The sequence below is a fragment of the Benincasa hispida genome, chromosome 10, assembly GCF_009727055.1.
Source record: "Benincasa hispida cultivar B227 chromosome 10, ASM972705v1, whole genome shotgun sequence".
Lineage (NCBI taxonomy): Eukaryota > Viridiplantae > Streptophyta > Magnoliopsida > Cucurbitales > Cucurbitaceae > Benincasa > Benincasa hispida.
In genome coordinates this window covers 17,747,179-17,819,267 of record NC_052358.1, presented here as the reverse complement: position 1 = coordinate 17,819,267, position 72,089 = coordinate 17,747,179, and the positions used below count along the sequence as shown (strand labels likewise).

General features: G+C 32.6%; 2 protein-coding genes, 2 long non-coding RNA genes and 1 pseudogene across 14 annotated transcripts in view; 2 read left to right on the top strand and 3 right to left on the bottom strand.

Moving 5' to 3' along the window:
- Positions 1–21,094: 21,094 nt before the first annotated feature.
- On the top strand, positions 21,095–29,914 carry LOC120088460. Of its 9 annotated transcripts, none has more exons than XR_005484930.1 (4): positions 21,095–23,184; positions 25,171–26,376; positions 27,666–27,747; positions 28,986–29,914. It is a non-coding gene; the product is annotated as an uncharacterized LOC120088460 (long non-coding RNA). The 9 variants fall into 9 exon arrangements; XR_005484926.1 differs by having other exon boundaries at positions 27,627–27,747; positions 28,999–29,914; XR_005484925.1 differs by having other exon boundaries at positions 27,627–27,747.
- A 16,738-nt stretch (positions 29,915–46,652) lies between these two features.
- On the top strand, positions 46,653–48,390 carry LOC120088605 (CBL-interacting serine/threonine-protein kinase 11-like). The gene has a single exon (XM_039046015.1). The coding sequence runs from the start codon at positions 46,853–46,855 to the stop codon at positions 48,125–48,127; it is 1,275 nt and encodes a 424-aa protein (XP_038901943.1). The 5' UTR covers positions 46,653–46,852; the 3' UTR covers positions 48,128–48,390.
- Positions 48,391–51,172: 2,782 nt separating this feature from the next.
- On the bottom strand, positions 51,173–53,714 carry LOC120088672 (CBL-interacting serine/threonine-protein kinase 10-like). Of its 2 annotated transcripts, none has more exons than XM_039046090.1 (2): positions 53,556–53,714; positions 51,173–53,201 (listed from the first exon to the last, which is right to left on the bottom strand). In XM_039046090.1, exon 2 carries the CDS (start codon positions 52,786–52,788, stop codon positions 51,367–51,369), a length of 1,422 nt encoding a protein of 473 aa, XP_038902018.1. In that variant the 5' UTR covers positions 52,789–53,201; positions 53,556–53,714; the 3' UTR covers positions 51,173–51,366. The 2 variants fall into 2 exon arrangements, with proteins under 2 accessions (XP_038902018.1, XP_038902019.1); XM_039046091.1 differs by having other exon boundaries at positions 51,173–53,187; positions 53,556–53,711.
- A 3,583-nt stretch (positions 53,715–57,297) lies between these two features.
- Positions 57,298–58,091, bottom strand: LOC120088953 (annotated as a pseudogene).
- Positions 58,092–69,893: 11,802 nt separating this feature from the next.
- The window catches only part of LOC120087757, a 3,386-nt gene continuing 1,190 nt past the window's right edge, over positions 69,894–72,089 (bottom strand). For both annotated transcript variants that reach the window (XR_005484673.1, XR_005484674.1), the window contains exon 2: positions 69,894–72,089. This exon is cut by the window's right edge. This is a non-coding gene — a long non-coding RNA (uncharacterized LOC120087757).

Sequence of the window (72,089 nt, the reverse complement as noted above, 5' to 3'; positions counted from 1 at the left end):
ACAATACTTGTAACACTTACAAAGCGGGTCGTATTCATAGTGTCACCAAGATAAGGTACCCAACCTTATCCATCACCATTTATGTTATTATTTAAACAAGATCCACTTGTATGTCTCTACATACTTGTTTAAATTACATGAAATCACTTCAGATCTTAGTCTATTGGATTGAGTATATGCTTATAAAATAACACTTATTTTATTAACAACAATATGTTTATACAAAGTTTACAAACTACAAGATTACAAAGAGATTTAAGACGTCATTCCCAACACATATGATGTTTATGATACTTTAATATATATACATTAAATTGGATTTAATGTATAGATAGTTATTTAATTAATTGTACTAATTAATTAAATAAATGTTATTTACTTATGTGCATAAGGAAAAATTGGAAAAAGACTAAGAGAAGGGGTTGACCTTCTCTATATAAAGTCTTTCTTATGACCCTTTTAGATACACACAAAACACAATAGAATTGCAAGCATTCATTGTGCAATTTTCCTAAGCCAAAAAAGAAATCCCCTCTACTTTATGGTGATGTGGTGACGTGGAAAATTAATGATCAAATTGGACCAATTAAAGAAAGCCACTTGGAGCTATAGGGTGAGTGACATATGGGGCTCTAAATTTGCAGTTGATGGATTTTAGTTTTTATTGAAAGAAAAGAGAATTAAAAAATTGATTTTATAAAAAAAATAATTTTGTTAAATTAAAAAAAAAAAGATTGAAAATGAATTTAATATAATTTTATGTTTGTGTCTAACTACTAGTTTTGACAAATGGTGGGCTCTTGTATTTTTGTTGGGTTTTTAAAAAAAAATGTTTCTAAAAGATATATTTTATTTGTGTCTAACGGCTAGTTGAGTTTAAATCTCAACCATTCAATTTAACTTTTTGAACAATCAAATGGCTCAAATTAAAACCCTCTTTTTACCCCACTTCCCCCTCTTTTTATACTCCATCTTCTACTTCATCATCTCCAAAATTATTAATAAAGAAGAATTGTGGGATAAAGAATTCAAGTAATAGTTGTGGGCTTTGCTTTAATCCTTGGAAGAGGGAAGGAGATGGAGAGGAAAAGAGGGAAAAGAAGATTTTTTTTTTCTCTGTAAACTTTTTTCTTAGAGAGAACTCTTCTCTTAGAGCCAATTGAGGAAGAAAATGAAAATCTCCAACCACCTTTTTTTAACAACCTACATAAAAATATTGAGAGAATAAGGGGAGGGAGTTGTAACTCCTTCTCTTTAATTAATTTCAATTAAATTAATATTAATAATATATCTATATAGTATAATTAACTACTTTATTTATATATATATATATATACTATATGTTATTTCAAATAATAATATATAGTCTATAGTTTTATATTGTATCAAATACAACATAAACTACAGATTTTATTTTCTCTTAACAATATAGACATTAATATAAATCACATTTATATTAAATTCACTTACATAAATCTCATCCATATAATTGATATTTGAATCATATCCAAATATTTAATTCCTCTCGATATAAATCATATTTATATTTAATTACATGAATCTCATTCATATAATTGGTATTTGAATCATATTCAAACTCCTCTCATATTACCTTAAATTATAATATATCAAATACATTATATTAATTATATCACATATATAATCAATTTAATTAATTATATCATATATAATCAATTCCCTCAATTAATTTGAACACTTCAAATTAATCCTCGATTAAATCCCTGTTGAGCTACAGAAGAAACCTTATGGACCTGTGGATAATTAATTAAACTTTTTAATTAAATTACCTAACATCTGTTAACTGTCGTTCACTCCACTAAAGACCGATAGCTACACTCTTCGCACTACAAATAAATTTCTATGTACTGGATATAACCAATCAATAGTACGAAGATTCTTCACAAATTGCTCGTAAGTACAGTTGGGCCAAAATACCGTGTTGCCCCTATAGTTACATCTAACTTCTTAAGTACCATTGATCCCTCTAATGAACAATAAGTCATAATTCAACTATGATCAAATCCCTTTCAGGCCAGGAGAGGGTGTGACCACTATGTTCAAGACTCGAAATCAGCCTATAAGGGAGCAATTTATCTATTTACCCCTGCATCGGGGAATGAGTGAATTTCGTCATGTGTAGCTGTGTTCTCAGCTCCCCAGTTAGACGAATCCCCAAAATGGTAGGCTTATTGAGTTGGCAATCTGGCCACTCTCACCCATACAAATCAAAGGACCGCCTTCATGAGCAGAAGTTCACAACTCACTCAGGATTCAAGTCGTGCACCTATAGTCATCCTAGTGAAATGTAAGCCTCGATTATTAATGGCGTTATATAAAGAGACTAATCATTTCGTGGTTCGGTCTTATACAGACTCTTTGTAAATGATACGCCCGCTCACATGTCTCTATATGAATGATCAGGATTAGATCATTTGTAGCACTTTACAACACTTGTAACACCTGCAAAGCGGGTCGTATCCGTAGTGTCACCAGGATAAGGTACCCAACCTTATCCATCTACTATAGACCATTTAGGTTATTATTTAAACAAGATCCACTTGTGTGTCTCTACATGTTTAAATTACATGAAATAACATCATATCTTAGTTTATTAGATTGAGTATATGTTTATAAAATAACATTTATTTTATTAATAATAATATGTTTATACAAAGTTTACAAACTACGAGATTACAAAGAGATTTAGGACACCATTCACATGTTTATGATACTTTAATATATATACGTTAAATTGGATTTAATGTATAGATAGTTATTTAATTAATTGTGCTAATTAATTAAATAAATGTTATTTACTTAATTGTGCACAAGGAAAAATTGGAAAAAGACCAAGAGAAAGGGTTGACCTTCTCTATATAAAGTCTTTCTTATGGCCCTTTTAGGTACACACAAAACACAACAGAATTGCAAACATTCATTGTGCAATTTTTCTAAGACAAAAAAGAAATCCTCTTTATTCTCCCAAAAAGTTTTCATCCTCACCACTCTTCCAATAGTTGGATACCACCTATCCTTCTATTGGAATATTTGAGAATAATAAGGTTATTCTCGCGGTCGTGTTCAAGATTGTTCTAGGAAACGTTCGTGTTCAAGATCGTTGGAGGAGTCATTTGTTGGAACATCGAGAGATCGTTCTAGGAGCTTGGGAATCTATAAAGGTAAGAATGGTTCTATCCTTTCCCTAAAACATGCTATTTACATGTTTGTTCTATGTATATTCTATTGTAGTTTACTGTTTTTGTTTATGTAAAAATCGATTTTCGGGATGCAAGGCGTTCACAACACTACCGCGGCATGATCTGATCCCTTCAAGAACAAACTCTATGGTGACAGATTTATTGACTAAAAGTTTACGATCTAAAGTTTTTCATAAGCACGTTGCTCACATGGGTTTTAATCACTTCTCTGATTTCATGGTTTAGTAGGAATTTGTTATTGATGATGTTCTTTGACCTTAATTTGTTTATCTTCTATATAGAATAAAGCTGATGGTTCATGTTTTATTATTTGAATTTGTTTATCATGCATGCGGTTTTGCAAAATGTGGTTTAACATAAAGTTTTATTAAGAATGATCTCAATAAGGAATTTGAACCAGTTGGAAACATAAATGATCTAGATCACTTTGCTTATAGTTTCTATGCTATCTATCCATACTTGATCTATGTCATTGAATGTATTATAACTGGTGATCAAGGAAGATTTAGTTACAAGAGTAGTGGCAAAATCCGCTTTGATTCCGTGCTGATACAGGAGATGGACCATATTAAACTAAAGGAGAATTCTATTATTGAAATAACCTATTTATGCGCGCTTAAGGATTATATATTTTAATTTCATCAGGTACACAAGCATAGTCCAAGTGGGAGATTGTTAACATTTTTAAATAATAATACGTATAATTAAAGTATTGGCTATGTATGTGGATTAATATTTTATCACATTGTTATTTTATTAGATTGAGTCCTATTATGTGATCTAATTAATTAAGGCATTAAGATCCTAGATTCCTAATTGGGTATGGACTTAATGGGTAGAAGCCCATTCTTAGTTAATTAGGGTTTAATGGAAACCCTAATTGAACTAGTATATAAAGAGACCAATGGTCCTGAATATATCAAAACAATACGCACTCAGTCTTTCTTGAATTTCATCTAAGAAAGATTCCCATAAATGCATTCGGAATTTTGGTTGAGGTAGACTATAGTCATCTTGAAATATCATCAATCTCAATGGAATATGATATGTTATTTATTCCTGGCAATTTGACATGAAAGATCCTAGGGTTAATCTATTTAATATAGATTTAAAGTAATTATGCTAACATTGGCACAAAACCTAAACCTCTTGAGGATGGAAAGGGAGTGAATGACGGTAACAGATATTAGGGTTCTAACGATGAAAACAACTTAATTAAAAGAAATTCTAAAAACAAATCCCTAACACTTGAAGCAAAAGAAAAAAAAAAAAAAAAACTTGAAGTATACAAAGGAGAACTTACTTTTTTTTTTTTTGCTTGATAATATATATATATATATTATATAATATATCATATAATATATAATATTATATATATATATATTTAATATATATATATATTTATGTAAGATGCTAAGAGAAAATGTAGGGAATAAAACATATACAAAAGACTAAGAAACAAAAAAACAAAAAAAGAAAAAGAAAAAGAAGAAGAATAAGAGGAAGAAAGTGTTCACAAACAAATATAAACTAAAATAAAAGAAATTCAAAATTTTCTAAACAAATAAATGTAGAAAAAAAACAAATATAGGATGGTGGTTACCTTATTTTGCAGAGGTGGTGAATTGCCAAGAAGAAAAATATTAATTGCCTCTTTGTATAAATATACCAAACAAATAGAAAAAGAAAGGAACAAAGTGTTCAGAAACCAATATAAATCAAAATAAAAGAAATTTAAATTTTTCTTAAAATGTAAATGTAGAAAAAATAAAAAGTAGGATGGTGGTTACCTTGGTTTGCAAAAATGGTGAATTGCCTAAAAGAAAAAGATTAATTGTCTTTTTGTATTGAAAGGTGTTTGACTTGAGAGGTGGATTGGTTCTAAAGAAAATAAGAGATGTTTTAGTGAAAAGATTTCATTTCTGAGTTCCTTTAAATAGAACCATTGGTAACTAACAATTAAAGTGAGGGCATAATAGAAATATGTTAAAAAAATTAGGGGCAAAATAGGAAGGTAAAATTTTCCTCCTTGGTCCCATTTAATATAAAAATTAAGGACGAAATAAGAAGATAAAAATTCTCCTATTTGGCACCATTTAATATAGCATAGACTAATGAACATCATCGCTAAAGATTAAAACTGGGTATTTGTTATGCAATTGAGGTCAAAAGTGTAAATCTTGAAATGGACCAAATTGAAACAAAACTCAATAACCTAAAAGATAAAATTATAGTATTTTGAAATTTATGAACTAAATTGAAATAAACTCCAAACTTAAGAATCACAAGAAAACTAAACTCAAAGTCTATGAGTCCAAAAAGCTATGTACTCTTTTTCTTCCTATTCATTAGAATTGATCTAACTATATACTATTTTTCTAGAGGTAATTAATAAAAGGACCAAATATATAAACGTTGAGTATATATTTATATCTCTAAAATTTGGATATGTTTTTCGTATTTGTACCAATTTACATCTTCTATTACATTTTTTTTAATAAACACTGTTGAATGAGAAATTTCAACCAACCAAATTTTGCCATGTCATCACAACGAAAGCCCAAGTCCATTGTGGGAATTATAAATTGGATCGGACCGATTAATTAAAGTCGATCGGGTCCAAAGTCCAACAAAATTCAAGCCCACTATAGAACTTTGGGCCAAAGAAGATATTGGGCAGAAGCCTAAACCCAATTTTTGGGACCAAAAGCAACTTGGCCCAAGCTCATGTAAGGCCTATGAAAGCTTAAATAGAGGTTTTGCCCTTCATTTGGGGGTTGGAAGAACTGGCTTTTTGGCCCTTAATCCCAAATTAATTAATTAATATTTTGATGATAGCAAACCAAATTTTATTTATTAATAATTTTATTATTTTGAATAGTCTATAGCGTAGAGCTCAGAACAACGATTGATGGTGACGTGGTGACGTGAAAAATTAATCATCAAATTGGACCAACTAAAGAAAGTCACTTGGAGTTATAGGGTGAATGACATATGGGGATTTAAATTTGCCGTTGATGTATTTTAGTTTTTATTGAAAAAAAGAGAATTAAAAGAAATTGATTTTGTAAAAAAAAATGATTTTGTTAAACTAAAAAAATGATTTTGTTAAATTAAAAAAATGATGGAAAAATCAGTTAAAAATGAATTTAATATTATTTTATGTTTGTGTCTAACGGCTAGTTTTTGACAAATGGTGGGCTCTTGTTTTTTTGTTGGGTTTTAAAAGAAATGTTTTAAAAAATACATATTATTATATTATATTTTGTTTGTGTCTAACTGTTAGTTGAGTTTAAATCTCAACCATTCAATATAACTTTTGGAACAATCCAATAGCTCAAATTAAAACCCTCTTTTTACCCCCACATCCCTCTCCTTTTTATACTTCATCTATACTCATCTTCCCTAAAATTATTTCAACTTTCCACATTTTACAATCTCAAAAAAAAAAAAAAAAAAAACCACCATTGTTAATTTCTTTACAAGCTTCCAATTTCTTTCTTTTCATCTTATTCTTGAGAGAAATTGTTATTGTATTGTGAGGATTAAAGTGTGTGAGCTCAATCTTTATACCCACTCTTTTTAAAGAGTTTTATTGTGTGATTTAAAGTTTCAAAACATTGTAATGGTTGAATCCTAACCTGTGGAAAGAATCGGGTTTGCTCTTGAACCCGTAAAATGAGCAAGGTAGTGGCTCGACTCTCATCCGTGGAAAGAGTCAAAAAAAGATTTTTTAATCGAAGTCCCAAGAGATGCTTGGGAAAGTGGATGTAGGTCATGTTTGACCGAACCACTATAAAAATCACGGCGTCTTTCTCTCTATCTCTTTCCTAGTTATTCTTGCATTTAATTTTAATTGCTTGATTTTGTTGGTTGAGATTGATTGAGTGTATTGTTACATAATTTTTTTATCAATCTTGTTATTTAGCATAAATTAGAGTTTTTATCAATTAAATTTAAAAATATTTAATTAGGTCAAATTGAACATACTTTAAGAAAAAATTTAATTAAACCCTATTCATCCCCCTCTAAGGTTGCCATACCCGTCCAACAATTGGTATAAAGCAAGATCACTCTTGAAATTTAATTTTCTTGATAAATTTTATTGTTAGAGCATTATGGCAAACCTAGTAGCAAATGGAATTGTTGAAGGCAATCTACTTATAGATCTCCTTATTTTGATGATTCAAATTATGCATATTAAAAGCTATAATGAAAATTTATTTGCAATCTATTGACTATGATTTGTGGTTAATTGTTGCTAAAGGTCCTTAAGTACCCATGAAAAAGGTTGATAATGTTGATAAGCCTAAATTAGAAGAAGAGTATGATGAAAATGAAATGAAAAAGTGTTCTTTTAATGCTAAAGCTATTAATTATTTGTATTGTGCTTTGAGCAAAGATGAATTTAATAGAATATCCATGTGTTCTTCCGCTCAAGAAATTTGGAATACTCTTGAAATTACTCATGAAGGAACAAATTAAATTAAAGAGTCTAAAATTAGCATGCTTGTGCACTATTATGAATTATTTAAGATGGATGCTAATGAGTCTATAATGGATATGTTTACTAGATTTACTAACATTATCAATGCTTTGAAGGGACTTGGTAAAGTCTATACAACATCGGAAAATGTTAGAAATTTTTTTAGGTCTCTACCAAAGACTTAGGAAACAAAGGTGACGACAATCCAAGAAGCAAAAGATCTCACCAAACTTCTATTGGAGGAACTCATTAGTTCACTCATGACCCATGAGATCACTATGAAGAAACACTTTGAGGATGAGGCCAAAAAGAAGAAGAGTATTGTATTAAAGACCATTTCCTTGGAAATTAACTTTGAAGATGAGGATGTCCTTGATGAAGATGACATCGCCTATTTTTCACCTAAGTACAAAAACTTCATCAAGAGAAATGTTGAAATGCCTTGAATCTGTTTGTTGGCGCTTCAAACAACCTTGTATTCAACATATTTATTTATTTGCAGTTATTTACGTTTTTTACTCTAGGGTTTAGAGCAGTGTGATATATAAACTCTCTAACCTAGAGGCGTCATTTTTTATGTAATTCTGAAATCATTCTCTCGAAATAATATTGTTCTCCTTTTGCCCGTGGATGTAGCTAACACACTGTTAGTGAACCACGTATATCTGTGTGTTGATCTTTTCCTACTTTACGTTCCTTTTTATGTTCTTTCATTGTCAATTTGGCCACAAGGAAGAAACAATTCAAGAAACACCTATCAACCTAAAGAGAGTCAAAAGGTGAGAAAAGCAAAAAGGATGAGGTAATTTGTTATGAACGTAAAAAGTCGGGTCATATAAGAACGGTTTGTTCACTCCTCTAATCATCTAAGAGATCCAAGAAGAAGGCAATAAAGGCTACTTGGGATGATTGTAGTGAAAGTGGAAGTGATGGTGAAGAAGTGGCACACCTTGGTCGTATGGCCCATAAGATTGGACAAAATAATTGAAGTAAGCAATGGTGATAAAAGAGATTTGGGCTATATTGATGAATGTTCTACTCCTTCAAGTTCTAAAACTATATTTGTTAAATAATCTTCTATTGTGCGTAATATGCCTAATGTTGTGTCTAATAATGCTAAATCTAGTTTCGTGCCTATATGTCATAATTGTGGTGTTAAAGGTCATACTAGACCTAAGTGCTTTAAATTGAAGTATGGTTAGACTACTTCTTCAAAAAGAAATTTTTCTCAAAGAGCAAAGTTTTACAATGCTCCAAGAAAGAATTTCTCCAAGAGTAAAGTGCATAAATTTATTGTTAGAGATAAATCCTTGCATAACGTTGTTTGTTTTTCTTTTGGCAATTATGGACATAAAGCTTATTCTTGTTACTTGTCTAGATCCAATGCTTTTAATGCTAATGCAAAAATGAAATGGATTCCTAAGTTTGTAAATGCTAACACTATTGGACCCAAATAAGTGTGGGTACCAAAAGAATCAAACTTGAATTTTTTATTTGTAGGTTTGTTTGAAAGCCTCTAAAAAAAATAAATAATAAGTGGTACTTGGATAGTGGTTGCTCAAGGCACATGCCCGAGACCGATCCAAGTTCAATTCTTTCTCCAAAAAGGATGGAGGTATGGTAACTTTTGGTGACAACAAGAAAGGTAAAATTATTGGCAAAGGCAATATAGGTAATGAATCTTCTATTTTGATTGAAAAGGTGCTTTTAGTTGATGATTTAAAGCATGATTTACTTAGTGTGAGTCAATTGTGTGACAAAAGATTTAGAATTGTGTTTGATAAAAATAATTGCATCATTGAAATGCTTGTAATAGAAAAGTCATGTTTGTTGGAAATAGGGATAAAAATGTGTATACCATTTGTTGGGGATGATGCCCTAAACTTTCTTGGCTCATGTAGTTTGTAAACACTGTACTGAACAAACGCTTGTGATATAATAATATATGATATTTTCTTCATTATTGTATATGGAACATTGGATGTTTTAATTCCTTTATCACAAACCAATAAACTAAGATTTTCGGTTGTCGTTGTAACTTAAGCATGTATGTGGAGACATACAGGTGGATCATGCCTTAATTGATAACCAAAATGGTCTGTAGTATATGGATATAGGAGGAAAACCTTATCTTGGTAATGCTACGGATGTAGCCCGCTTTGTAAAATAGCTACAAGTGTTGTGACTTGCTACAGATGGTCTGATTCTGATCATTTATGTGGAGACATGCGAGCGGGAGCATCCTAAACAAAGGAGTTTGTATAAGACCGAACCACGAAATGTTTTAGTCTCGTTATATATCACCGTTCATTAAAGAGATTCCACTTCACTGGGATGACCATAGGTAATATGACCTCAATCCTGAATGAGTTGGAAACTCCTTCTTTTGAGAGCGGTCCTTTGATTTGCATAGGTGCGAGTGGCCAAATCACTGACTCAAACCTACCACTTTGGGGATTCGTCTGATTTGGGAGTTGGAAACTCAGCCATACAAGATGGAATTCACTCCTTCCCTGAAGCAAGGGTAAGTAGATAGATTGCTCCCTTAAGGGCTGATTCCGAGGCTTGAACGATGTGGCACCACACATCTTCTCATGGCCGGAGAGGTGTCCACACATGGTATGACTATGTTGTCTTGTTCATTAGAGGGATCAGTGGTACTTATAGAGTTAGATGTAACTATAGGGTCAAAACGGTAAATTAGCCCAGTTGTACTTACGAGCATCTGTGAAGGGTTATCGTACTGTTGATTGGTTATATCCGATGGATACATAAATATATCTGTGGTGAGAAAATGCAGTTGTTGGTCTTTAGTGGAACGCTTGGCAATTAATGGATGGTGGGTCTCGTGGCTAAAGAGTTTAGTCAGCTATTCACATACCGTTGGAGCTTCAAGTCATAGATTCATAAAATCCCCTTGGTAGTTCAATGGATTCAAGTTGAGAATCAGTTTTTGGGTCAGTTTGAAGTATTCAAATTGACAAGAGGGAGTTCGATTATATATGATATGATTGAACTGGTCAATTATATATGATATAGTTGTCATGATCTATGAGATACATTAATTGGAGGAAAATGATATAAATATGATTTATATCTAGTGGAGGAGAAAGAGTATGGTTCATATGTTGCATATGATGTGATATTAAACCATAGGTTATAAATAGAATATGATTATATTTATTTTTTAATTAAACAATTATAAGATAATTGTTGGTGATTTTTTCTCCATAACTGAATGGGATAGTGGAAGGTTGAAATCATCGTAACTGAAGGATAAAATAAAAATTGTTTTCATTTTGCAAAGAGATCAGATAATCGCTCCCCGATTAGTACACTACCCATCGTCTAGCAAACAAGAGCATACACGACAGCTCAAAGTTTACTAAACGATCGTGTACACACGCACTTTTCCTAAACGATCGCATAGTCTTACCTAAACGATCGTCTAGTTTTTTCTAAGCGATCGCACGCCCGAGCGTTTTACTAAATGATCGTCTAAATGATCAGGCCCTATTTACTAAAAAATCGTGCACTTTTAACTAAACGAACAATCACTTGTATATATGATAGACTTCAGATATCTTCCACTTGCTTGCTCGTGGTAAACGATCGTTCCTTCCTCATTCCTTCTACCAAATCCAACAGAGTTGCAACCTCCTGGATTCTCACTCCGAGAATACCGAGGTTTTCGAGTGCTTATGTCCTCCATTGTTGCCTTGTTCATGAGGAGTCTGTTCGATGGTAGACGAAAGTGAGATTTGGTGGATGATAGTCTTGACGATCTCAACGACAACAAGATTGGTTGGATTGACGAGAGGGAGATTTAAAGCGAAGAAGAGTTCTTCCAATAGTATCTCTCTCATCCCTTTGTTGTTTAATAGTTCAAAGCATGCTGTAATTTGTTGTTAAATGCATAACTTGTATGTTTGATTGTGAATGCAGTATTTATGTCACAATGTGTTTGGAGCGATCTTGCTTCTACTCGTAGGTGCTCTTTGATAAGAGTTCTTTTAATTGGTATTAGAGTTTAATTATATGTCATATGGTATGCCATATTGTAGAAATCCCACCTTAGGTTATGCATTGGTCATGCATCATCTCTTTATTGTAAGTGTTATGATTTAGAGAAGCATGATTTAAATTACATAAGAGCATGCTCATGCATCATATAATATAAGAGATATTTATGCATGCATTAAGCATTGACATGCATCATCTTTATATTATAAGTGTTATATTATAAAGGTGTATGGAAGCATATTTGCTTGGTTCATTACAAGTATATAAAAGTTATATATAGAAATGAATGGACATTGCATGAAGCATAACACATAGGTTAAATTTATAAGTATTATAAATACCTAGTTGTAAATGACAATGTGTATGGGATTTAGTTGTTTCTTTTATAAGAGTGATAAGGAAATTAGAATTAAAATCTATAAGAAAGATATGCATGCGAATTTAGGCTTGGTTTTAAAAGATTTAAAACTTGGTGGAGATAGACCTAAGATCACGATTCTAATAAGATTAGCAACCTAAGGTTTAACCTTTTGATCAGTTTAATAGGATTAAATTGACTAGTAAAAGATTAAAAGTGTAGCAAATCTATCTAAAGGGACCTTTTATCTAAGGCATGTTCTGTCTAGGCTGAGGATTTAAGGTGACGGAAACAGAACACCCCTACCTAGGAACTTACCTGGAAAGGTGAATTAGATAGATTTGATGCATGCATGCAAATTTGAGGACAACCCATTAAAGAGTTTAATGTGACTATTTGAACTTGTTTAATTTCAAAAACAAGAGTTGTTTTTTAGTAAATTAAACTAACTTAGATAAGATCAGTAGCTGGATGGTCTAAGTTAATGAACCCCTAGGTACAACATTCAGTGGAAAGTATTGGGGTATATGATACTTCATTTAAACCTCTTCGTGTTTCTCCCTTTTTTTGTCCACACCGTGAGATCTATCCTCGGTCTCGTGGCACCCTGGGAGTATCCCCCTAAAGGATGGGGTTTAGGTAGGTTAATATCAAGGTGGATGGAGAGAATGTTCATAGTAACTGGGAGCGGGACGTGCGACAACATATCCTATAGTCTCTCTCGTTAGGTTGGATAAGGTTTCTGTGCATCGCCTCGAGGCACCCTGGGAGTGTCCCCCTATAGGATGGTAGTTTTGCACGTTTCGTTATCTGATCTTCTGTATAGGATAAGGTCTCTTTAGTCTCTTGTCCTAATTTGCTTTTTCCCTACGGTGGGCGCATTAGGGTGGGACTCTAAGGCCAAAACGAAGGGTTATACTTACGCGAAATTGTTAAGGGTTAACAGTTTTGGACCGAACGAATGGTGGCTATTAGGTGCAGTTACAAGAGTTGTTTCTACCTAATGGCTGAGAGTGTCTCATCCCAGTGAAGGCACATCTGATCACCCCACCAGTGACGTTTTTCCTGCTTGCTAGGGCATAATTGTGAAATAGAAGTCTTTTCACTTAGGGTACTTGGAAACTATTTTGTTAAAACTAAAATTGGTGTGAAAAATGTAGTATTGCATAAACTTATTAAGTTTATTCGTTTTTCAGCAATGTAATTATGGCCACTACCACATTAGCTCTACTTAGTGTTGATAAACTGACTGGCGAGAATTACGCTAGTTTGAAACACAAGATCACAACCATATTGATCATCGATGATCTCATATTCGTCCTTATGAAGGAGTGTCCTCCTATTCCACCTCTTAACACCGCTCAAAATGTTCAGGAGGCCTATGAGCGTTGGACACGGGTGAATGAGAAGGCCCGAGCCTATATTTTGGCAAGTCTTAATGATGTTTTGGCCAAGAAGCATGAACCTATGGTCTCAGTGCGTGAGATCTTGGAGTTCCTGCATGGAATGCTCGAACAATCGTCTGGACAGCTCAAGCATGAGGCTCTAAAATGTATCTTCAACTCCAAAATGGAGAAAGACACATTTGTTCGAGAAAATGTGCTTAACATGATGGTCTAATTCAATGTGGCGGAGATGAATGGGTCTCGGATCGATGAGGGCATTCAGGATAGCATTATCCTGCATTCATTATCGGATAGCTTTCTGCACTTTGTTAGTAATGCCATACTGAACAAAGTGAACTATACCCTTACAACTCTCCTCAACGAGTTGCAGACATTCTAGTCCTTGCTGAAAAGTAAGGAAAAGAAGGTAGGTGAGGCAAATGTTGCTTCATCTTCTAAGAAGTTCTATCGAGGTTCAACCTCAGGAACTAAGTTTGCACCCTCTACTTCTAACACTTTCAAGTGGAAGAGGAAGAAAGGTGGTAAAGGGAAAGGGAAGGCACCTACTAACCCACAGCTTGTCGCCCAGCGGGGTAGGCATCCAGCGCCGATTGACAAGAGAAAGTGTTTCCACTGCAACCAGGATGGGCACTAGAAAAGGAATTGTCCTCACTAGTTGAAGGAGAAGAAGGCGACCAAGACAAGGCAAAACCAGGTAAATTTTATTTACTAGTTTTGGAAACTTATTTAGTGGAGAATGATGATTCTGCCAAGATTATTGACTTTGGGGCAATTAATCATGTTTGTTCTACTTTTCAGGGGATTAGATCCTGGTGACAACTGGAGGCTGGTGAGATGACGATGCGAGTAGGCACTGGGCACATCGTCTCACGATCGTGTACACGCACACTTTTCTTAAACGATCGTATAGTCTTACCTAAACAATCGTCTACCTTTTTCTAAGAGATCGTGCGCCCGAGCATTTTATTAAACGATCGTCTAAACGATCATGGCCTATTTACTACACGATCGTGCACCTTTTACTAAATGATCAAGCATTTATCTATACGTTAGACTTCAGATATCTCCCACTTGCTTAGTCGTGGAAAACGTTCGTTCCTTCCTCCTTCCCTCTGCCAAATCCAACATAGCCCACACCTTTTAGATTCTCACTCCGAGAATACCGAGGTTTCCGAATGGTTGTGTCCTCCATTGTTTCCTTGTTCGTGAGAAATCCGTTCGGTGGTAAACGATAGCGAGATTTGGTGGACGATAGGCTTAATGATCTCATCGACAGCAAGATTAGCTAGATTGACGAGAGCGAGATTTAAAGCGAAGAAGAGTTCTTCAATTGGTATGTCTCTCGTTCCTTTGTTGTTTAATAATTCAAAGCATGTTGTAATTTTTTGTTAAATGCATAACTTGTATGTTTGATTGTGAATGCGGTATTTATGTTATAATGAGTTTGGAACGATCTTGCTTCCGTTTAGAGGTGCTCTTTGATAAGAGTTCCTTTACCATTGACTTGAATTATTGTCCTATTATTGATAAATGTCTTTCCGTGTTGCAAGATGATTTTTTGTTATGGCATAGAAGACTAGGACATACTAGCATGCATTTAATTTCAAATATTTCCAAAAATTTTTTGGTTAGGGTCTTCCTAAATTTAAATTTGAAAAAGATAAAGCTTGTGATGCTTGTCAAATGGGAAAGCAAACTAAGTCTTCTTTCAAATCTAAAAATGTGATCTCTACTACTAGACCCCTACAACTATTACACATGGACTTATTTGGCTCTTCTAGAATTGCTAGCCATGGAGGAAATTATTATGCATTTGTGATAGTTGATGATTTTTCTAGATTTACTTGGGTTTTGATGATAAAACATAAGGATGATGCTTTGAAAAGTTTTATTAGTTTTGCTAAAAGAGTTCAAAATGAAAAAAATGATTTTTTATTTCTAAAATTATGAGTGATTATGGAAGAGAATTTGATAATAATGCTTTTAAAGCTTTTTGTGAAGAAAATGATTTTTCTCATAATTTTTTCTCTCCAAGAACTCCTCAATAAAATGGTGTGGTTGAAAGAAAAAATCGTACTTTGCAAGAATTTGCTAGGTCAATGTTGAATGAGTATGGTCTACCTAAATATCTTTAGGTGGAAGCCATTAATACCGTTTGCTATGTCTTAAATAGAGTTTTAATTAGACCATCTTTAGATAAAACTCCTTATGAGCTTTGGCATGGAAAAATTTCAAATATTGGGTATTTCAAAGTTTTTGGTTGTAAATGTTTTATTTTGAATAAAAAAAAAGCTTGAAAATTTTGATTTTAAGACGAATGTTGGTGTTTTCCTAGGATATTCCTCCACTAGTAAAACTAATAGGGTTTTCAATAAGAGAACTTTAGTCATTGAGGAATCTATGCATATTGTGTTTGATGAATCATGTAATAATGTTTCTAATGAGTCTATTTATAATGATGATTTAGAAAAAGATTTTGGAGATTTACTTGTTAATGAAAAAGGCAAAGAAATTATCTCAAGTATACAAGAAGCGAGCATCAATGAAAAGAAGGAAGATGATACTTCATCCATGCCTAAAGAATGGAGATATGCTCAATCCCATCCCAAGGATTTGATTCTTGGTGATCCTGAACAAGGTGTGAAAACTCGTTCTTCTCTTAATTTATTTAGTAATATTTCTTTTGTTTTTCAAATTGAACCTAAAAGTTTTAAAGATGCCGAATGTGATGAGTTTTGGATTTCAGCTATGCAAGAAGAATTAAATCAATTTGAAAGAAAAAAGTTTAGAAATTAGTCCCTAGGCCTTCTAATGCATCTATAATTGGAACTACATGGGTATTTAAAAATAAAATGGATGAAAATGAAAATATCATTAGAAATAAAGTTAGACTTGTAGCTCAAGATTATTGTCAAGAAGAAGGCATAGACTATGAAGAAACTTTTGCACCGGTTGCTAGATTAGAAACTATTAGAATGTTGCTTGCTTTTACCTCTTCTAAGAATTTCATTTTGTATAAAATGGATGTGAAGAGTGCCTTTTTAAATGATTATATAATGGAGGAAGTTTATGTAGAACAACCTCCAAGTTTTGAAAGTTTTGATTTGCCTAATCATGTTTATAAGTTGAAAAATGCTCTTTATGGCTTAAAACAAGCCCCAAGAGCTTGGTATGATAGGTTTAGCAACTTTTTACTTGAAAATAACTTTAAATTTTGAAAATTAATACTTTATTAAGGTTAAGGATAATGATAGGCAAATATATGTGGACGATATTATATTTGGTTCAACTAATCCATCTCTGTGTGAAGAATTTTCTAAGTGTATGCATAGTGAGTTTGATATAAATATGATGGGAGAACTTAGTTTCTTTCTTGGACTCCAAATCAAACAACTCAAGGATGGTATCTTCATAAGTCAAGAAAAATACACAAGGGTTTGCTCTAGAGATTCAAATTCAATGAGGTAAAATTGCAAAAACTCCTATGAGCACTACCACTAAGCTCGACAAAGATGAAAAAGGTAAATGTGTGAACATAAAGACTTTACTTTATTTGACTGCTAGTAGACTCGATATCATGTTTAATGTATGTCTATGTGCTAGATTTCAATCTTGTCCTAAGGAATCCCATTTGTATACCGTGAAAAGAATATTTAAATATTTGCTTGGAACTATGCATGTAGGCTTGTTGTATCCTATAAATGTTGAATGTAATTTGGTTGGATATTCCGATGTGGATTTTGTCGGTAGTTTACTTGACCGTAAGAGTACTAGTAGGACTTACCAATTTCTTGGTAGTTCCTTAGTATCTTGGTATAGTAAAAAGCAAAACTCGGTTGCTTTATCCACTACCGAAGCAAAATATATTGTGGTTGTCAGTTGTTGTGCACAAATTCTTTGGATGAAACAAACTCTTTTTGATTTTGTATTAAAGTTTGATAGCGTGCTCACATTTTGTGATAATACTAATGCTATTAATTTGACTAAGAATCTTATCTATCATTCTAGGACTAAGCATATTAATATTAGGCATCATTTTATTAGAGAGTATGTGCAAAATGGTAATATTACCCTTGAATTTGTAAGCTCTAATAATCAATTAGCAGTTATTTTTACCAAGCCTTTGAATGAAGAAAGTTTTTTAAAAAATAGGCATACTTGATATTATTATATAACGAATATTGATAGGGGGAGAATTGGAATCTTTGTATATGTCATATTTTTAGGGGAGCACTTATATGTTTATTGTTCTTTTTTATGATTCCAAATGGGGAGAAGTATAAGAAAAATGTGTTATGGTTGTGTTGAATGTATTATTTAGGGGGAGAATTAGTTAAAGGGAAGAAGTTAATTCTTTTGAATGAATTTTAAGCATGATCTTTGTGATGATATGTATACTTGATATTAAAATTACTTGTTGACCATATGTGTTCTTATGGTTATATGTATTTCAAGTTATTCTTCTTCTATGATTTGTCATCATAAAAAAAAAGAGAGATTGTTGCCTTTTTTACCCTTAATCCCAAATTAATTAATTTTAATTAATTAACTAATTAATATTTTAATGATAACAAACATGATTTTGTTTATTAATAATTTTATTATTTTGAATAGTTCATAGCATAGAGTTCGGAGCAACGATTCCAAACGAAAACATACGGTGACGTGACAAATTAATCATCAAATTAAACCAATTAAAGAAAGCCACTTGGAGCTATGAGATGAGTGACATATGGGGCTTTAAATTTGCAAATGGTAGATTTTAGTTTTTATTGAAAGAAAAGGGGATTAAAAGAAATTGATTTTGTAAAAAAAAAAAAAAAAAAAAAATGATTTTGTTAAATTAAAAAAATGAATTTGATATCATTTTATGATTGTGTCTCATGGCTAGTTTTTGACAAATGGTGGACTCTTATTTTTTTGTTGGGTTTTAAAATAAATGTTTTTAGAAGATATATATTATTATATTATATTTTGTTTATATCTAACCGCTAATTGAGTTTAAATCTCAACCATTTAATTTAATTTTTTGAACAATCCAATTGCTCTAATCAAAAAAAAAAAATTTATCCCACTTCCCTATCTTTTTATACTTTATCTTCTCCAAAATTATTTTCAACTTTTCACATTTTACAATCCTCAAAATTAGCCAAAAAAAAAAAAAACCATCATTGTTACTCTCTCTACAAACTTCCAATTTCATTTTTTTTCATCTTATTCTTTAGAGAAATTTCTATTGTATTGTGAGGATTAAAGTGTGTGAACTCAATCTTGTATACCCACTCTTTTTAGAGAGTTTCATTGTGTGATTTAAAGTTTCAAAGCATTGTAACGGTTGGATCCTAACCCATGGAAATGATCGAGTTTGCACTTGAACATGTAAAAGGAGCAAGGTAGCGGCTCGACTGTGGAAAGAATCAAAAGAAGATTTTTTTTAATCTAAGTCCCCAAAAGACGCTTGGGAAAGTGGATGTAGGTGGTGTTTGACCGAACCACTATAAAAACCACGACGTCTTCTTCTCTATATCTTTCATAGTTATTATTGTATTTAATTTTAATTGCTTGATTTTGTTGGTTGAGATTGATTGAGTATATTGTTACATAATTTTTTTTATCAATCTTGTTATTTAGCATAAATTAGATTTTTTTTCAATTTAATTTAGAAATATCTAATTAGATCAAATTGAGCATACTTTAAAAAAAATTAATTAAACCCTATTCACCTCCTCTAGGGTTGTCATACTAGTCCAACAGAACTGAAGGTGGAAGCTCTGAATTCTGAAGCTACAAAGCATCAAAGCTTTAAAGATTAGAAGATAAATTAAAGCTCTCAAGACTAAAGCTCCAAAGTTCAACTTTTGCTCTCTTAAAGATCTAAAAACTAAAACTCTAAAGACTTCCAGAAGATTAGAAGGCTTTCTGAAGCTCTTGAAGTCAAAAACTCCACAGGTCGATCCAAGTCGATCAACAAGTTCGAGGTCATTCCAAGTCAATCATCCAAGCTGATCAACAAATCATAAGTAAATTCAAGCTGATTAACAAAACCATAGACTTAAACGATCAACCAACTAGAGCGCGATCCAAGTCGATTAACAAGCTAGAGGCCAATCCAAGTTGATCAACAAACTATAGGCCAATCCAAGCTGATCAACAAAGTTACAAGTTGATCCAAACAATCAACAAAATCAAAGGCTGATCTAGAACGATCAACAAGCTGAATACTAATCTAAATTGATCAACAAGCTTGAAGATGATCAAAACTAAGCAACAAGATTAACAAGTCCAAAGGTCAATCCTCCAAAAAGTTCATCAAGTTCAAAAGACCGATCATCCAAGAAGATTATCAAGCACGAAGGCCGATCATACAAGAAGATCAACAAATCTATGTGCCAATCATCTAAGAAGATCAACAAGCTTAAAGAGTAAAGATTATATATTCGAGAGTCTCGTCGAACAAATATTATGAGACTTATAATTTATTTTTATTAGTTAAACTTATACATGGTGACAAATAAATCAATTTAAACCATCTATTCATGTTGCCTTTGAAATCCCCCCTTCATCAATTATACATGCTTGTAAAAATAATTAAAATTGATGATGAAATTTAAATTTCTCACTGAAGGCCTAAATTGATTTTTTATGGAATTTGGAAGTTTCATAGGTAAATATCAATTTATACCACTGAACTTTAGGAATTGTATTAATTTAGACGTTAAACTAATAATTTTATCCATTTAAACTCTGAATTTTATAAGTGTATTAATTTAAACCCTAAAATTTGGGGTTGTATCATTTTAAACCTCAAACTAATAATTGTATAAAAAAACAATGAACTTTTGTAAGTATATCAATTTAAATCATAAAATTTCATAACTATATCCAAATAAAACATAATTGTGAGTTTAAATTGATACACTTATGAAAATTCAAGGTTTAAATTGATACATGTATGAAAGTTGCAAGTTTAAATTGATATCATTATTAGTCGCATTAAATTGATACAACCCCAAAATGCAGGGGAATAAATTGATATTTGTCATTTTTTAGGTTTAAACCATATTTTGGTTCCTGAATTTTGAATCTTGTTCTATTTTAATCTCTAAACTTTGAAAAACATTCATTCTAGTCCTTCAACTTTTAAAAATTACTTACTTTGGTCATTGCTATTAAAATTTTGTTAACTCTTAAACAGAATGGTGTGAATACCTTGTATTTTTTTATGATTAGATTGCGAAGTAAGTTGGTCACTCTAAAAGATCTCGGATTTCAATTTTGAATTAGGTGATGAAATAATTTTTATATGAGATCTCAAAAGTCATTTGGGTTTAATATTTTGGTCATTCACTATTTGGATGTATTGGTATTGACATTTTACTTTGATCTTGCTCAACCCATATTACATGCAATTTCATATTTAAACTGATTTTATCCTTAAAAAGTTAGGAGAATTTTAACAGTAGGACTAAAATAAACTTTTTTTTAAAATTTCTTTTGAAAGTTTAGGGAGATTCAACAAAATAATATTTATTTATTTATTTTAAAAATTTTCTGTAATAGTACTTCTGTAAATATTTCAGGCATCATATAAAATGAGGATTGGGGATCTGCCGCCAACCCAAAATCCTCTCGAGGATGGAGAGGGAGTGAACGGCGGTAACGGATGTTAGGGTTCCGGCGTTGGAAGAGAGAAAGTGAGTTGCCATGGAAATGCTCTTGAAGCGGCGATCGAACATGTGGATTGCCAAAACCTGAGGAGAACCTGATGGTATATTACGATAGTAATTATATAGTTTTCAATCTGAATCTTATACGATTGCTGCTCGCATTTCCGCTTTTCTTCTCTCTTTTCCGTGCCGTCTCTTCTCCGTTGCTTTACTCTTTTGCTCCCTCCGGAGCCTCATGATGACGCTTCTCTGAAGGTTTCGCTCCGTCCTCTCCTTAATCTTCCTGGTATATGAATTGTTATGCGTTATTCATTATCGAAATCCGTCTCTCTTTTTCCGCGTTTACTTCTTTAGAAAAGTATGAATCACGACTGTAGGAAACTAGTATGACGTTTTTTTTTTTTTTTGAAAACTATAGAATGAATGAGCTGAGTAATGGATGGTCGGAGGCTGCACACGAAGGTGTTATCATGTATTGAAAAATCTTGAAATCAACCGTGATGCTTTTGTGTCATTTTGAACTTGAGATTTTAATGTTGAAGGGTTCATTGGTTAATTGAGTTTGTTTTTCTAAAGGAATTGGTTTAATTTTTTTGGGATAGGGATCTGATTTTTCACCATTCAATCATTGGTCTACGTTTCCGATCAAATTATATTTATGGTTTAGAATTGTAACAATCACTTGAAATTCTTTTCAGAAGAGGAACTAATAATTGTGTAGAAGTATTAGAAAGCATGTTGACACAACCACCGTAGGTTTGGACCATTTTATCTTGAAACTTTATTCAAATTGTTAGAGTAACCTACATTTGAGACCCCGGCAAGGCCTATGGCCAACTTTTGAAGGTACAATTTCATAACAGGTTTAGAAAAAATACAAAGATGAATGAGCACTCTATTTTCTGGAACTCTTCCATGCCTTTTGAGCTTGTACACCTTCCCATGTAGGAGGAAGAGTAAAATTCAAATTTATTTAACATAATATTGGGCTGCATTTTCTACTTGCATGCCATAGTTGTTGTAGAATTAGATTTATTATACTTTATTGTTCTCTCAGTTACAAATTTGATTTGATTTTCTTTTTTATCTTTGTTATGTAATTCTATGCCCTGTGACCAATGCTCATTTTCTCCTATGACACAATCTTAGAAATATTTTATTTCCATGTAATAGGAGATGGATAATCAATTAGATTATGGAATTGTGCTGGTTAACTCGAGGATAAAAATCTAATCTGTCTTTGTGGAAAACAGAGGTGGTCCTCCAACTTCATTTGGTAGACTCACTTAGTTGATACCATAGCCAACGGCGATAGGACTTTGTTTTAGAAATTCAGCAACTAAGTTTGAACATTTTTGTATCATGGGTTGTTTCTTTGTTGCTCACTTCAAGTGATCTTAGCTAAAAGGATAAGAAAGGCATAAGGTTGCATTCTTCGTGATAATTGACATCTAAGTAAACATTAGGTCTGGCTTATACAAGAGGAAATCATGTTTATAAATTAGGTTATTTGTTCCGTCAAGTGTAAATTTTCGTTTTCATTTCTACTGAGATATTTTTCTGTTCTTGTTTACATACTATGTCGTTGCCCTTTCGTTCGTATCTGTTGATATTTTATGCAGTGAACCCTGCAACTGCAAGTAACTAGATTGTAAGTGGGCAAAAGGTGTAAATGTAAGTTGATCTTTGATGGCTAATAGATCCAATTTCTGGATAGATTAATGGTTTTTATAGAAATTGGTCACAAGGTCTTGTTAATTTTGGATGGGGCTTAGTGACATTTTTTTTCCCTTCTTCCCCGTTTTCCTTCTTGTTAGCCAAAAACAGTGCTACTTCTCTGATCTCTCTACAGGTAAATCGTGGACTTGTTTTTTGTTTTTGTTATTTAACTATTTAAAAAGCGCAGATCTTAAGACATCAACACATTTCCTGAGGCAAAAAGAGGGGAGTGCTTGAAGTTGTACAAGATACTCGAAGGGAACGCAATTGTTTGTAAGCCTATACCGTATGTGAAGATCATGCAATTGTACTTTTACTTATTGTGACTATTTGCTTAAATCTTGTGTTTTCCTTTGTTTTCATGGGAAGGTTATATTGTTTTTCTCCATTGGATTAACATGTAACTATCCCCTAATTACCCTCGACCTATTTTATATTTACATTATATGCCTTGAGTTCCCACATTGTGATTTATATTTTCTTTTAATCAGTAATATAATATCTTTTCGGGAAGTTTGACATAACTTAGTTTGGTGAGACGTAACTATTTGACCAAGAGGGGAGAGGTTCAAACCTCCCTTCTCGTTTTTTGATAAAAGTACCTTTTTAGTCCATAAGTTTTTAGGAATAGGTGCATTTAGTCCCTAAAATTTTAATTTAGCTATTTTAATCACTCATTCTTGAAAGGTATGTTTAAAAGGTCCCTCTTCCTGTTTTTTACTTTAATTAAATATTTTTCTAATTATTTTATATACATATTCAATTGTTTTTTTTTTTAAATCTCTCTCCCTCCTCCAATCTCTCCGTTCTCTCCTTCCCTCTCTCCACGGTCATTGTTTCTTCATCTTCATCCTCTCTCAAAATCTTCATTTATACTTCAGCATCTTTCCCTTCTTCATCATCTCTCGAAATATAGACTTTTTGGTATAATCTATCGGATTTTGTCCATAAATTTATGTCTAATGCCACAATTGATCTCATTTTAACAATCTCACTAATTGTTCATGAACCAGTTAGCAAACTCCTTCACCAAAATCGCTAAATATGCTGCAAGTTAAATAAAATCCTATGCCTGCATCCTTCATTGGTGTCTCTCCAGCCGGTGATCCCCTATAGTTGTAGGTCTTATATCGTCACCTAAAGAAAAAAAATTTGGTGGAACCCAATTGAAAAACAAAAAAAAAAAATGACAACGCATTCTCTTCTAAGTGGAAAAAAAGAAGCTAAAGTCATTTAAAAGATGAGAGGCAATTTGGGGAAGGACATCTTCATGGTGGGGGAGGGGAGGGAAGAGAGAGAGGAGGGAGGGTTGGAGGTGAGAGAGAGAAAAAATGTAGCTTTTTTACTTTTACTTTGAATATGTATTTAAAATAATAGAAAAACAATTAATCGATGTAGGAGATAGGAGGGACTGCTTAAACTTATTTTTTAAAATATTAAAATGGCCAAATTGAAATCTTAGGGATCGAATACATCTGTTTTAGGAATTAAAAAGGTAGTTTTTCCTTCGTTTTTTGTTTTTAGTTTTTGAAAATTAAGTCTATAAATACCTCTTTCATTTCTAAATTTCTTGCTTTGATATCTACTTTTGTCCATGTTTTCAAAAATCAACTCAAATTTTGAAAACTATGAAAAGTAGTTTTTAAAATTTTGCTTTTTTAAAAAAAAAAGATGCTAAGAATTCAACTCTTTTTAACTTATTGATACAAACAATGGTAAGAAAATGAGAGAAAATGAACTTCACAAATTTACCACAATCATTAATACATGAATGGATATAGAGTTTATCAGAAATATTAGAATTAATTAGCATTGAAAGCCTTGTGCGACATTCTTCTTGCAAACCTTATTCTATGTAGATGCTCCATATGTGGGTGATTGAAGATTGAGCTTGATTGCCTGTACTTGTTAGCTTTTGTTGAGTCAATTCTTGAATCTTGACAGGCCCATGCTTTGAATTTCAATATATTCCTTCTACGAACATTCAAAGCTATTTTTAATGTGTTATTTTGTATTTTAGAGGTAGTTTTTTGAAATACCTTAGGTGAGTTGGTTTGAAGATACTGTTTTCCATCAAGTTAGAAACAAGTTCACCTTTTTCGTTAGATTCCAAAGAACATCGAACAAGTAAATTTACTCCACAAGTTAGATAGATTATTAATTCCTTCGATTCCCTCTTTATTGAATATTGCGCCATTTGCTTGCTTCTTTTATCTTCTCTTTTTTTCGTATTTTGTAATCTTATGCTTTTCGTTTAAATTTCCTTTTTCAGTTCTTATTGAAGAATAGTGAAAGTTAATGATTGTACAACGACTTCCTAGGAGTATGAATTATTGGTGCCATAAAGTAGTGGAAGAATATCAGGTAGGAGTGGAAAGGCCAGCTTTGTAAAGGGGTGTCTCTGAGCTGCCTAATTCATGCATATCCCTCATAACCATGAAATGATCAGGCAACGGATAAATCTCTCTCATGCCCCTTTATCTAATTAATTCTCCTACTCTTTGAATTACTCTATATAGTTGGTAATTGTTCCTTTATTAATATGGGTAGCTGTGATAGGTAGTACTTTTGAGGCTAATAGTTAAGGCTATTTGGTAACCATTTTTTTTTTGTTTCAAAACGGGATAGACCTGGCAGAGGAGATTGTACCAAAGGAGACCCGTTTACCGATCATTTGGTTGGGTGTGTCCTTAGTCGCCCCGAAGAAGCCATACCCCTTACATAATCTCACCGCTTAACTCCCAGAAGAGACAACCCCACGTGCATAATCTAAGATAAAATCTTTTCTAAAAGCTGGCGATTTCTTTGTGTTAAGAATGGATACTTCTTGGTGTTTGCCGGAATTCCAACTTGGGGATACCTTTCACAGATTGTCATTAGTGTTAGGCTGTCTGGAAGTTTCATTAACACTCACATCAATGAAAAATAGATAACAAATGAAGAAATTTAGAGGTGGAAATAGTGTCCATAAACTCAATTTTCAATAACAAAAATTAAAAAACAAAATGGTTATCAAACGGAACTTAAGTGTATAACAATATTTTTAAAGAATTGCAAATATAGTAAAATCTATATCATGAGAATTTATATAATTTTTGTTATATTTGCAAATTTTTTTACATTGTCAGAATATTTTGGATCTGATTGCTATATTTACATCATCGATCTCTAATAATATTCATGTTCTAATCAACCACATAAATGTGAATTTGGCTTTTTGTAGGATCTCTCTTTATAACATTCATATAACAATAATATAGTGATACTATTCCATTGAGCTACATTACATGGATTGTCGAAATATATGGAAGCACAAGGAAAATACAAGGAAAGTACAAGGTTGGAGATGTGGCAGACAGGTTAAAAGAATATCAGGCACCAAGGGTTGGGATTTGTCACCACCATCGTGCGTCTCTTCCGTGTGGGACAGTCGCCCTTTGCATGGTGGTTCACGTGCCTCCGCCCAGTGCGGTTGACGGTACGGTACAATACTTCGTTTCGATTAATTACAAGTTTAGTCTATAAACTTTAACGATGCTTATTTGATAGTTAAACTTTTAAAAACATTTGATAGGTTACTGAACTTTCAATGTTATGCATGATATATTTTTGACACATTCAAAAATTTTAAATATTCATCAATCTATTAGATATAAGTTTGAATTGTGCATCGGATAGAATCGAAGTTTTCGTCAAAGATTCATTATATATAAAATTTGAAAATTAAGGGATATGTTGGAGACCTATTCTTTTTTGGGGGAAAAAATTATTTTACACCTCTAAACTTTGATGTTTGTATCGATTTAAATCGTGAATTAATAATTGTATCAATTTGAACTTTGAATTTTCATAAGTATTTCATAACTTTTATAAATATATCAATTAATACTCTCGTTCAAATTCAGTTCAGAAAATATTATGTCAAACATATAATTGTTTTAATTAAACTTGTAATGATAACTTAATTCAATTTTAAAGTTTAGGGATATAAATGGATATTTTCTTCAGTGAAAGTTAATTCAAAACCTATTAGAAAAATGGTAAATATCAATTTATACTCCTAAATGTTGGGAGTTGTATCAATTTAAATCCTAAACTTTAGGAGTTCGTATTAATTTTAATCATGAACTTTGAGAGTTATATTAATTTAAACTTTAAACTAATAATTGTATAAGTTTAGACCTTAAAACATTCATAATTGTATCAACTTAAATCTTAAACTTCCATAAATATATCAATTTGAGCAGTTTCATAAGTGCATCCAAATAAAACATAATGAAGGATTTAAAATAATACAATTATGAAAGTTTAGGTTTAAGTTGACATACTTATAAAAGTTCAGAATCTAAATTTATACCGTCATTAATTTAGAGTTTAAACTGATACAATCTTCAAATTTTGGGGAGTAAATCGATACAATTATTAATTTGCTCAAATAATTTAGAAGGCTATAATTGTAATTGAACCATAGATATGCATTGATGGACGTGTAATGATGAGTAGTAGAAATGTTGAGTGAGATGGATTTATGGAAGTGGGTTTCGTTTTCAAATAATAATAAATTATTAAGCGTGAACTGATTTTAATATCAAAATATAATACGCGTAGGTGGAGCTGTTGAACAAATTTTACAGATACACACATACACCCGTGATTCCTCCAGTTTTTTCGATCTTTTTCTTTCTTTTATTTAATTGTTTTATTTTATATATTTTTTAATTTTTTTAGGTATTTGATATCTTTACGCAAATTTCATTTTGCCAGAAGAATCATGTCTTGACACGTGTATATGCGTTCACATGCCGCTTGCGTCATGCTTCAGCCTTTTCCATATGATTTCCATCCAAAGGTGAAATCCCCCTTATGCCCTTTGATTTTTCTTTCTTTCTTTTTTTTTTTTTTTTTTAATTTTTGGTTTATGACCAATGTTAATTTCTGGGGAAAAAACAAATCAAATTGACTCCCGAATTTGTTAGGTTTATCGATTTTAATCATAAATTATCAACCTTAGCTAGTGAATTTTTATTTTAGAGATTTGAGATTTGATCACGTCACTCTACGTTAAAAAGAAAAAAAAAAATTAATCATCAATTTTCAATTTAATCAAACTATACCTATAAGGATTGCAGTCTTAACTTAAAATTTTTTAAAAATATTTCAGTTTTAACTCTCTAATAATTTATCGCCTCAAATATTGTTAAATTCTTTATTATATGTATGTACAATTGATGAAATTTTAGGGAAAAATGACTTTTAGGGGTCTTTTCTTTGTTGAAATTTACGGATTTTGGAAAAATGATTCAATGGCTAGTTTATGTATTATACAAAGTTATCTTGGTGCAAACTTTTATTTTATTTAATATTCATGAGTTTATGAAGTTTTTTTTTTTATAAAAATTAGTAGACAAATTATCAAAAATTGAATTGAGGGTAAAAATTATAACACTTTGAAGTTTAGAGTTGGATGAAAATCTAAATTGATTTTTCTTCAAAATTTTGTCTTTGAATTTGGCAGACTTGAATCAAATTTTATCTTGAGTTTTCAATCTTATTTAGTGTGGATAAAAATTGCAACACTACATGATTATTGATTTTATTATTTTTATTATTTATAATTTATAATTTCCCTTTTTTATTTTATTATTTGTATTATTTAAAATTAAGGGTAAAGTTTATGTAAAATTAGTATTAAAAAATATTTTAATACTTTTTATTATAAATTTAAATAAAATAAAATAAAATTTATTATATTAGAAAATTAAATTAGAAAAAAGAAAACAACTAGCCAACAAGAGTGTATCATATCATACTATCAATTTTGAGATATGAGGTTCAATTCTCTCATCCTACACTTAGATTGAAGGCTTGATTAAATTATCTCATGCCCAGTCAAATCGCGGGATTTAGCACCCCAATGGATTCAGGACAACGGAAAATTTTGCCACCCCTCTCTCCTTTCAATTTCTCTCTGTTTCTCCTCCTATCCACTTTTTCTTCTTGATCATCATCTTCTTCAAGCTTTCTCTCTTCCCATTTATTTCTCTATTTCTTCCCGTTTCTTGATTATTTATGGCATTATAATCATAGCATTTGCAAGCAGCAGTAGGCTTGGTGAAGGCTCGAAAATGGGCCCTTGGAATTTCCGTCGCCGTTACCGGCGGTGCTGCCTCCGCCGATGTGTTCGCAAGATGGGCACATAGTGAGTGTGGTCGCGTGGCATTTGCATAAACAGAGGCTGCGTTAGTTCTTGCAATCTACCTCTATAGAGATTGAATGGGAAGAGAGAGAGCTTGATGGAGAAGAAAGAGTGGATCGGAGCCGAAAGACGGAGGAATTCATTTTTCACCCAAAATTTTTACTTGGATTTTTTTCTAATCATATTTCACTTTTTATTTTATTATTATTATTTTTTGCCAATTCATTTTTTTTTTTTTATTTCAGTTTAATAGGAAGGACTATTTTAAGATCAAAGTTGAACATTTAAAAGTATAAGGAAAGTTGGGGATAACAACTCATAAAGGCTCTAATAAGTGTCCTATATTTCATTTATGTCTAAGTTCGAATGCCTAATATTCTAAAAAAAAAAAAAAAAAAGTCAATTACTATTTAGACCCCCAACCAATTAGAGGAGTTTTTAAGATGGAAAAATCAAAGGCCACACACGTTTTTTAAGAAAGATTTATTATTTTTCAAATCTTTTCAATTAAACCAAGATATTATGAGAAAAGCTGGAAGACTTTCCATCTTCAACAACCCTCAATATTCCATCTGTAGATTCGATTTTTTGCTAGCGAACACCTTGGACGACGAATGGCAGACTCGAACAGTGAGCAACTATTTACACGACTCAGACAGTGCGTGACTCAAACAGTGTGCAACTCGACTTGGCGGCGACGCGACTTGGACGATTGGTGGACACGTCGCCGACAGTCGAACGAAGACAGATGGCAGCAAAGATGAAGATGGGGACGTTTTGCTCATGCAGACTAAGGAGCCGTTTTTGTTTTTTTGTTTTTTTGTTTTTTTAATCCTATATATATCCTTCATATATATATTGTGGTAGATATTTTTATTTATATCTAAATACTTTGAATTTATGGTATATACTATAATATAAATGAAATTTATTTATGATATAAATTGTGATATACATTAAATATTGAGTATCAAAACTTTTGACTGGTACACCATTTATTTGAGTATATTTTATTTTAGATACTGATCGGAATATTTACAAACATATAATACAATATTCTAAGTTATATTTTAAAAAATTCATTAATCCGCCAGAAAAACTAATAAGTTGTCGTGAAACTAGTTATATCAAATATATTTATCAATATATTTTATATATTGGTTAGAATATTTACAAAAATCTAATATTCAAAGGTATATTTAAAAATAATATGAATCCGCCAATAAAACTAGTTACTTGATACATTAATTGCAATGAATGAAAAATAAAATCATATTAAATACATTTTTTCTCTCCAATTGAAAATAAAAAAATTAAAAAAAAAATCCAACTAACTAATACTAAATAATAAATTTATTTTCTCTCTCCAACATCAAGGATGTTTAGTAAATATGAAAAAATTTTGTCAATGCATTTTTTCTCTTCAATTGTTCGCCACAAAGGGTATTATTGTCTGAAAAGTTCATTAAATCTTTATACGAAAATATTAAAAAATTTAGACTTTTATCAAAATAAATTTTGAAAATGGATTGAATCTCTAATAATCCCATGATATTTTGATCAACTTTTTTTTTTTTTAATAATCTTTCGAATGAATTAAAACTATTAGTTAACTTGTAAACTCTAAGTTTGAGTAATACAAAGTTGAAAATTTAAGATAAAAATCGATACAATTAAATAGATATTTTCCTCAAAAGGTATTACTTACCGCTTTTTTTATTCATTTAAAATTTTAGAATCAAAGTTGTTTTTCAATAAATCGCTGTCTGTTTTTTTTTTAATTTTATTTTAAGATAACTTCATTAATGGGGAAAAAATGAATAAATCAAGTCCCAGTAAAAGCATATGATACCCAATTTGAAAAGTTAGAGCTCCAGCAAGCTTAAAAAGTTTCTAAACTAAAAGTTCTGAACAAAAACATCCAGAACAGCTTGCACCAAAAAATAACTACAAAATTACAATAGCGATTACACTTGATAAAACTATAAACACTCATCCGACTTGCGAGATCCAACATATTCTCAACCACGTTCTTTGTTTTAGAAATGTTGAATGACGACTCGTTAAGAGCACAGATGTTGAATCAGATTCCACAATGAGAAGTTGAGATAACTCAACTCTAAGCTGGAGAAGAGAAGGTAAACCAACTCTAATCGTCTCGCCTTCCAAAGTTTTAATTGGCCACTCCCGATTAGTGACCTTGTACCCGACACAAATGGAAAATCCTTTAGAGTTACGAACCACCCACCCAAGATCCCGATTTTTTTATCACAACTTCAAGAAGCATCAACATTGACTTTTAGGAACCGTGAGGGAAGGGGACCACTTTAGAAGCATCGCGAAGGAATTATAACAAAAAAAACGACTAATTGACATGTTGAAACAAGATAAAATATAGTTGAAAGAAAAATTCAATGAAATGAAGTCAAATAGATTAATATTGTCGGTGAAAGTCGGCTTTGTTCCATATTTTAGCTCTTAAATAAAAAATAATAATCATATGGAAGGCCATGCAACAATTTAAATAAGCCTAAATTGCTGTAAATTTGAGAAATACAGCGGCACACAACGAATATACGGATATAAAGAAAATATAATATAATAATAATATATAATAAAATAAATAAATAAATAACAAAAAGTACACAAAATAACAAAGAATGGATTTTTCCACTTTCTCCAATTCTTATGGATTGATCACCAACATATGTGTCTTTCAAAACCCACCAAATGTCACTATTTATAGGCAATTTGACAAGTATGAGGTGAATTACATGGACGGTAATAGTGTGTAATCTTGAGACACGACAACACATGGGGTAATGGATAAGTATCGCATGGCTAATGGACACTAATAATGGACATCTACATTACACCTAATTTAACATATTATAATACAAATATCATTTTTGTTGTTACACTTTCACATTTTCTCTATTTTCGGCTTTAAATCTTGAATTTTGTCTTTCTAAGTTATTTTTTTTTATTGAAATTAGTTATATAGTAGCAGTAGTATTAAAAAAACATTATAAATATATAATATATATATATATATATATATATATAAAAGGTATGTTTTCAAAGGTAATAAAATGAGTCAACTTATTTACAACTATAATAAAATGTTACTCTCTATCAGTGATAGATATTGATAGATGTTTATCAATGACTATCACTAATTGATAGTGATATTTTTAACAGTTTTATTTTCCAAAAAATTCAATATAATCTGATACTCTTAAAAAGTATATATACTCCCCATCTTGAGATCTTTGGGTCGTCGAATTCCATATTGTGCACCAATTTTTCAAAGGTTGCGATAGATAATGCCTTTGTAAATGAATTTGTCAGGTTATCTTGCGAACAAATTTGTTGTACAATGATGTCGCAATTTTCTTCAAGATCATGAGTGTAGAAAAACTTGTGAAATATGTTTTGTTCTATCTTCTTTAATGTATCATCCTTTGATTTGGGATATGCATGTTGTGTTTGTTGGGGTTGATGCCCTAAATTTCGTGGGTCTTGTATTTGTAATTGTATTGTACAAATAATTTATTTATCTAATAAAATAAAGAGGTATTTTATTTATCATTTAGTTGTATTTATCTGCAAAAACCAATAAATTAAGATCCAGGGTTACTTTTTGAAACTTAAACGTGTATGTAGAGGCATACAGGAGAATCATATTTAAGTGGTAACCTAAATGGTTGGGGTAACTTATCTTGGTGACACTACGATATAGCCTGCTTTATAATTGTTCCAATTATTGTAAAGTGCTACAAATGATCTGATACTGATCATTCATGTGTAGACATATGAGTATCGGTGTTCTATGCAAAGAGTTTGTATAAGACCGAACCACGTAGTATCTCTATATAACAACGTTGATAGATGAGACATGCATTTCATCAAGATGACCATAAGTGACTTGACTTGAATCCTGAGTAAGTTGTGAATTTATACTTTAGTGGGGATCAAGGGTACTTAAGAAGTTAGATGTAACTACAAAGGCAAAATGATAATTTGACCCAGCTGTACTTATGAGCAATTTGTGAAGAGTCAACGAACCGTTGATTGGCTATATCCAATAGACACAGAAATATATATGTAGTGCAAAAAGTGCATCTGTCGGTCTGTAATGGAGTGACTGATAGTTAATGAAAGTTGATTAATTTAATCAAAGAGTTTGATTAATTAATCGAGTACCATTGAAACTTCAAACTATAGGTTCATATGGTCCATTCGTTAGCTCAATTGGGATAAAAATGAGAATCAAATTAATTCGGATAAATTTGAATTGTTTAGATTAATAAAGGTAATTATTTATATAAAATTATATGAGATATAATTTGAGAGAAAATATCAAACTTAATATGAATTTGATTCATATTAAATAATTGAGAGAATTTGTTTTTATAATATTAAATTGAAGTATATATATAAATTAAATAAAAAATATGAGAGTGGTGTTAGTTATAGAGTGTTGATTAATTAACTAAAGTAAGGATAAACGGCAAGATATGAGAGTGGGGGAGATAAGATTTAATACAGTAAAAAGTTGATTAAAAAGTAATACAATTTCGATTAAAAGCCATAAATAAGAAGCAGCATGTGAAAAATTCATTTCGGCTGTTCGCGCGTTTAGTTTAATGTGCCGCGTGCGCGTGCGCGTGCGCCGACTTATTTATTTATTTTTTTAGTGTTATTATGTTTAATAATTAGATTTCACCAATTTTAATAATATCTATTATTGAAATTTGTACATCATTCCTAATCATAAACTAAATAACTCTGTATCCTAAACACAAATTTCTTAACTAAACTTAGTATCCAAAACAACTCTATAAGGTTAAAATATAATCTTGACCATATACTTTGAAAAATATTTTCAAATATTTAAGACTCGTTCATGTCAATTTAGGTCATGTCTATTTAAGGAAAAATATAATCCATTCACGGTAATTAGCTAGTGATATAGACTTGGTCATAATTATCTATTTCAGGAAACTAGTTTTGTTCAAAAGAAAATAAGGAAACTATCATATACAAACCATGAAAAATATTTATCTACATTCATCATTGCATTGAAAAATAGTTTAATAAGACATTTGAGGTACACTAATAATTAGAAGAATTGATGAGGATTTTTATGATATAGACTTGGCCGTAATTAGCTGGTGGCATAGGTCGTGGTTGAAGTTGGTCACCGACAGTGGTTGAAGATGATAAAAGGTGGTGGTCGACGTAGTTGGACGGTGGCAATGATCGGGGTTGGCTGACAGAGGGCGAGGTAGCCACAACAATATACTGGAGTGAGCTACATGACTTTTGAGTTTTGGGGCATTTTGGTAAGATTTATACAAATGAGGAGAGAATATTGTAAAACATTATGGGGCGTTTGGGGCGATAAGTTGGTGATTATAGTCTTAAATTATTATAGTTGAGTTATAATAGTTTGCGTTTGGGTATAGATTATTTTAGTTTTGGTTATAATAGTATGTATTTGAGGTGTAAACTATTTTAGTTTGGGAAGAAAATAGTAAACACTGTAACAAAGAATAAAAAAATGATGAATGTAAAATAATAAAAATTGTAGCAAACAATAAATATGGTAGCAAATGAGGGTTTTAAAATAGTGTTGAGTGTAGCTAACTGGAAATGCAGTATTTACTGTAGTACGAGATGGTTATTATAGTCTTAGGATACTTTCTGCCCCAAACACACTGTAAAAAAACTTATTTGTCCCAAACCAATTTATTTTATAAACTTGTTTTTTCTTTCAAAATGCATTTTGAGTAGTTGTCATTTGTCAAACACTTTTTTTCAAAATCACCTATTTTTTAAATTAATTCTAAATGCTCATGAGGAGCCATTCTACCGTTGTGAAAATTTTCACGATAGAGATAAAAGGTTGTTGGGTAGAGAATCTTGAATTTACCAAATATGTGTTTGGTACACAACCCACATTCTATTTCTGAAAACAAAAACATTTTTATATTTTTATTGTATCCAATTTTTTAATTTTAAATTTTAAAATGTAAAATTATATTAAACAAAGTTAAAAACATTTAGAAATACAATGTATCATGTTATAAACCCACTTCATTTTTTTTAAAAACAAAATATAACGTATTATAGAATAGGTAATATTATTATACAACAACAAGAAGAATCCCACAGCTCCGGGATCAAGGCAACATAGCAACAAAGCACGAGGAAAGACAAGACCCAATAGAAAACAAAAATCACACCAAACTCAAACAATCCACCCACTAGGGTGAAAAAAAAAAACAAGAAGCAAGAAGAACCTAAAAGCAGGAGACAACAACAGAACAAAGAACAACGGAAAGAACTAAAGAAAGAAAGACAACAAAACACAGGCTAGATAAGCCCAAGAAGGTCAACCTGCCAGGAAGCAGCACGAGCACGAACCATAGAAACTATAAGGTGGAACAGAGTCGATGTCGTTCTCGATCGACTCATATGAAGTCGTCGATTCCGCTCCAGATGTAGTAGATAGAAGCACATCAGAAAACACGAAATAGTTTACTATGCACTCCTTACCCGACCCCATTCGACTCACCCAACTTAACTCCACACTCCAACCCGCCACCCGATGAGACGACCTTAACTAACGCAAGACACTCGACCACACCTCTCTCCCAAACCCACATTCAAAAAATAAATGGTCCTTCGACTTCACACCTCCCATACACAAGAGACACCCTAGGACGACGAGGACGCAAACTCTCCCATGCAATGGCGATAGAAAACTAACTACTAGCACTCGAAACCCATACCCAATAATCCTCCCCACTCACCTTAGACCCCACTGCCTGAATCAAACCCCATATCTCTAGAAACTCCCATGACACTGTAGGCCACCTCCAACCTCCTTTACCATCCATAAACTCTGACAGCTACACCTTAGGATTACTTTCTACGTCACACACCACCCTAGACCCATACAAAACATGATTTCCCATCACCCATCATCAAACGAACCATATGCTTGAATCTATCTCTACACCGTAAGATAGCCTTCAAGCACAAGACCTCCCAGCCTCACATCGAACTGCCCATAAGGACCGTCCATGCAAAATATATGCATCCATCCACGCCACCCATAATGAGCTAGACTTAACTAGAAGAAGCTAAATTTGCTTCATAATAGCAGCTTGGTTCCACGAAGCCATATGTTTAACACATAACCCCCCTCACCCTTCGATAAACACACCTCATTCCAAGTAACCTGTGCACCACCTCGCCTTTCTCCACTACCCCTCCATAAATAACTCTGTAACAACCGATCAATCTCATGAGAGACATTCGCTGGCAAAACAAATATGCTGCACCAAAACACTTGAAAGGACTATAAGACAGACCTAACTAGCTGCAACCTCCCAACAAACGAAAGAGACCAAGTCGCCCAAGTCCTAATACGAGCTGTAATCCTCTGGATCAAAGGGGCTCAATTCACTGCCTTCAATCGACCAGCCATTAACGGTAACCCAAGATACCTAACATGCAGCACTCCAAGGGTAAACCCTATAAAAGTGGCAAGCTCCTTAACCTCACAAGAATGAACACCCACAACAAACATAGAACTCTTTCCCACATTCGCCACTGACCCAGACAACTCCGCAAACTCCCCCAGGACCCGCCTCACAAACTCCAAAGAACCCCTCTCAGCTGCACAGAGATGTTGGGTTTTATGTCCTAAAAACTCGCAGTTTGTAAAATAATAAACATTTTCTATTATCAATATATTTGTTATTGATCTCATAAATTGTATGANCCACATTCAAAAAATAAATGGTCCTTCGACTTCACACCTCCCATACACAAGAGACACCCCTCTCAGACGACACATCCCACCTCTTCAACCAATCCCGAGTACTTAACCTGTCCCTCACGGCTAACCAAGCACAGAAGGAATGACGCGGAATACCACCCCCAGACCACAGAAGACACACGCACGACACCCTAGGACGACGAGGACGCAAACTCTCCCATGCAATGGCGATAGAAAACTAACTACTAGCACTCGAAACCCATACCCAATAATCCTCCCCACTCACCTTAGACCCCACTGCCTGAATCAAACCCCATATCTCTAGAAACTCCCATGACACTGTAGGCCACCTCCAACCTCCTTTACCATCCATAAACTCTGACAGCTACACCTTAGGATTACTTTCTACGTCACACACCACCCTAGACCCATACAAAACATGATTTCCCATCACCCATCATCAAACGAACCATATGCTTGAATCTATCTCTACACCGTAAGATAGCCTTCAAGCACAAGACCTCCCAGCCTCACATCGAACTGCCCATAAGGACCGTCCATGCAAAATATATGCATCCATCCACGCCACCCATAATGAGCTAGACTTAACTAGAAGAAGCTAAATTTGCTTCATAATAGCAGCTTGGTTCCACGAAGCCATATGTTTAACACATAACCCCCCTCACCCTTCGATAAACACACCTCATTCCAAGTAACCTGTGCACCACCTCGCCTTTCTCCACTACCCCTCCATAAATAACTCTGTAACAACCGATCAATCTCATGAGAGACATTCGCTGGCAAAACAAATATGCTGCACCAAAACACTTGAAAGGACTATAAGACAGACCTAACTAGCTGCAACCTCCCAACAAACGAAAGAGACCAAGTCGCCCAAGTCCTAATACGAGCTGTAATCCTCTGGATCAAAGGGGCTCAATTCACTGCCTTCAATCGACCAGCCATTAACGGTAACCCAAGATACCTAACATGCAGCACTCCAAGGGTAAACCCTATAAAAGTGGCAAGCTCCTTAACCTCACAAGAATGAACACCCACAACAAACATAGAACTCTTTCCCACATTCGCCACTGACCCAGACAACTCCGCAAACTCCCCCAGGACCCGCCTCACAAACTCCAAAGAACCCCTCTCAGCTGCACAGAGATGTTGGGTTTTATGTCCTAAAAACTCGCAGTTTGTAAAATAATAAACATTTTCTATTATCAATATATTTGTTATTGATCTCATAAATTGTATGAAAGTCTAAATCGAATAAACTAAGACTCATGACTATTGTATGAGTACTTGTACTTTATGTGGAGATATAAAAGGGGATCAGAGTCGAGTAAATAGTCAAAATGATCTATGGTACATGAATGAGGTTGGGTACCTTATTCCGGTAACACCATTGGATGCTACCTATTATGTAGTTGTTACAAAGAGTTGTAAAGTGCTACATACGATGTGATCCTAATTCATACATGTTATGACATGAGGAGTGGGAGCGTCCTATGCAATGAGTTTGTATAAGATTAGAACCAATAAATAAGTCACTCTTACTGTATAACGTTGTTTATTGTTTAAGACTGACTATTTCACCTAGATGACCTAGGTAACTCGATCTTAATCCTGAGCTAACTATGAACTCCTGTTTATTTGGGATTGCCCTTAGATTTGCATAGTTGAGGGTTGGCTCAATAGCGCCGGCTCAATAAGACTCCCATTCCAGGGTAAAACCTGATAGATAGCTGGGGACATAGGGAGCAAGACGGAGTTCACGCCTACTCAATTTAGGGATAGGAGAAAGGTTGTTCTCTCAAGTACTGAATCCAGGTCTTAAACAAGGGCCCCACCCTCTCACTGAGCTAAGAGAGTTTGGTTTAGTGATTGGATCATAAACCAGCTGTTCATTAGAGGATCAGTAGGGACTTGAGGAATAAGACGTAATCTCGGGGGTAAAACAGATATTTGACCCAGTCGTTATTACAAACAATCTGTGAAGGGTCGATTTATTGATTATGGTTAAATCATGTGGACACAATGCATCTACAGTGAGGGAAGTAACTGTGGACTTTAGTGGAGTGACCAATTAGTTAACGAATGAAGATTAATTTGGTCTAATGAGTTTAGCCAATTAATCTTGGATCATTGGAGCCCATGATTTGTAGGTCCGCGAGGTCCCCCTACTGGCTCGTAACCTACTAGCTCTAGAATAGCGTGTGTTGGAGGAGAAATTTCGGACAAACCACGAACCGCCACTTCATTTGCTAAATTAATAACGGAATCCCAAAATCATCAAATTTGTGGCCAATTAAGAGTTGACATGTGTCTCAAATTGAAATTGAGGATAAATTTTTTGTTTTCGTCGCAGACGTCGATTGAATAAAATTAATTTAGACCAATTTGATGTTATAATTTGGGTGTTGGTCCAGTTACACCAAAATATGGGCTTAATGTGGGCCTAAAACACCAAAACAGGCCTAAGCTCAGTTAATTAGGCCTAAAGGCCAGTCTCAAATCCAATTAATTAGGCCCAACGGCCAGACCTAAGTCCAATTAAATTAGGCCCACAGTCAGGCTCAGGGGCCAATCAACACCAGGCTCAAGCCCATAAAGCCCATTAGGGAGCTTTTATAAATAGAGAAGCTCCCTTCATTTGCAAAGGTCAGCAATTCTATACTCCAGAGAGCTTATAGAGAATTCTCTACAATCAGAAGACTCATTGACTCCTAAAGCTTGCCACGCCTGAAGACTGAAGTCCTTTGAAGATACAAGCATTCTGAAGACTGAAGTCCTTTGAAGATGCAAGCATCCTGAAGATTGAAGTCCTTTGAAGATACAAGCAATTCTACATTCAGAGAGCCCAGAGATAATTTATTAACAAGCAGAAGCTCTCAAGACTCCTGAAGCTGCACTCCTAGAAGACAGAAGAACCTTGAAGACACAAACACTCTTCCAAGACTTCTACTTCAAGAACGTTCGGTGCTTTTCTTCTTCAAGTCAAGCACATCCATCCAACCGAGAGAGAATCAGAGGATCAAGCACTAGAGATCGAACCACATCGCATCAAATTAACATCAACATCAACATCAACTTAAGTTCAACTTCACGAAACAAGTTTCTTCGGAAGCCTCGTGTGAACATTAATCCTCTAAGAAGATCAACAAGCCCAAAGACTGATCGTTCAAGAAGATCAATAAACCCAAAGACCGATCATCCAAGAAGATCAACAAGCCAAGGCTGATCATCAAAGAAGATCAACAAGCCCAAAGGCTGATCGTCCAAAAAGATCAACAATACCAAAGGTCGATCGTCCAAGAAGATCAACAAGCCCAAAGGCCGATCGTCCAAGAAAATCAACAAGTCCAAAGACCAATCGTCCAAGAAGATCAACAAGCCCAAAGGCCAATCGTCCAAGAAGATCAAGAAGCCCAAAGACCGATCACCCAAGGAGATCAATAAGCCCAAAGGTCGATCACCCAAGGAGATTAACAAGCCCAAAGGCCGATCGTTCAAGAAAATCAACCACTTTAAGATTATAATTTATTTTGAAAGCATCAAAATACTATGTATTAGAGATTGTACTCACTTTCTACAAGATTAATGCAAATACAAAATTCAAGTTCCACAAAATAAATTTCTCTTGAAATCTCAGGTGAACAGCGTGATAAGTTAATTTGAAACGTTCAAATTAGAATTAAGGGAATTAGTAATTATATGAGATGTAATTACATGTTTAATTTGAGAATTAAACGGAATAGGAGAATTTATATATTTAAATATGATTTAAATATATAAAGATGGATATGTGTTAAAATTAATTTAATATTTGATATTAAATTAACTAAGTTTTATTTTATAATTAATTTATGAAATTAATTAAAATTTTCATTTTTTAAAATAAAAAAGAATTTATAAAATCAAAATTTGATTTTGTGATAAAATTGGAAAAAGTAAAAAAGAAAAATACTAAAATGGAAAAAAGTGATTTTCCATTATCCATCTTTGAAGTAGGGATGGATAGCAAAACCGCTTAAACCGAACCGATTTGTAAAATCAAATCAAACCGAACCGAACCGATTTATAAACAATACCGAAAAAATTGGATCAATGCGGTTCGTTGGAGAGTTAAAATCGAATTTAAACGGTTCGGTTCGGTTCCAAGTTTGAAAACCGGTTTCTAAACCGAATCGAACCATTTGAATATAATATATAAAGTTATAAATAAATAAATAAATAAATAAATAAATAAATAATATATTATATATATATATATATATATATATATATAAACGTTTCCTTTCTTCGGCAGTTCGACTTTCCGCTTTCGTTTAGGGTTTGTGATTGTCGCTCGCGCTTAGTGCTCTGATTCGTGATTCCAATTTTTCAATCGTTATACACAGTTCACTCTTCACTTCAGCTTCGAGTTTGAGTCTTCGTCTTCGAGTTCAAAATCGAGTCTTCGTCTTCATTCTTCATTTCAACTTCAGCCTTCAGCTGCTCGTTCGAAACTTCAACCTCATGTTTCGTCTTCCTGCTCGTTCGAAACTTTGACCTGGGGTTTCGTCTTCCCTTAGTCCTCAGCCGATTCCATCTTTTCGTCTTTATCTCTTCGTCCTCTTTATCTCCGATCTCATCTCTTCGTTTTCAGCCGATTCCATCTCTTCGTCTTCCCTCGGTCTTCACTCATTAGTTCTCCTTCTCCCTCGACGTCGACGGTCTCGACAGAAGATTCCACCAATTTTGTTCGGCATCGGGCATTCAGGTAAATAAAAAAAAAAAACGAATATGTGGTTGTGGTGGAACCAACTGCCAAGGGAGGGAAGGGTTCAACAATTCATGAATTCAATGAAATATTTGAATTTTTAGTTTAAGTAAATGATTTTCATAAAATTTTAATCTCATTTTCTTTGATGGCAATAAGTTTTCTCTCTATTTTCCCCTTTATAGGTACCATCACAATGAGTTTGAGCTTGAGCAAGAGCAACGATTCCAATGATGATGTTTTTTTTATGCCACCACTACCACCACCACGAAAAAATGAAAGTGAGGAGACAGTTTCAAAGCATGCAAATGGAAGAAAGAGGAAAAATTCATCTATGGTATGGGATCACTTTACTAAATGTTCTAAATATAGTGATGATGATCCACATGCTAAATGTAACTATTGTGGGTATGGTATACGTATGTCATCCTAGAAGGAATGGAAATTCAACTATGAGAATGCATATTGAACACTACTGTAAAAAAAAAATCCTTATCAGATTAAGAAGTCTAAGTTAGATGTAACACAAAGTAAGTTGGTTTTTAAGAAGAATGAGGGTATTGGAGGTTTGTTAGATCTTCTCCTACTAGACTTGCCATATTTGAGAAGTGTATCAAAGAGAAGAAAATAGATAGTAAAAGTATGTTGTGTCTTGATGTTCCAATTAGATGGAATTCTACTTATTTGATGTTTGAGGCCGCCATAAAATTTGAAAAGGCATTTGAGAGGTTAGAAGACTACGACACAGTCTACATGAATGAGGAGAAAAAACTAACCACTAGGGATTGGGAAATTGCGAAAATATTGACCAAATTCTTGTCAGTGTTCTATGAAGTACCTGTTAGGCTTTCAGGGTCTTTGTATGTTACTTCCAATACAGTCTTCCATGAGATTAGTATTGTCTAGAATTGAATAAAAAAATATTCAAGTGCAACTGGTCCTAATGATGTGCTTTTGCAAGAAATGGCAACGAAAATGCAAGAAAAGTTTGATAAGTATTGGGAAAAAAAGATAGAACAAATTTATTCTTGTATGTTGCCTTCGTTTTGGACCCTCGTTATAAGATGAAATTTCTTTTGATTGCCTAAATCAATTATTTGATGTTGATATGGAAAAAGCCGTATGAAGTAAGGTGGAGGGTGTTTTGAGAGCATTGTTCAATGAATACAATTTGTCACTATCAGTTGCTAATAAAGGTCAATCTTCATGTACCATTAAAAGTTCTCCATTTAGATCTACAAGTGCAAGTACTTCAGAGATTTTCCGTTTTGATTTTGAAGATCTGGATGAAGATGATTCACAAAGTGTGGATTCAGAAGTTGATATTTACTTACTGGAGCCTCGTGTTAAACGTGAGGATAACTTTGATATCTTAGATTTTTGGAAGGAGAAGGAATTCTTCTAGATACAAGATTCTTAGAAAAATTGCACGAGATCTTTTAGCAATTCCAGTATCCACAGTTACTTCTAGTCCGTATTCAGTACTAGTGGGAGAGAGATTGATTCTTTTCGTACCTTATTATCTCCAACCACTGTTGAGGCACTTGTATGTGCATAAAACTGGTTATGTTTTGAACAAATTTGCATTGGTTTACGACAATACTTGGAGGAAATTGAAGATGAAGAGGAGGGTTCGTATATTCTAAACATATTTATATATTTTTTAACATATTTATTCATATATTTATTATAGTAACTACTAACAAGTTTATAATTTGTTTCTTAGTCTTCATAACGGGATTGAACGGAGTGACAAATGCAAAAAATAAGGAGAAGGAGAATAATGATTGACAAGCGAACAAATTTGTTTGTATTGATTGGACTTTTCAAATTCAGCACTAGTGTTTAGCTAGTTATTTGCTTTTATATGACTTAAACTTTGAAGGTAGTTGTTTGAAATTTGTGTATTGTGTACTTTGGATAACTTTTTATTGTAGTCATTTGGATTGATATGTTCTTATTGTGGATTGATATTTAAGAAATTTGTGTATTATGTACTTTGGACATGTTCTTATTGTGGATTGATATTTAAATTATGTTTAGAATATAAAAAAAGAGAATATACAAATTTCAAAAAAAGGAAGTAGAAAAATAAAAGGTAATTTAAATTATTATGCTATTTAAATTATGTGAAAAAATTGTAAAATAAAAAAAGAAAATATACAAATTTCAAAAAAGGAAGAAGGAAAATAAAAGGCAGGAGAGAGTGGAAGGAAGAAGGAAAATAAAAGACAGAAGAAACAAAAAAAAAAGTTTTAAAATAGAGGAAAAAAAAAAGAGAAACCGAATGGAACCGGTTCGGTTCGATTTGAACAGCACAAATGGTGCGGTTCGGTTCTATACATAAATGATTTCGGTTCGGTTCAGTTTGACCTCCGAATTGAACCGAACCGAACCGATTCCAACCCTACTTTGAAGTAGCCCAGACATAATGCATCTTCTTGGCTTTGTCTTCTCCAAGCATGAGCTGCAACTCATGCAACTCACTCCTTTACATATTGATTTGCAATATAGTGAAGAGATTGGAGTGAAAAACGATGATGCAATCTATGAAAATTTTGAGAGAAAATTTGGTTTGAAGAAAGAGTTCTTCAACTGGCTTTCTACAGTGAGCATATCTCTTTCATCCCTTGATTTAAGCTTGTTATGAGTCCCATAACTTAATCTAGAGCACAAAGAGAATAGTGGGAACGATCTTGAGGTGGTCTGCAACAAGATTTTGAGAAGATAGTAGCTGGAGAAAGAGCTTTGAAAAAGTTCTACAAGAGGTATGTCTTGAAACTCACTTATTTTTCTGCAAGAGCATGCTTTTTTTTTTTTTTTTTTTGCCAAAATTAGTGAATTTGAATGCTTAGATGATCCTTGTGCTTTTGCTATTACTGATACAATCCTACAAGAAAATCAATAGAACATTTGCAAACTGCAAATGAGTCAAGCACACACGCTCACACCGATCATAGAACCTAAACGACTTAGGAGACTTATTTAACAATCGGGACAACACCTCCATCACCATAAAAAACAAAAAGGGAGACAATGAATCCCCCTGCCTCAGCCCCTTCCTATCCGGGAAAAACCTCTCAAGAGAACCATTGATCATCATAGAGAAAATTGGCGATGTAACACAACCCCTCACCCAACTAACAAACTGATAGCAAGCAGCACACCAAATAGGAAATTCCAATTAACCAAATCAGGTCAACCTTCAACACACATCTCGGCTTCCCTCTGTTTAACTGATAACCCCTCACAAGCTTCCGACACAGTAAATGATATCACAAATAGATTTGCTAGGAACAAATACTGACTGGTTATCACTTATGAAAGAAGGTAACCACAACCATAATCTCTTAGCAAAGACCTTCGAGATACACTTATACACAACATTGCAATATGAAATAGGACGAAAGTCCTCCATATGTTCAGCACCAAGCCTCTTTGGAATGAAAGTAATAGCAGTAGCGTAACACCACCAGGTAGATAACAGGACTAAAAAAAATTTAGTACAACCTCACAAAAATCATCTCTAACCACACACCAAGCAGATCTATAGAAATTTATTGAAAACCCATCTGACCCAGAGTCTTGCTAGACTTCATAGAAATTCAAGTAGTCTAAATTGAAATTTGAGTAGACTATACAAATTAAAATTGAAATTCGATTGTAAAATATTCATTGTTTCTTTTAACATTGTGTAGGGTTATATTTTTGAAAAATCCCAAAATTTGAATTGGCAAAAGGGGAGGCATAGAAACAAAAGAAAAGTGCAGAGTTTGAACTTTAATACGAAAACGACATATTTCCTCGTCGTTTCATATCCACTTTCTTTTTTCTTCAATTAATTTCAGCAGTCAAAGCCTTGAAAGCTAGAGAGCGCGGACGGCGCTGACGTGGCATCTTTTAACAAACGTGTCCTCTCTCTAGCCAATCACATTTAAACAAGTACCCTTAAACCCGAATCTTTATTAAATGTTTTTTTTAATTCATTTAATCAATTAATTCACTATTTTTTATTTATTTTAAAAAATAAATTGGAAAATTCGGTAAATTCCCTTACGGAAGTTTGCTTCTGCCTCCGTGTCGAAAAATGATGGATTCCTTCTCTCTCTTTCTTTCCGTTTTCCTTCTCTTTATTTTTAAAAATAAAAATTAAGGTAAATTGTCGAAAATACCCCTATATTATAGAATGGGTACTATATTCCTAAATTTCTATTTCAAGAACGAATCTAAACACATGGAAAGTAAATTTGGAGATTAGGAAAAAAATCATAAATGAAAGAAAAAAAAATTGAAAGTGTTAAGTTGAAAGGAAGAAGACGACAACTATGATTAAAAGATTATCAATACTAGAGTTGTTTTGAAACAACCTTTGAACTTTAAATCATAATAGGTTAAAACTAAATTTTTGAAGGTCGAATATTATTGAAACTAACAGGTAGGAATATTTTTTATAATTTAAACTGAAATTGAAATGATAATATTAAATAATTATGGTTTTGTTAAAATTTAAGGTTAAAATATCACTTTAACCGCCTCGTATCTTGAGTTGAATTATATTCTAGTTTCTGAACTTTCTATTATTCCATTTTAGTCGTGTACTCTTAATTATAAGTTGGTGTAAACAACTCTACTTCAAATTCAATTTTTGTCTTTATCTCTAATTTTCACATTTATGAGTAATTTCTATTTAATTTTTAGGTTTATCAAGTAACTTCTTCTTTTTTAACTTTTTACAAACTTAACTCTAATAAATTAACTTCAGACTTATTAATTTCACACCGAAAACAAAAGGGCTAGTTTTTATCAAATATTTGTATAGGGACAAAATGGTATTTTATCAATATTCAAATAAGGAATCCATAGTTGTGCAACAGCTCCTATTCCAACCCGAACACCCAAACCAAAAAAGCTCGGCCAACAATAAAATAAAATCCCCAAAAATAAATGAATAAATAAATAAATAAAATTTTGTCATTAAATAACAAACCAAAATTCCCATTTCCAAAATAGTGCAATTCCATTTTCTCCAATTTTCGCATTATTCCAAAATCTTCTCTATATTTACTTTTTCTCTCTCTGTTCATAATCATTTTCAATATCCTCTGTCTGAGTTCCTACTTCTCTTCTCATTCTGACCCATTTTCTGTCGATTTTTCTTTGATTTCACCCTTCGATCTCTGGCCCTCCGCCGCACCATGCCGGAGATCGAACCCTCTTCCCCCGACAACAATGCCCTCTTCGGCAAATACGAGCTTGGCAAGCTCCTCGGCTGCGGCGCCTTTGCCAAGGTCTACCATGCCCGTGACCTCCGCTCCGGCCATAGCGTCGCCGTCAAAGTCATCAACAAGAAGAAGATATACGGCACAACCTTAATGTTCAACATCAAGCGGGAAATTGCCATTATGCGACGTCTCCGCCATCCTAACATCGTTAAACTCCATGAGGTTCTCGCTACCAAATCTAAAATCTACTTCGTTATGGAGTTCGTCAAAGGCGGCGAGCTTTTCGCCAAGATCGCCAAGGGCAGATTCAGCGAAGATCTCAGCCGGAAATTCTTCCAGCAGTTGATCTCCGCCGTCGGATTCTGTCACACGCGTGGGATTTACCATCGTGATCTCAAACCGGAGAATCTTCTCGTCGATGAGAATGGGAATCTGAAGGTCTCTGACTTTGGTCTCAGTGCGGTAACGGAACAGATCCGTGCCGATGGCCTTTTACACACTCTTTGTGGAACTCCGGCGTATGTCGCGCCGGAGATTTTGTCGAAAAAGGGATATGATGGTGCGAAAGTCGATGTGTGGTCATGTGGTGTGATTCTTTTCGTGCTGAACGCCGGTTATCTTCCGTTCAACGATCCTAATCTCATGGCGATGTATAAGAAGATTTACAAAGGGGAATATCGGTGTCCTAAATGGATGTCGCCGGATCTCAAGAGATTTCTGTCGCGAGTTCTCGATACGAATCCCGATACGAGGATAACCATTGAAGAGATTGTAAATGATCCATGGTTCAGAAAAGGGGGAAATACAGAGATCAATTTCTACGATGATTACGAGATGAAATTGGAAGAGAAGGACGAATCTCTATCGACGAATATGAACGCATTCGACATTATATCTTTCTCCTCAGGATTGGATCTGTCTGGTTTGTTCGACAATTCACAAAACGCAGTGGACGACAATGAGCGATTCATATTAGCAGAATCGCCGGAGAAGACCGTGGAAAAACTGGAGGAATTCGCTAGGGCCGAGAATTTGAAGGTGAAGAAACAGAAAGAATTTGGAGTTGAATTGGGAGCCCAGAATCGTAATTTGATTGTCGGAGTTGAAATTTACCGGTTAACCGACGGATTGGCGGTGGTGGAGGTGAGAAGAAGATGTGGAGATTCAGAATCGTATAAGCAAATGTTGAAGAAGAAGCTGAAAGTTCATCTCACCGGCAATGAAGCGTCAACGTCGACATCCCGATAAGATTCCGGCGACCGGAACCGGTGAGACGTTGGGGATTTCTTCAGAAACCCAACAAGAAAATTACGGCATCTCATCTACCATTTCAATGTCCAATTGAATTAAGAAAATTAAAAATTATAATAATGGAGGGAAAAAAAAGAGATGGGATTAAGAAGGTGAATGAAGTAGTTAAGAAGTAATTAATAAATTTTGTTAATGATGTAATTTCTCATTTGCCTTTTAATCTGCTGTTCTTCAAAACCAATAAAGGCAGTCTTAAGAAATAGGGTTTTTTATTATTATTATTTTTTTAATTTTTAATTTTATGCTATTGTAATTTGTATATAGGCCCCTCCTTTTTTTGGGGTATATGTATGTAAAAATGCCACATGTTAATATTAACCAAAAATGAATGCATTTTTCATTACTTCTTTGCTTTCATTTTCATGCTAAAAATCTTTGATTTTAAGACCATGGTTCATGTGGTCACATTTTGATATTTGAAAAGGCTAGTTGAATCTATTTGTAGAGATTTTTCGTGGAGATGTGTAGGGACCGAGATTATTGTAATATTTTTTTCGTGTCGAATTGCCTCGTCTCGCCCTATTGTCATCCCTTCGAATTCAGAAATGACATGCTTAAAGGACACATCAGATGAATATGAAAACACTGCTTGAATGTGTGGCAGAAAAAATTTCTGTCCACACTAATACAAACATCAAATATCAAAATCAATGGGGCTTATATATATATATATATACATATACATGTTTATATTAAATACATTGTGCAATTAAGGCATTAAATATTATAACTAGGTTTTTTCAGAAAAAAATATTATAACTAGGCAGTACTTGGCAATCAAATGTTTATATTAATGCCAAAACTAACATAACCGACATTGTATGTATTTATATTACTGAAATATAGATCACGGGTTCAACATCACATGAGGGATGATTGATATTTTCATTATATCGTAGAAATCCACCGAACAAAAAAAATCATCAAAATGTCACCATTATAAATATAATATAAATAATAGATATATTAACTTGTTTTAAAATCATAAAATGTTTATTTACTAATTTAAATTTATTTTTAAAATTTTGTTTTTATATATATTTTTTCAAAAATATCCATTGAGATCAATATTTTATCAATATTTTTATCGAAATTTTCATAAAATTAATATCTCTATATTTTCATTGACATCAACATTTTCAACCGTGATCGAGATATTAGTAAATAACCAATCATATTTTAAATGAAATTATATGAAAAATAATAAAAGAAGATTCCAGATCTCTTATTTATAATATTATACTGGTCAATTGAGCCGGTATATCTGTCAAAAGAAACTTAAAAAAAATAAAATTATATTGAAGGAGGTCTAAGTTAACCAATTATTATTGAAGGTCTCTCAATTAACCTGGTCACATTATTGTGTACGATTCATTTCCAAATTGATAAATTTTAAATTTGTGCCTAATAGATTTTTAATGAATTCAAAATTTTTAAAAATGACCTGATCTATTGCATGTAAATAAAAAAATTTGTCCAATAAAACCTAACTTTTAATTTTTGTCTATTAGATGCATTAATTAAAAAAATATTAAAATTTATAGACTTTAATTTGAAAATTTAAAGGCTGGACGACTAAAATCGTAATTTAAATGGTACATTTCTATCCAACTTTGCTTAAAATATAAAAATATTGTTAATGGGAAAATGTATGGTGAGAAATAGGTTCAAGTGGGAAGAGGAGAAGAAAGAATATGGTTTGTGAGGCTGGAAATGTCCAATTAACAAATTAGTCAATGATTAAGGGGTCCCATGCTAAGCTGTAATGTAATGAACAATCCTCTTATATACTAATGGTTTTAAAGATTCCTATACCATTATTGCTAATAATAACTCAGACAATCTTCAATTTGAATCATTGTAAGGATAATTTCTCAAAGTATATTCACATTCGATATGATGCATAAGAGGAAAAATATTTATATATATACTAAAACTATGATCCATGAAATAAATTAATATATTATAAAACTATGATCCATGAAATAAATTAATATATTATTTATTGACGAATCCAAATATTATAAAAAGAATACATACTACATCAATGAGCAAAATAAAATCGATATGAATTTGTGTGTCAAGAAAATTTACACCTCGACTAATGCACGGGACAACCTGTCTGACCATATAATATTTAGGTGTCAAAGAAACTCGTAGGATCTTTAATCATAACTAGCTGGCCAACAATGGATTGAACCAATGAACTTCTAGCCCTTTATCAAGGTCATTCCCATCTATTTACCACTAGGCCAATTTATGATGGTTGATATGAACTTGTACTATCAATCTCGAGGTCTGAGTTTTGATCCCCTATTCTCATATATTGTCCACAAAAAAAATTATGCATTATAGTAGTACTAGAAATTTTTTTCCATAACCATTAGCAATTTAACACCTAACTACAAAAGGTAAGCTGAAAAGCAAATGTGGCCAATGAAGGCACTCAGTTGCTAAAAGCAAGCAAGGGCTTTCCATTTCAGTCCAGAACCACCAAAACATTGCAATGCTGTAAAGTTATTTGTGTGAATGACTTGGAAGAATGACATTTGGGGATAGGAGTTACCAAAGAAGTCTCATTCACCACATGATCACTTGCAAACGTGTCTCCTCCTTTTTTGCCGAATAAACCAACCAAACCTTCACTTTAGTTCAACCCAAACCCCTATGCCAAAATTTCCAATCTGTCATGAAAGCAGCTGCAGTTCAATATCATTTGGACAACAAAGTTTATATCTCATCAGAAAAATATCTCATGATGTATAAAGTTCACGGGTTTCACTTACATTAGAGCAGGCTTTTGTTTACTCCTGCTTCTGAGCTTGTATCACTCATTGATATGATGCCTCTTTGATCAATCAGACAAGATTTCAGTCTGCTTAATGTCAAGAGACAGATTCTATATGTATTAATTGTTAGGACAGTTAAAGTAAGACGAACGAAACAACGTAATTTGTGTAATGATTGGCAACAAGATGTTGATAGAGTAAAAGATATAAGAAGCTGATTATAGATCTTGAAATTTTGTTATGATAAGAGCTTATTAGAATGTAGTTCAACTTTGGTGGATGAACAAATGTACAAAGAAGTATGTCAATAGTACAAGTCGGGAGACTTTGTCGTTTAAGATCCTTGCAAACCCAGGCTTTGTGAGTTGTGTTTCTTTAAGCTGGCTGCTACTGCGGTTGTGATGCTCGCTCTTGCTCGGTATAAGGATCTCGAACCCGATCCTGTGGTTCAAGAGACTGAGACTGAGGCTGAGGATTTTGTTGCTGCTGCTCCTGCTCTCCTCGCCAAACCCATACAATATCCTGTAGAGCTGGCCTTATGTCCTCTTTCAATATCTTCTGATATTCCAATGTGTCTCCATTCGATTTTTTCATTTCCACCAAATAAAAAGATGGAGTAACCTCAAAGATCTCTGTATCAATGGATAGTACCCCCTTTTTCCCCTCTGTTAGTGCCTCAAACTTCAATAGGCCTGCTTCCTTCTTCTGCACTCGAAACCGAAGAAGTTTAGCCATTTCTTCTAGTTTTGAGAGAATAACAGAGGCTGGTTTTCTACACGTAAACAATGTCTCTTTCTTCTTTGAATTGTCTTCAAATAAACTGCATAAATTGAACCCCGCGGAAAGGGAGATGATATCGAAAGCATTCAAAGTTGGAGGTCTATCTGGCTCTTGATTTCCATCTGCTGGCTCACTTCTCTGAGATGGTCCAGAAACAGCTGCTGCATCTTCGGATGCTACAGCATTGCTTTCTATTCCACTTCTTACATTCTTAGACCTCAATCCCTTTTTGAACCAAGAACTTTGTCTTATCATTGCTATTGAAGTCCTAGTAGTGGGGTCTGGATCAAGCATCCTGCTAAGCAGCCGCCGCACTTCACGAGGGAACCAACTAGGGCATTTATACTCTGCTTTTCCGATCTTCCGATACATCTCCATCAAATTCGAATTGTGGAATGGGAGATAACCTGCTAATAGGACAAACAAAACTACTCCACAAGACCAGATATCAGCTTTTGCACCATCATAGCCCTTCCTATTGATGACTTCAGGGGCAACATAAGCCGGTGTACCACAAGTCGTGTGTAGCAACCCATCTTGACGCTTGGACTCGGCTAAAGCACTTAAACCAAAATCAGACACCTTAAGATTCTCATTTTCATCAAGCAGTAGGTTCTCTGGCTTTATATCACGGTGATATACTCCCCTACTGTGACAAAAATCAACAGCATTGATTAACTGATAAAAGTATTTCCATGCAACATCCTCCTTCAGCTTCCCTTTAGCAACTTTGTCAAAGAGCTCACCACCTTTAGCATATTCCAAAACAAAGTAGATCTTAGTCTTGGTAGCCATAACCTCATATAGATGTAGAATATTAGGATGTCTAACAAGTCTCATAATAGATATTTCACGCTTAATCTGATTGATTAGCGAAGCCTTCGTAATCTTTTCTTTGTCAATCACCTTAATAGCCACGCTTTGATTGTTTACTGTATTCCTCGCATAATATACCTTTGCGAAGGTTCCTTGGCCGAGCAATCTCCCCAATTCATATCGTTGAACCATCACACTCGCCTTATTCTCCATCCCAATCTATTAAATCCTAAAATAGAAAAAAGCACAAAATACAATATCCTAATATCGGTTGGATCAACAATGCAGAACTTAATTAACAAATTGATGCTCAACCATCCTCGCATAAATCAAGCAACGACAGAGTAGGTGTTTGCACTCCACTATAACTTGCCGGTAAATCGAGCGTTTTAAAGAAGAGATCAGGAGGGGATTCCTGATTTATGACACTGTTTTCCTCTAATGCAAAAGAAGACAATTCAAGTGCATGTGAACAACTATAGATGTCTGAGAAAGAATTGTGAAGGATAAGAGTCATTTTTCGGCATTCCCCGGAAAAACCAGAGATTTGGAGCAGCACTGGTTTCTCTTTAATGGAGATCAACCACCATAGCCCGGCCTTAAGCCCCCTGGCTGCAAAGGGAAATCTGCAACCATTCAAATCAATGAACTCCCAAAAAAGAAAAGATTACAAGTATTCATATACATAAAACTAAGCTAAAAAACGGCTATACAATCAGAATCACAACCAAAAGCCCAACAGGAATTTGGAAAAAATCAAATTCTCAATCTGTAAAGCTATTAGAAGTCTTCAAATATAACAATCTACAACTTCTCCCTTCATCATATTAGAATTTCATTAAAATTCTGATACAACAACAGTAAACTGAAGGAAATTAAAATCAAAGAACATGAAACAAAGAAATTAAGCAAATTGGGAGTCCATACATTTCTTAATTCTCCAAAACCCTTAGAAGAAAAAGTTGAGAAAAAACAATTACCGTTTTGGTTAAGCGAAAAGTCGGCTCTTAGAATGAGAAAATCTGTTAGCACTGAATCAGAAAAATCTTGGGATCGAGGATTAATGGAGAGGATTAAGATTGAAGGTTTGGCTTTAATTTCAAAATTTGGAAAAGACAATAAAAATTGATTTTTCAGCGTAATGTATAAATGGAAATTAAGAAGAGCTCGACTCGACCAACCCGCCTTTAGGGCTGGGGTCATATACGGATAGGTCCACGTGCTTCCCATGTGGAACTCCCTTATGATCGCAATACGTGTTTTCTAGTCATTTGATCCAACGGCTCATCTTTAATTTTCCAATGGCTTACTAGCTTAGCACGCTATCAAAGGGAAACTTTTTCTTAATTAAAAATTGGGAAAATATCTATTTATACATTAAAATTGGGGAGTTGAGTTAATTTCTATTTTTGTTGCTTTTATTTGAGATTTATAATTTTATAGGCTTTAGAAAAGTCCCACATTTAAATAGTTATAATTATTAATTTATAGTTTAAATTAATATCATTCTAAAATTTTAAAAATAGAAAATGGTATTTTTAAAAAAAAGATATTTAAGAATAATTGGTTAAATTATACTACCATATTTTTAGTTAATTTTAGTTCCAAAATTCAAGTAACTGTATCACAGTTTTATACTTTAGTTAAGATCGACAATTTAAGAATAGTTCAATCAATCAAAACAATATATTATCAACTAAAAAATCAGAAATTTAAATCTCTACCTCACATGTTGTGAGAACTAAAAAATGATCTCTTATTGTTGAATGTAATTTAACCATACATTAGCAGTCTCTAATGTATGTAATTAAAAAACTAATACTCTAATATTAAGACATGGAAGGCTTTTTTTATTTTTTTTATTTTTTTTATTTATAACAGTGTGTTTTATCCGTTTATTTTGAGAGTTTTTTTAATTTTAATTTATATACTTTTAAAATATTCAATTTCAATCTTTATATTTTTAGACAGTATTTTAACTCTTTTTTAAAATATAACATGTCAAGTAAGAATACGGTGAAAGGTTAAATTGATGGACAATACTAAATTAACTACATAAAAAATTGAACTATATTAAAAAAGATAAAAGGGATTTGGGTGGATTTTTCTGGAAAATAAAATAGATAAGTAGAAAATGGATTTACTTTAGTGGTTTAGGAGTTTGAAAACTCACTCACTCATCTCTCTTTTATACACAATTTGTTCTCTTTTACTTGAAAAGAGACTCAATTTTTCATTAATTCTTATCCAATTTAAACAAATATTCTTATCTAGTCAACATAAAACACCTACTCATTGCCATTTCTTGCCACTCCTATATAAAACATGTTAGGTAACAAATTCCTTAGCCCTTCAAAATATGGGTTTAAAAAAAAAAAATCGACAATACTCGAAAAATCGATCAATCTAATTCAATTTGTATAATTTGAATTGGATTATCAACTCTTTTGAATTGGATTGGATTCAAATAAATAAGAAAGTTATGAATTGGGTTGCTTCATGGTTCACCTAAAAGAATTCAACCCAACTCAAAATTATTATAAACTTTAAAATGTATACATATATTTTTTTACTTACGATACATTTAGATATACATATATTTATTTTAGTTTTATTTAATTTCATTAGTTTTTTTTGGATAATTCATTCTCAACAAACTCTTAAAAATAGTTTTTTTTAGCACTTTGAAAAGAAATTTTCACTATATAAATTGAAACTGTGTTAATCTTAATTCAATATGTGAAAATAATTAAATCAAATTTTTAAATATTAACATTTTCTTTCCTTTTAGAATAAAATTTTTAATAAATGACCTGAGTAACGTGGTTATTTAGGTGGAATAAATTTATAACTCGAACAATTGGGTTGAGTCTAAAAGGTTCTTCAATCCAACTCAACCCAATCCATGATAATTTTTGGAAAAACTTCAAATAAATAACCAAAATATTCTCATTCAGTTTTTGAAATGATACCATTATTAGTTCAAGATTTTAATTGATTCAACGATATACTAGTTTTATTTCTAACTTTTATTTCTTTTTTTCTTTTTAGATTTATAAGAGAACTATCTCATATATAAATAACATCTAAAATGATATAAGTAAAAGTGTCGTTCTCTTTAATCCATAAAGATCAAACACTCACACTCCCGGACCATACATTTTGGTCAAATCATGAACCTATCAATTAAGCAACAACTTGTCCCACCCATGAATAAATATTTCGTAGTAGCCTCATTAGACTATACATCATCCCACACTAATTGTTCACTTTCAATTTTGTGTCCAGGTGTCCAAACTTATAATACCTTTGTATACTTTTAATTTTGTTTCTAATAATTATTAAGGCTCTGTTTAGTAACTATTTTCTTTTTTGTTCTTATTTTTTAAAATTCAGCCTATTTCATCCACATTTTTTACAATAATTTTAAGTATAATTGTTGAATTATTAGCCAAATTTAAAAAAACAAAAATAACTTTTTGAAAGCTACTTTTTTAGTTTTAAAAAATTGACTTGGTTTTTTAAACCATCGGTGAAAAGTAGATAACAAAGAAAGAAATTTGGAAGTGAAAGTAGTGCCCATAGCCTTAATTTTCAAAAACAAAAACAAAAAACAAAATGATTATTAAACGGAGTCTAAATTTTCAATTTTGTGTTATTTAACTTTCTTTTTCCTTTCTAAATCATGAATCTACCAACATGAAACTAAAACCTTAAGGTCTCATTATATACTACATAGATGAGTTAGCTTAATGTTTCTCATCAATACCCCACCCCGGTAAGTTAATCCAGTGAAAAGCTATATGAGAAAGCAAAGAAAGCAAAAGATACAACTATGTTTGTGCATTTTAACTAAATAATATAGAAGGATTCTAACTACATAATTATTGGTTGCTAACACGTGACAAACATTTTTTTACTTTTTTACTTTTATTTTGTTGGTTTTTTTTTTTGTTTGTAATTCAAGAAAAATAAATTTAATTTGGAAGAATATGTGCCTTTGATTCTTGAATTTTAAAAAAATATTTTTTAGTCCTTGAATTTTTAAGAATATGTGCATTTAAAAGATTCTTGAATAATTTTTATTTTCTTAAATTATATTTTTCTTTTTTTTTTTTTAAAAAAATCTCAATATTCTAAAATTAGTTTTTAAGCTTATATTTCAATTTAAATTAAAAATTATTAAAATTAATGAAAATATTACTCCACAGATTATTTAAACTTATTCCAACCTAAATATATACATTTTGAAAACACAATGATAGATGGACCCATTCTAAAGAAACTCGAGACTAAAAAGATATAGGTTTAAAATTTCATTTTGTACTTTTAGAAGGTTTATTTTGGTCTCTACACTTTCAACTTTATATTTTGGTCAAAGTACTTTCAAAATATTCATGTTAATCTTTGTACTTTTAATTTTAGAGTATTTTCGTCATTATACTTCTAAAAAGTGATCGTTTTGGTATCTTTATTTTTATTTTCATTTAATTTTTAAGGAATCAAAACGGTCATTTTTTTAAAGTTCAAGAACCAAATTAAGCAAAAATTGTAAGTATAGGAACTAAAATTAACATTTTTAAAATACAAAAATTAAAATAAACATAAATTAAAAATACAGAGATCAAAATGAATATTTTAAAAGTATAAAAAATTAAAATAGTATTAAAATCATAAAACGAGACCCAATGGCCCATTCAAATACGATGCACAAAAATGGTTCATCACTCGCTCTCTAAAGAAACGTCAAGCGATAAAGTCACGCTCTATGCATTTGGCGCCACAAGAATCGCAAAACCGCTTTGGACTCTACATATTTCCATATTTGCCCTTACTTTTCCCTTTAATTTTCTATTTCAACCTCTCAACACAACACCAAATACCAGGAAAAAAAAAAAAAAAAAACTAAAAACAAGCTCTCCAAAATCGCCATAACTGAAATCCTCAAAGCTTCGTCCGGTATTCACATTGCTGATCTCCAATGCTTCCGTTCTCAATATCAATGGTGAGATCACAAGACGACGACGCCACAACATGAATCTTCAAAACACCGATCACCTTCACTTTCCCTGACAACCGAGCGAAAGTACTGATCGGAAGTTGACTGGAAACCACGTCAGAGAACACCTCCGCCTTCGCCAGCATCCGATCCGCCATCATCGTAAGCGTCAGGTTCATTTTCTCTGTCCCTTCCGCCGATAATCGGCCACCTGGAATCGGCGCTTCTCCGCTTTTTCGCCTCTGTAACTCACAATGGCGGTGCTTTCGGAATATTCAAAGGCAACTTTATTCGGATTCTCGAATGATAGATCTATAGCGAGAGAAAAATTCAGATTGATGCCGCTAACCAGAGAAACGTTCAGATCGAGAAGAGAAATTGAATCGACGGCGATGATAGGCCGCTTAGGCTTGAAAACAGTAAAGACTAAAATGAGGATCAAATTTACGGTAAGAATTAGACAAAGCAATACCGCTATGCAAATGTTTCGTAGTAGTTTTGTACTTGGAGCGGCCATTTTAGGGCTGGTTTTTGGAAGCTCTGTGAATTTTAGGGTTCAGATTCAGATTTTGAGAATTTTAATAGAGTGAGATTGAGAAAGAGAATTGGAAAATTAGCTGATGAACGTCATTAATTTCGCAGGCTCCATTAATTTTGAGAAACGTTTTGGAAAAGATTGAGATCGGAGCAGGGCGGAAGAACGATCCGAGAAGTTGACCTACGGCGGCAATGTTGCTAAAATGGAGCTTGGTTAGGCGGAGACTGGCGGTCCGGCGGCGGAGAATAAGTGGCGGGGATTCAAAATCTTACGGTATGAATTAATTGAAGACATTAAATTATAAGGATAATTATTTATAATTATAATTTTGTTTACGTTGCGTGGTCCATTTTATGCGTTTTGTTAATTGTTCTTAATTTTGGAGAACCTATATTACCCACTAGGAATTGTTACCAAACTTTTAATTGTATGGTGAATTACATTTTTTCGTACATAGGTTTTTTTTAGGGAAATTTATAATGAATAGGTATAGTTGTTTTTAATTTTATATTTGTAGTACTTTTTAAAATTATTTGTGCATATAGTAGATTTTGACCGCTCTATTCTTTTTTCTTTTTCTTTTTCCATCTTTACCCTTATTTCAATTTCATGTTAACATCCATTCTTTTCTTCTTTCATTTATTTATTTTTTCTCTCATTTCTTAAATCTTGATTTTGTGTGATTTCATCCAAGTCATTTTAATCTAGACTTATAGAGAAGCTCATGGTTTGGGTTTTAATTTCCTATTTTTACTCCAATAATTATATCATTTCTTTCGTTTCCACTTTTCTGGGTTCATTTTTGTTTTCTTTCCTCGGTTTTTGGGATTTCTTCGCCATTCAAAAGTGTGCATGCTTGATTGGACTTTCAAAGTTATTCTTTTTTCTTTTTTTCTTTTTTTAAAGGTCAATTTTTCAAAGTTTATAGTTTTTCAAAGTTGATTGTCATTGATAAAAGTCTATTAGTGATAGTCACGAATAACCACTGATATTAGCTATCAATATTTTGACTTAAGTAGATATCAGTGGCATCAATGATATGAAAGGGTTTTACTTGCAATTCATTAATCAACGATGGAAATGGAGCACCGAACGAATAGTAAATCTGGTGGAACGACAGCCCAACCATTGCAACCATATTAGTGAAATTTTTTAGTCTAAACCCTCGGGCAATCAAAGTTCAAACTTCTCTGAAGCCGGATTACACCAATTTCTCTCATGGCCGACTTGATGGCTTAAAATGAATGCTAGTGGACAAAACCTAAGGTCAGTCAAGTCGTTTTTCGACGAAAAGATTATCTTCGAAAGGAAAAAAAAACTCTAATTAATTCTAGTGGAAAATAAAATGAAGAAGAAGGGTTTGGTTTGGTCGTTTGTTATTTTTACGAAAGTTTCCTTTAGAGGTATCGAAAAGCAAAGAAACCGTACAAATGTTTGGGAAGAACAAGAAATGGGCAAAATTATGTTCAGTAGCTATCATTGATGGAAGCTACCACTGATAACTGTTATCAGTGATAGAAACTAACACTAATAGCACGTTATTGATGATAGAAGCTACCACTGATAGTACGTTATCAATGATAAAGAACTATCATTGATAGCAAGATATTAGTGAGATCATTGATAACATCTTATCAGTGAAAGAAGCTATCACTGATAACCACCACCATATGAGTGATATTAGTGATATCGGTGATAGAACTTAGGTGATATCTATATATCGAATTTCTTTCAAAGGTGATAACCAGTTATAGAAGTTTATCATTAATAACCTTAAGTGTTAATATTTTAACGTTGATTCTAATTGATGAAAGTCTATCAGTAATAGTAACTTATAGTTGTTATCAGTGATAGCCATAATAAAAGATTATTAGTGATAGCTACTATGTTGATCTTTCAAACACTACAAGAAATCTGACTTCTCCCGACGTCACATTTCGTCGAAAAAGTGTGGAAAATTCATCGGGAGAGTCTTTCCCGACGAATAAAAGGTCGTAGGGAGTTTGGTGGGGAGAAACCCGTCGGGAGATCACTTTAAACTGGCGTTAGGAGTTATTGGGGGAACTCCCGACGTGCATATAGGGCGTCGGGAGTTTCCCGAATAACTCTCGACGCCGTTTTAAAGTGCATCGGGAGATCCCGAACTCCCGACGGTTGTTCTATGTGTCCAGAGTTCCCAAACTTCTGACGGTTCTATTTAATGTGTCGGGAGACATAAGAACTCCCGACGCAGTAATATATGCATGTGGAGTATTAAAATTTAATTTATCGTTTGTAATTGTTTAAAATTTGATCTGAAAACCTATAAAACATATTAAACTAAATAAAGATTCACATAATTAAAAAACAAAAATGAAGTCCATATTATAACACAAGTAAATAAAAAATTACAATATCCAAACGAAGTCGATACTAGAAGTTCATAAATATTCATATCACAAATACATAAAAGAAATAAAATCAAAACAACATCTAGAACACGTCTCGAACACAACATCTTCAACAATTGTCCCAGCTCATCTCGGAACAACATTCTACAATAAAACAAAAACATTCAAATGTTATATCGATAAACATCCACAACATGTTCAAACTTCAATACGGGTGGTAATGAAACTCTACCCACCCTCTACGACAAACATGTAACCTCCCGAAAATAAAAAACACACAAAACAAGTAAACAATGACCAACACACATAAAAGTCAAATTTGTCCCCAAAATGGTTTAACTCAATCCCCCCACAACACATTAAACTTTGTAAATATTCATAAATACACGAGATAGCTAAGTTCAAGGACAAGACGGGTGTAATAAAACTCTACCCACCTCCACGACAAACATGTAAACAATGACCAACACATAAAACTCAAATTTATCCCCAAAATAGTTGAACAAAAAACACATCAAAATCCAGTTCTTTGGCTACCATAACTGCAGGATAGCCAACAATTCTTTATCATAAAGTTACATAAGACATAACTACTTTGCTACCATAACGGTAAGATAACAACATATTGGACAACTAAATAATGTAATAATCATAACTAATTTGATGGGTCTCCTCTATGTGATCGTATCATGTCTTCAATCATTTTCTTCATTTCTTCTATTTGTCTTGCATGATCCTCTTGCATTTTCTTCTTAACGTCTTCAAGTTCCTTAATTCTCGACTGAGACTGTTCGAAATTGACTCTCAATTCCTCCATTCCCGCCTCCGTTCCTTGAGTAGATGACGAACTTGATGAGATGCTACTCCTTCTTGACTTAGGCTTAGGGCCCCAACCAGGCCTTTTGAATATCCGGGTGTCTACCCAAAACCGTCTCATAAATTTCATCCCCTGTTAGTGGTTGAGATCCTTCTAGAGTGGGGCTGGATTGTAATTCCAACATTTGATGCTAGACATATTAATTAAATGGGTAAGAACGAGTGACTAAAATTAAAAATGAAAAAAAAAATACGATAGTAAAGCAAAAAATGTTACATGTGCATTTTCAACTGTCTCGTTCACAAACTTGCCACCTTTAGAGTGTGTTTCCCTAAATAGGTCAACACGTCCTATTTCTCGATCCTCCTTTGCCTGCAACTCTGCCTGAATTTGCAAGAATGACTTTGATCCACCTACGTGGTCGAACGGTAATTTCTCTCTATTCTTCCTGTTCGTCACAGACGTTTCCTACATTTGAAGAAAAAAAAATGTCAATAGTGTGATGTATTAGTAAATGTAGAAAATGATACATGCCCTAAATATTCTACCTGAAACGCTTCGCTCTCGAAGTGATCACATAAGTACCAATCTTCTGGCTTATTTTTAATCCAACTAGGTAAATTGGTACGTGCTTGCTGAGGATCTCCACATTTTCTGTAATGTCTGTGCAAATCTGCTCTAAATTCTTTGAAGGAGTTTTGCATTTGATGTTCTATAAATCGGTTAAGTCGTTGACTGGACAGATCAAGCTCGAAATGAGGCTACAAAAGAGGGAGGTAAGATTTAGCATAGATGATGTTCATGACTGTAAAAAAATAAACTTATAATTACTTACCAATAATTGACTCTTAGCCAATTCTATGAACTCGTTTAGAACCTCAGCAAAAGTACGACAACGTACTGGAAATGCAGAATAGACTCATAACCTAGGCCTAAATCACACAATTTTTGCTTGGCTTCATAAAAGGAAGTAGGTATAAAGGTGCCAGCTGGAAACGTTGCTTTTAACAATTCTAGCAACATGTCAAAAGATTTGTTACTCCCGTCGTTGAGAACTTTGATATGCATCAACTTTACTAAAAAGTTCAAGGACGAAAATTATGAACAACCAGGGTATAATTCATTACGTGCTTCGGTCATTAAACCCTCGAATAAGTTTGTGGTATCTCTTTCTTGAATATTAAAGGACATTTCATTCTTAATCCTTCCTTCATTTGCATTTTCGTTTTCAATTGGAACTTGTAAATTGTTTATAAGATTCAACATCTCATTTTTTTCGACAGCATTACTCTCTATACTATCTACTTCAACATCCTGTATTGAATGACTTGTATGACTTCTAGATATGTTTACTGGCTCTCCATGATATACGCATTCACAATATGAGGGAGATATTCCATATGTTAATAGATGTCGTTCCACAATATTTATCTTTTTCCAAATTGAATTCATACAATTCTTGCATGGACATCTTTTTTGTCTAGAATCATTAAAATGAAACCTCATCATATCTAAGAATTGTGATCCTCCTTCTCTATACTCCACTGATAACTTATTCCCTAGTTTAATCCATTCTTTATTCATCCTTAAAAATAAATATTTTCTGACCAACTTGTAATCCAAAACAATAACCTGGATTAGAGGACAAAGTACAAAGTATTATTAAGTATTGAGTTCCATAATTTTCATTTTTAAGGCAAGATAAAACATAGGTCCCTAGACCGTTTAAATTGTCTTAACAACTTTCAAATGTTTTATTTAGTACGTCTCCAAGCTTTCAATTTTGTGTCTATTATAGATCTTTTATCTATTCAACATCTTCTAAAATTTACAAGCCTATTGGACAAAAAATTTAAAGTAATTTTCTATTAGACACAAAATTTAGTTTTATGTCTAGTAGATTCTTTAAACTTTTTTAAAATATTAAATGTGTTAGGGACCTATTAAGTACCAAATTGGAGGTTTAAAGATTTATTTTATATTTTTTATATTTATAGATTTATTAGACACAAACATATAAGTATAAAAAAGTTCATATACTGAAAATAGCACATAACATCTATGTACTAATTTTCTTTCTCCTTTCAAGAAAAGTTCGAAATGTTAAATCATGCATACTTAGGCTCCAAATAACCAACATCATATACATAAACATAGTGTTATAATCAACTTGAAACTTAAAAGAATTTTATAATGTTTATCTCTAACAAATTATGACATGTTCGTTATAAAATTACTCTAAATAATTTCAGAGAATTGTAAAACAAATATATTCTGCAAAATTGACGAGATCTTAACAAAAGCGAATAAATATGTACACACATTTGAATGAGCATGATTTGTACAAAAGGATGTGAAATAATGATTTAAATAAATATACAAGATAAAATAAAATGAGAAGATTACCGGCGGTGGCGGTGGCTGAACGAGACGAGGAGACGACAGTGGCGGAAAAATAGGGAAAAATAGGAGAGGGAGGGAGAGGAGTTGGGGGAGGGCGAACGGCGGCGGCGGCAGCGGGGAAAGAGGGGAAAAATGGGAGAGGGAAAAAGAGGAGAGGTGGCGCGGCGATGGTGGTAAAAGGATGGAAAAATGGGGAGAGTGAGGGAAAATAGTGGAGAAGAATGAGAAAAATGGGAGAAGGAGCGGCAGTGAAAGGAAAATTGGAGAGGGAGAGGCGGAAGAAAGGGGGAAGATGGGGAAGAATTAGGGGCAACACTGGTAAGGGTTAGGGTTTTGGGAAAATTAGGGGAAAAAATTGGGAGAGATGGGGAAGAAGGGGTCTGGTCCTCTCCCGATGGGTCTTTACGTCGTCGGGAGAGACGGTTTCTCCCGACGACCTAACTCTCGACGTTCTATTTAGGCGTCGAGAGAACTCATTTTTCTTGTAATGAAAGTTGATAGTCATTTATGAAAGTCTATCAGTGATGACCACTAATAGTTTTCCATGTATAGTTTAATCTTTCAAAGTTATTGGTTTTCATTCAAAGTTGATAACTACTTATAAATCTATCATTTGATAGCCACTGATAGCCTTAAGTATTAATATTTCAAGGTTGATTTCAATTGATGAAAGTATATCAATGATAGCCATTGATAACTGATAGCAAATTAAAAGCTAATATTTCAAGATTGTATTAATTTTCTCAAATTAAAAGATATGACTGATAGCAACTACCATCGATAGCAATTGATAGCAGCTATCGACGATAGCAGCTGATAGTAGCTTAGTGGCTATCACTGATAGCTGCAATAAATGATAGCTTTCAATTTGAGAAAATCGAGAAGAAGCGGGCAAAATGGTAGCTAGGCATGAGTCTTTTAGTCTTTTACCATTTTTGATCTATATATGCAGTTATTTTCTTCTTGTACTACATATTCTATTATTTTGGGCTTAGAATTCTATTTATGCAACTAGCCAAGTTTAGTTCTTACTTGGTCCATAGATTTAAAATATTATCTTTTTATTTTTAAATTTTGTGTTTTAATTTTCATTTGGTCATTGAAATTCAAAATGTTATATTTTAATCCTTAATTTTGTTTCCACTTGGTCTCTATACTTCAAGATTTGCACATGTAACCTTACTGATCTTACTATTAGGCCCGATTTGTTTCATAGATTTTCTCTGGATTTAGACATTTAATATCCTGTTTATTTTGATTTAGACATTTAATATCCTGTTTGTTTTATAGAATTTCACTTTTTAAAACACAGGATATTGTTTTCCAGATAATTTTTAAAATCCATATGACATGAGTTTTCTAATACCGGTAAAAGTATGAGATTTTTATGTTTGGGAAATGAGCGGTAAAAATATAGCTTAATTAATTAATAAATTAATATAAAGTATTCATTATTATTAATTTTATTAATTATTAAATATAAATATAATACTTAGACATAATAAATTTCAACTAATATATTTACCATTACTATTTTATGCTATCTTAACTATTTAATGTAAATTATTATTGTTAGTTATCAATATTTTAATTAATTAATTAATTAAATTATTTTTAATTAAAAAGTATTTATTTATTTGTATGTTATTAATTAAATAAATAATTAACATAAAAATAAATTACTTAATGTTAAATTTAATTGATCTCTTGCATTTAATTAAGTAATAATTTATTTTTAGTTTCTATATACAAATGATTGAATTGAACACAAATATTTAACATCCAGACATTAATTATTATGCACGTTCAAACACAGACATTAATTTTTATAGACATTTAAAACCCAAACATTCAAATCCTAGGTATTTAATATCTATACCCATGAAACAATATCTGCGATCCTAACGACCTTTAGTGTTTATTAGTTCATTTAAAATAAAAAAATAATTACAATTAATTTTTTTTCTTGAATTTTTTTATCGCTATTAAAATTAATTTTGGAATTTTACTTTATAATTATTTTAAATTAATTAATCAATTTAACGACAAATACTAAAGTAAGTATTAGCAAAAATTTGAGAGTAAAAACGTAAAATATTGAAACACAAAAACGTAAAATATTGAAACAAAGAGACCAAACGAAAACTAACGTCAAAATTCAAGGATAAAAATATAATATTTTGAAACTTAAGGATCAAATAGAATTTAAACTCAAAAACTTATAGGTAAAATTGTAACACTTTAAAATCTATGGACTAAATGGAAACTACACTCAAACCTTAAGAACCACAAAGGTCTTTTTTAGCTTAATTTTGTTACTTATTTTCTAACCTCATAAATACTTGATTAAACTCTTAAAATTTACACTAAAGTTAGTACCATCTTCCTTGAGGTCAGAGGTACATTTCTCCATCTCTACTAGAGGTGTTCAAATGACTCGACAACCAGAACAATTCAAATTACTCAATCCAAATTGCTGGGTTAGTTCTATTTTTCAATTGGGTGGATTAAATTTTTCTATTTTTGTCGGATTGAGTTGATTATTAAGTTGAATATATTTTTTTCTTATCGGTTGACCCAACTCAACCTAAGTTTGAGTTTTATGATATTTTAATTATTAGTCATATACTATAGATAAATTTAAGGAAATATATCTTTTTAATCCCCAAATTTTTAAGAATGGGTGCACTTGGTCCCTAAAATTTCAATTTAACCATTTTGGTCCTTTGGTTTTGTAAAATAGGTTCAAAAGGTCCTTGTTTATATATATATATATATATATATATATATAAATTTTAGTAGGATATTTTTATATTTTAAAAAGTATTTTTTTCTCCTCTCTTCTTTGTGTCCACTCTTTCCTCTCCCTCCTACCCAATCTCCGACCCATACCATTCTTCTACGTGGCAAAATTGAGGGACCAAAATGACTAAACAACTTTGGGGACCAATGACTCGTATTCCTAAAAATTTAGGGATTAAAAAGATATTTTTTTTCATAAATTTAAGTATTTTAAATTACTAAGAAAAAAAATAATAACTTGGTAATTCAACCCAACCCAAGTGGAGACCCCGTGTTGGTCTTTTGAGTTAGTCCAAAATTTTATAAATAGAATATACTAATTAAAGACGAAAAATACTCCATGGTCCCCAAAATACTAATTAGCAACAAACAAAAATGAAGAGATCGAATCCCGTAGTGGAAGCCCGTGAACGCATGTGCCATTATTGTTCATTTTGAAAACTCGAAAAACAAAGAAAACAAAGAACGTGTACAGGATAAATATATATATATACAACATGCTTTTAAGGGAAAAAGAAGAATATCTCTTAAAGACCTTCTTCAACGTAGTCCTCATCCTTTTCACGAACTCAAGAACATTGAAACTTCTTTCTAAACTCACGAACCAACACAAACACGAACCCATAGCAAGACACCACCACTTGGTTTCCTTGCTATTCAACGGACAAGGATCAAGGAAATTTGGTAGAGAGAGTTCTTGTGAGAGAGACCTATTTTTTATGTGAGGGAGAAGAAGAATTTTGTTTTGTAGAGTTAAACTTTTTTTTTTTTTTTTTTTTTTGATATGTACCAATGAATCAACATCACTAAAAAAAATTCTCCTTCTCTTTTCATGAATGAAGATGAAGTGGTTGGAGAGGAACTTATAACTCCCTTCCACATTTGCAACTAACTCCCAAGGAAATGATTTCCTTAAATTCAAATTTAATTTAAATAAATATTAATTAATTAAAAAATTAAATATAATTTAGTTTGAATCATATTCAAATAACAACCTCTCACATCACCTATATTTTTAATATGAATCTCATTTATATTAATTATAATCTATAGTTTTAATATGAATCTCATTCATATTAATTATAACCTATAGTATTATATAAATCTTATTCATATAATTAATATTTGAATCTTATTCAAATATTTATTTCTCACATATTATAAAATATAATTTTATTCAAAATAAACTTTGTATTATAATATTTCTATATGCATTATATTAATTGTATCTTATACAATTAATTTCCTTATTTAATTTGAACAATTTAAATTAATCCAAAATTAATTAACTCTTGTTATCCTTAGTGAGCTAGCAAAGAGACCTTATGCACCTACATACTAAAACTCCAATAATACGAGATGAGTTAATTAAACTAATTAACATTCACTAACTGCAAGTCACTCCACTAAAGATCCACTATTGAAGTTTTTGCAATGTAAATATATTTATGTGTCCATGGATATAACTAATCAACAGTAAGTCGACCCTTCATGAATCACTCGTAATTACAACTCTATCAAAATTACCATTTTACCTTTATAATTACATCTAAGTAAGTCCAATTGATCCTCTAATGAACAACATGTTTATGATCCTACCATAAACAAAATCCTCTCAGACCAGTGAGAGGGATGAACCCATTGTTTAAGACCTAAAGTCAGCACTCAATGAAGCAATTCATCTACTTACCCTAAAGATGAAAAAGAGTGATCATAGACAAATCCCCAAAATGGTAGACATATTGAGTTGGCGAATTTAGCTACTTTCACCCATACAGATCAAAGGATTGTGATCATAGACATGAGTTCGTAACACACTTAGGATTAAGGTCGAGTCACCTATGGTCATCCTATGAAATGTTAATCTCTTCAATCAATAGTGTTATAAAGAGAGATTAATCATTTTGCGGTCCGATCTTATACAAACTTTTTATATAGGATATCCTCACTAACATGTCTCCACATGAATGATTAGAATCAAATCGTTTGTAACACTTTACACGTTTTGTAACAATTACAATGTGGGCCGTATTCATAGTGTCACTAGGATAAGACACTCAACCCTATCTATATACTATAGACTATTTAGGTTATTACTTAAACATGATCCACTCGTATGTTAACCACATATATGTTTAAGTTGCATAAAATAACTTTAGATCTTTCTTTAATGGATAATTGTATATATAAAATAATCAACAATTATTTCAAATAAATTATTAACTACAAGGTTTTAGGGCATACATCCCATCAATCTCCCACTTGCACTAAAGCCGATACGATATAAGCTGGTGAGACATGTATCCTAGAGCATACTCTATATCCAACATGCTCTCCCACTTGCCCTAGCACACTAGGGACATGTCTCGTAGTCCTAGACATTTTAGGGAATTCTCTCACATTTTAACCTAGAGAATCATTTTATATAATTCAAAATTGTTATGTTAGTAAATACCATTTAGTCACCACCATGATGTTTCTATCATTCTGTTTTATTCCTACAACTTGGTGTTTATAAATATCCTCATACTTAGTCCTCACACCACATTATTTCATAAAGTGGATAGACTAATTCATATCTAAAACAATTTTCAAATATTTAGGATATACCATGACTATGCAATTTATTGCTTCACAAGCAAAATATTGCCTTGTAGTCCAATATATACCACTTAGGATAAGACATGGATTTCTCTAAACCCTGTATGAGACAATGTATCTCGTAAAAGATAAAATCTTAAACTTTATACACCAACGTCTCGTAAATTTTAATTTTCAAACTCAATGGTCGTAAATTTAATTGATATAACTAACCAACTGTATATTAAATGTTAATCAAGTCTCATGTAAGAATTACATCCCCTCAACACTAGAGGTGCCTTAGGAAACATTTCCTTAAACATATCAATTTCACCGTAGAACAATACATTATCATTCCACCTGAAGCTATTGCATTGAATATTCAGTACAAGAAATTGCCCTTTCAGCGACACAATTTAAACACCACTAAAAGCTAAATAACGTCACTAAAGGTTTTAGTGGCGTTAACATTTCGTCGCTCATAACGTCTCTAATTCCACGTCTTCTTAGCTTTTAATGACGCAATAACGCAATGTCACTAAAATTTCGTCTTCGGTGACGTAAGCACGTCACTAAACATAATATTAACTAGCACATTTATGCATCTCTTAAACAAATATTCAACAACGAATATTTCCTTGTCATTGATGAGAAGCTTTAGTGACGTACATTTCGTCACAAAAAATGTCGTTAAGAATAACCAATTATAATCTTTTACTGGCATTGGTGGCTGATAACTTATAGAAATACAAGCTATTATATATTTTTATTTAGAATAATTAAAAAAAATTAGAGAAAAATACATTAACTTGATATAAAATTCATGTAGATAATCACACCTTGCATTCATGCATTACAAAGCTCATAAATTTTGGAAATTATAAAATCCAACATCTTTGAATGCAGGATTTGAATGAAATGAAGTACAACCAAGGAAACAAAAGCTGCAGCCATGGACACATAGAAAGTGATTAGATAGATGCCCAATCTTGCACACAGAGGACAACTCATTGAGCAGACAACATGAAAGAAAATGACAAGGCACGTGGACAGTGGATGTCAAATCAAAATGCAAGTTGGTAGCTGATTTAAGATATTTGCGACAGACCAATGAACCTGTGATGTGAGTAGTCGGTGCAGCAGGACATGAAATTAAATGCAAAGGTGTTAGCAAATCATAAGAAAGAGGCAAGGAAGCTTCCCTTTTTGATTCCTATAAATAGTCCATCAGAAAATTGCTAAGGACAACAAACTTCCCATCAAGAGATAGGTTGAAACTCTGCTTAAACTCCACCTCAATCCCCCATTACCACCACTCCTTCAAGCTTTTCCTTGAGAATTCTGAATAAGATCTCAATATTCCTCTCTGAAAAAGAAGAAAGAGCTCCACTACCATCATTACAACCTTCATTTGAGCATCCACCATATAAGCTACGGGAAACAAGAGATTGTGACCGGTAACTTGACACATTTATTCTCTGTTCTTTATCATATTTTTCTTTTCATATACATTTGTATTAAGTAATTGAGATTGAGAAACCCCATTCTTCTTAATATAAATTTGATTTCCTCCACATTCTATCCATTCATGTGTATTCTCTTTTTCATCACATGCAACTAATTTTCTAATGGGTCGAGAAGACTTCAACTAGCATTTTCACAAGTTGTGCATGAGTTAAAGTTTAGCTTGTTAATGTGTGTTTATTACATTGCTTAAATCCATCTGACAAATTAATTTAAGTAGAAATAATCAACTGTTTGAAAGAGTAAGTGATTGTGGATCTCATTGACAAAGAGAAAAGTAGCTTTAGAGAAAAATTCAACCTTTTGTGTATAATTAACCATCGCATGCATCCTAGAGATAGAAAAAATGTGACATAAAAACGTTGAGAAATGAATGCTTCATTTATGAGCTAATACATGGACAGAGACTCATGCATTGCTTAAAAAAATGCTAGTAAGCCTTCTCAACCCTGTTTTATCAATTTATATTTTCTTCCTACTTCACGATGATGCATTGTGATTGTAATCACAATCATCATTTTCATTACCAACATTTGACGCATCGTCATCCATTATCACTCACGCCAATCACCATCATCTACTTCCACCACACTTGTAATTTAGTCATTTAGTTAGTTGTGTGAAACATTCTCAACACATATTTGAAAAAATCATCGCCTTAAGATCAAACATTAATTTCAACGCATCTCAGTCGACAGTCCCTGTGTTCGACCTTTGACTCACCAAAACTCTGTTTAGGCTTGCACTTGGGTTTTAATAGATAAAATATTGTATTTAAAGTATATTACTCATTTCCATTAATAAGAAAGGCACAACATAAACCTCTAAAATTACATACCACTCTAAAATAGAATAGTAGCGTCACTAAATATCCAACTGAAATTGAACTTTTGCTAGCTGATGTGTTTCTTTTTCTAGTATCATATAAAACGTTGCAAAAGTTATCTACTATTTTTTAAAAGAAAAAACTAAAGTATAATTTAAGCTAACCTAATACCAACACTTCAATACAAAACAATATAGAATCAAATATATTAATTAATCTGTTATATCTTTACAAAACCGAAAAAAAAAAAATCTAGAATTCTAAACAAACTTTGTCAAAGTGAAGATCCACAAGTTTTCCAAAATAAGTATAACAAGTTAAGTTGTTAGTACACAAAATTACACTTTGTTAATGCAACCAACAAAAAAGAAACTACCAAGTTATTCAAGCTTTAACAAATTGTGGTTGCAATGAATACTCAAAACCATCATCTTCTCTATTATGACTAGAATCTAAAAAATGTAGCACTAAGAAACCTTGAATCATGTCTTAAAAATAGAGGAAGATCTACTTTTTCTCCGTGAAATATCCATCGATTATAAGTCATAGACATTCCATATTTGAATAAATGACATTCTATATCATCTAATTTATTCCAATGATATCCAAATAGTTTGAAAATGCATATTTTATTC

What these genes read in the sequence shown, in the direction of transcription:
- LOC120088672 (XM_039046090.1), bottom strand. Translation starts at nt 52,788, where the DNA reads ATGGAGAATAAGGCGAGTGTGATGGTTCAACGATATGAATTGGGGAGA.
- LOC120088605 (XM_039046015.1), top strand. Translation starts at nt 46,853, where the DNA reads ATGCCGGAGATCGAACCCTCTTCCCCCGACAACAATGCCCTCTTCGGC.